At 37.5% G+C, this 72089-nt stretch overlaps 1 protein-coding gene across 1 annotated transcript; it reads right to left on the reverse strand.

The window, feature by feature from the left end:
- Positions 1-14478: 14478 nt before the first annotated feature.
- On the reverse strand, positions 14479-58943 carry LOC121259071 (sterol 3-beta-glucosyltransferase UGT80A2-like). Its single transcript, XM_041160562.1, has 14 exons — positions 58688-58943; positions 58305-58474; positions 56692-56928; positions 54418-54529; positions 51521-51691; positions 50262-50325; positions 49973-50030; positions 49703-49880; positions 41623-41753; positions 20439-20541; positions 20234-20310; positions 15526-15573; positions 15294-15443; positions 14479-14847 (listed from the first exon to the last, which is right to left on the reverse strand). Exons 1-14 carry the CDS (start codon positions 58818-58820, stop codon positions 14674-14676), a joined length of 1806 nt encoding a protein of 601 aa, XP_041016496.1. The 5' UTR covers positions 58821-58943; the 3' UTR covers positions 14479-14673.
- Between the last annotated feature and the right edge of the window lie 13146 nt (positions 58944-72089).

Raw genomic sequence — 72089 nt, forward strand, 5'->3', positions numbered from 1 at the left:
ATTACTTGGTCTAGCCGTTCTCTTATAAGTGCTTTCTCTTATCTGTTATTTGACCATGTAAATTTCAGACCCGTGAAGCCAATATCAATGAGGTCGTTTCTATCCATGAGAGCTTTGAGACCTTTGTTTGAGTTGATGATGGTTGGGCGCCCACTGTGCTTCTCAAACTGATTAATGAGATCATTAAAGTCAGTCATACATACCCAAGGGCCAGGAAAAACTTGGTGTATTGAGTCTAGATGTTTCCAAAAATTTGCTTTGTAGTTCCATTGGGTTGGTGCATATACATAACTAATTAACCATGGATGGTGAGGAGGATCTGAGTAGACTAAAACTGAAATTGCATTCATATTAATTTGTATATGTTCTAATTCTACACCCAGATGCCACAAAAGTAAGAGACCCCCTTTTATACAAGTTGTTGGAAATGAACCAAAATGATGGAAATCTAAACTATTTACAATAGATATGGTGTGTTTGTTCGACACCAAGGTTTCTGTCAAAAAGATTACGTTTGTGTTATAGGTCCTAATATTAGCCCTTAAATTTCTGATTGCCTTGCGTCAGGCTAGTCCTTGACAATCTCAAGCCAATGTCTTCATTCTTTGGGGGAGGCATTTTGAAGCTTGCCTCATTAGCTTGTTTGGACTTTCCAGGAGGAGGTGGTGATGGTCTGTCATAAGGGGATATTTTGGCTTTTCTTTTGATTTTTTGTTTTTCCCTTTGAAGCCTGACTGGATTTCCAGTAATGTGAGAGCCAGTGTTGACTCTTCCATTTGTAGTGCATTGGCCAAATGTTCATCAGATATTTTCTTTTCTATTTTCACCAGGCACTGGGATTTTCTCTTAGAGGTTGTGAGGAGTTTGTATTCATTGGTCTTTGGATGGGAGATTGGCTGAGTGGGCTGTCGCGGGTTGAGGAGGTGGAGTGGTTATTGAGGATGGCATGTCTGTCATAAAATCAGATGGTGGGGTTGGATTTGCAATCTGTGTTGTGGAGATTGAGGTCGATAATTGTGGTGAATTTTGGTAGTGGTCTGGGTTGGAACAATGTGGTGGGTTTGCTGAGGTCTTGCTGATTTCTTGGGAGTTAACTGAGTGGGTGATCGTGTATGTGGCCATGATCTGGGGTGCTTTGGGCTTTTGAGACATTTTATTACATTGGGCTTGGGATGTTTTGATGGCCTCAATCTGTGAATTGGGTGGGCTTCGTAGAAGATTGTTTGGATTTGGGTGAGTGGTCAGCTTGGCTTTCCGGGTATGGAGTGGGTGGGCTTTGTGAGCAAATGTCTATGGGCCTAGTAGAGAAAATGTTTTTTTCCTGCTTATCAATGAAAATGGGCCTTTGTGCAATTAAAATGGGGGAATTAGATTTGGGCTCACCTAGATGGGCTGACGAATTTGAGGCCCTATGTTTGATCAACTGTGTTTTGTAACTCTACATAGCCGAATATATTTGTCTCCACTGTGCCTTCCAAGGTGTGTGCATTCTAGCTGACAAATACGTGATGCACTATTCAGAAGCAAAAACAACAAAAAGAATATATTGATTTTTGTTGGTGGGGAATTGAATGCACTTGTTTCACTGTAGCTAAACAATGATGGAGAGTTGGAAGGCGTAGCTCGAAGGGAGATTTCTTCATGTTGCTAGGCAATCGGCAATGGCGAAAAGAATTGTAGGAGCTCTGGATTCTTCTTTGCACATGGGTTTCTTTCTCCTCGGGTAAGTATATTTTTGTTCAAAAAAGCTATCTGATAGCTTCCTTATTGCTGAGATTTTGAGAGTTGGATTTCTTTCCCCCTGTTTTTTCTGTCGTGAATCATGGTGGATTGAACTGCATTTTTTGAAGGATCAATTTTTGTGTCTTGCCTTCCTTTTGTTTGTTGAGAAGCCTGAGAGAAATTTGTGCTATTGAATTTTGCTCTTAGCCAGAGTCCATAGTTGAGTTTCTTAGTGATTGATTTTAGATAGTTGCAGAAAATTTGGGAGTGAGCCAATCTTCCACATGCATAGCAAAAATCGGATAGACGTTCATACTTTATGGAAGCCCGTATTTCATTATTCCCGTACCTTGGCATTGCAAAATCTTACTGAAGAGGTTTAGTGACATCAATTTTAATCTTCATCCTGATGAAATTTCTGTAGGCTATCCTGTAAATTAGGTCTTCTTCCACTTTGATCAAATTGCCTAATGTTTTCCTAATGTTGGTTGCATTTCTCAGTGTCATGTGGTTAAGGGGTAGTCCATGTATCTACACATTAAACAGTGCATGCTTTAGGTTGATCTCTTGCAGAGTTGCTCCTGGGGGCCATGATTTGAGAATTAATAGATGTCCTTTGAAGTTCCATGGAGCTTGATTTAAGACTCTTAGCTTCTCCTGTGGAGATCGAAATGTAAAGATGAACATATTTGTTTCCAGATCTTCTATCAGGAACTTTTGGATGAAGTTCCATGTTGCCTTGATGCTAGAGTGAATTGTAAATTTGTTGAGGGGCCTGTCCACTACCAATCTTCCTACTAAAACTGTCTGATATAGCTTTTGTTGATTCTGGTGTAGGTTGATCTAGATTTAAATCTTGCCAAGAAAGAGCTTTAGTTTGTGTGATGAGTGAATCTAAATCCATTCGATGCTTCTTCAGTTTGGGATGTTTTCTATGCTTGGTTAGCAAGTTTCAGCTTATGAGGAAAGGATGGTTGTTTGTGATGGCTGGGAAGAAAGCACTACCGTGTGCAGAGGGACTCTAGTGAGAGTAGTTTTTTTCTTATCTATTCCCACTTACTACAAAGACTCCACTACACCAATATTCTAGGACTCGTAATTACCTACTAGGACTTTACTATTACTAACTGGACTCACGTACTACGTGCATGACATCAACGTCCCTGAGCTCCACGTATCCGTAAGACCTTTTTTAAGACATGCATAATAACTGCACGTTATTTCATTTTTGAAGAAGTTGATATTTGAGTATTAAATCTTCGGCTGCATGCCTGCACATGATCTTAAAAGAATATATAAGGACTTGTTTGTTTTTAGAGATGAGATAAAATGAGTTGAAATTAAAGTTAAAAAATTGAATAAAATATTATTAAAATATATTTTTTAATATTATTTTTATTTTAAAATTTGAAAAAGTTAAATTGTTTATTTTATTTTATGAAGAAATTTAAAAAAATTATAATGATGAAATGAGATGAGATGTTTCATAAAAATAAACGAGACCTTAAGTTAAAATATTCAATTTTATTATCAAGTACGTATTTATAATTTACAAGTTATAAAGACTTGCTATTCATATCTTTATATATTAATCTTTATAATATAAATACACCACATAAAATATAACCTGGAGTCTAAATTATTGTTATTTTCAGAACAAATTATCAATAGATTTGGATATTTTTAAGGCACTGATTCCAACATAGTTAACAAACGACAAGTTTAAACTAGAAAGCAAAAGAGTCACTCTTGACCAGAAACACTGACGGTTTTTTGTCAAGCACTGACAAGACCCGCCAAAAGAAATGTGCACAATGATAAATAATTAAACAAAATCAATGAATTGGTTCGAACTCGCCTTTCAAGTTTTATTCGTTACCAGGGAGAGAAGATGTACTTCACCTGTCAGAGAGGAATTCAAAGTAATTATAGCATCATCTAATAAAAGGGGTACCTAAAAGAAGCCAGCAACATCACTTGTCTTCTCCATTAGAAAAGACAAGTAGTATGATGTTATGTGGGGGTGCTGGGGATCTCACAACGTCGTCGTATTGAATAAAAAGGAAGCTCACCGTTTGGAAGAGGCTGAAGAAACGCAGCGTTTAGGAGCATATGGAGTGTTGCCGTTTAAAGTGGTGTGATGCGCACTGCTTTTAATAGTAGGGTCTAGGATTCAATTTCTGTTATTTGTAAGGCATTGTTTCCGTTATACGCACCGTTTTATGTAGTAGAATTTGTTATGATGTCTGTTATTTTTGTGGGTCCTGTATTTGTCAGAATAGTGAATGCTAGAGGTTTGTTACGGGTGATATTTGTAGAAGGAAGGAAAGAATGGGAGATCATTCTGGAAGTTTGTACTTACTGAGTTTTCCGTAGTGGAGGTTAGGTGTGAGACCTAGCCCGCTGCCAGACCCAAGCCTGTGGAAAACGCTTCTAGAATTCACGTTGCACGGATTCACGCCATCTTTCCTCTTTCATGCACGTCCATCCCTTCCTCTTCTTTAAGTTTTATCTGTTTTCCATTTATAGTTCATATATATGTTAAGCTTTTCTCAACCCTAGATTTATTGCCTCTATTTTTCTCTTCACGCATCAGCCACCCAAACCGTTCGGTCATCCACTCTCCACTATGAATCTTTGGCCAGACCTCACCACCGTGCTCAGCCACACGAAGCTATTGCCCAGCGCCGTCGTAGCCTCTGTTTGCAAGCCTCAAAATCCCCTGTTTTTGTTATCCAAAACAAAGCATCATTCAGCCACCTTAAGTTGCTGCTATCACCCTCCACCGAAAGCTCATCTGCGTGATGACCCCCACATAAACTGCCGGCGAGGACTTCCCTTCATCCCAGTCCGCCGCACGCCGCCTCAAGTCCCTCGGTAAGCTCACGCCTTTTCTGTTTGGTGGTTCTTCTCTCTCGGTCTCTCCCTCATTCTCTCACCGTGCATCTCTCTCTCACTTTCGCCGCCCAGTGTAGGTAGCCTGCTGTCGGTCTGGTTGTAAGCTCGCCGCTGCACTTCATTTCTCTAGTTTTTTTTCATGTTGTTGATTTAAATAGTTGTATATATATATATATATATATATATATATATATATATATAGGTAAGTTTGTAACCTAATATAATAGGAATTATTACTGTTATGCCCCTTTGATCACGTTTTCAAGTGATGAAAAAAAAAAATTCAAAAGCCATTGCATAGTTGGTCTAATAAATAAATAAAAGTACATTATTACCTATGAGTTACAAGTTTCATTATTGTGTTTTAAACATTTAATATGTATTTGTAAACTCTAAGTTTTCATGTTTACTGAAATGATTTTGGTAAGTTAAATTTATTTTTAAGTAAAGCTTCTTTTAAAAGTAAGTGATAACATTGTAATTTTATCATGATCTAATTTGTTAAATAGTCTTTATGTATAACTTAAAAAGAAGTTTTGGTATAATTATGTTACGCAGTATTAAATCTGATAGTCTGATTTTCAATAGTAAATGAGTTAGGGTTTAATACTTCAGTCAAAGTTTTAGTTGAAATTTTGGGAGGTATTAACATTTTAGGATTTCGTGAATTTAGGTTTTTGAGGAATTTAAAGTAAGTTATTTTAGCATCTTAGAATTAAATATTAGAATACGTGTTCGATTGGAAATTTATAAAAAAAAAATTCATGATTGTGTTATAGGTGAAGATAAATATTTGTTCGGCATTTTTGAGAAAATTTTTGAAAGGCTATGAAATATAGATAAATGGGGTTCATGTGCTAGATTTGCATAAAAGAAATTAACTGAGGTTGGTTTGTAAAAACTGTGCATTTTGTTTTAAAAAGAAAATATGAAAAACAAGTTCAGTATAAGTTTTGCATTCACTCATGAGATATGTATGAAAGAGAAAAGAAATGCTTTCGACATGAATAGTATAGACATGAGCAATATTTGACATATTTTTGAAATGTGCAAAAGAGCGAATATGATATCTGTGAATTTTTTACATGTGATATGAAAATGATTTGGATCTGTTTTTAATAAAATGGAAATGATATGAATATGTTCAGCACGTGATTTGATATGATATGGATATGAAAAATCTTTGGCATACTTATTTGTTTCGATTCTGATTTTGAATATAATGATGATACTGGTTCACGTGATATGGTTGGAACTAACATAATATGGTATGATATGAGTATACCCATTTTGGAAACAAAATGGTATTTTATGTGTTTTTTCCTGTGTGCACACTTGGGCTCCGAGATTGAAAAAGGAAAACTTTCACAATATGATACTACCTGGTTTGGTTAACGGGGATAGTACAACCCTACCACGGGGGTTAAACATGGTATATGATATGCTATAATAAGATGAAGACGTGCAGTTATGTTACGCCAAAGCAATTTTGAATATGAAAATGGTATTTGAATATGAATAGTATTTGAATATGAAAATAGTTTATGAATATGAAAATATTGAAAAGTCAGTCAGATTTCTTTCTGATAATATGTTTTGAGATGTGTACATGAAAATGAAATGTTTTGCTCCTGCATACTAAGTTTTCTAAAAATGGCTCATATTTATATACTGGTATATGTTCTCTACTTACTGAGTTATGGATAACTCACCCCTTATCTTCATTACTTTTTTGATGACATCGATTTCCCAGCTAGGGGTTAGGATTAGAAATTGGAGCTGGACTAGATATGGATAGAAGGTCGAGTACCTAAGAGTATCATTATTAGTAGAAGGATTTAACTTGAGTATTTTGAAGTACTTTGTGTTGTTTGGACCTATTGAGATCTAAAAATATATCGTTTTATTTCATTGAGATTATTGAAAAATTGTGGACCCCTCCTTGGTTTATGTTATTTTCTAATGATGACTTGTGGAGTTTGCTTTATGATTATTTGGAAAATATGAGATTGTGTACTATTTATGATGTCCTTGAAGTTTTAGATGTTTGGAGAGACAAGTTTGTAAGTGACAGGTCGTAACCCTCCGACCCTTCTGGGTACGAGGCGTTACAGTTGGTATCAGAGCTAAGTTTGAAGTTCTGTAGACTATTGTGTGTGAGATTTTGGAGTACAGATAGACTTTAAGAAATCGTTTTCAGATTTGATGTGATAGTGGAGCGGACTATAAGGTAGAATATTATAGGTATTCGAGGGCTTAAAATTTGTAGACCTTAGGAATGATTTTGATGTGTAGGATTTTACGGGTTTATAAGCTGAATTCTTGTTGTTTGTGGTTTGGTCTGCTTCTAGAGACTTTTTAAATAGATTTGATGGAGTTTAGTTTTTAGACTTTGAAGATTAATCATTTCTATTGTTACGCGTACTTCTTTCCTCTTTATTGTAGGTACCTTTATAACTTTGAGGTATTATATATATGTTTTGTTTTTATGGTTACCACTAATTATTTATGTTTATATGAACGCTATAAATTTTGAAATAAATACTAAAAATCCAAGTTATTTTGTTAGGATGTCACCTCATCGACGAGAACGAAGGATGTCGGACTTAAACGCAAACGAGAACGAAAGGGAAGCAAACCTGAGTGCTTCCGAAGTACTGCGAGCAACAGCCCATCAATTAATAGATGATCTCACGTAGAACCCCTTGGGTTGCCAACACAACTTTAATGAAGGAGGTTGTACCATAGAACAATTCAATTGGATGCACCCCCTTCATTTGATGGGAAAGGCGAATTAACCCTAGTATAAGATTGGGTTCGAGATATTGAGGAGATATTACGGGTGCTAACCTGCACAGATGAACAAAAGGTGTCATATACTACATTCAAACTGACCGGTGAGGCAAAAAGATGGCGAATCTCAAAAAGAACTATCCGAGAAGCAGGGGACAGAAATAGCTAGTTGGCTACATTTTAAGCAGATTTTTCTTGAGTGTTTTTTCCAAGCTCGGCTCGAGAGGATAAGACAATGGAATTTGCCACTTTGGTGCAGGGAACCATGACGGTGCACCAATATGAAGCTAGATTCATTGAATTATCCTGTTTTGCTGCATATCTGATCCCTGATGAAGAAAAGAAGGCACGTAAATTCGAACAATGGCTGAATGAAAAACTTTATGAATGAGTAGTGGACTTCTAGATTCGAAACTTCTCAGAGTTGGTAGATAAGGCCACAGTTTTTTAACGAAGCCTTCAAAGGAGTGCTGCATTGCACAATCAGAGGAAGAGGACTAGTTCATTGTGGCATCTGTCTGGCATGGACCAAGGGACGTGGAAAAAGAGGAATAAGGGTAGTAGCTCGGGTAAGAGGCTGGTTCAGGGCACCCAACAAGCATATTAATGTAGAACTTGCAACCGAGTACATGTCGGAGTATGCAGGAAGGAAGCGAGACTATGCTACCATTGTGGCAAGTCGGGTCACTATCTCAGGGACTACCCTTTGCAATTGGATAGCCACAAGCCACCACCACCTAGGGCAGAAGGGACAGCGTGATGCAACATCGAGCGTACAACGGCGCCTGCGTGGGTTTTTGCTCTGACACCTGGAGAGGCTGAAGATAGGAATGAAGTGATCACGAGTATGACTTCTTTGTTATGTTTTAAGATATTAATTTGTGGGTTGAGGTTTAGACTTGGAAATTTTAGTTCATGAATGATGTTGATTGTGACCACAGGTACTCTTTCTCTGTTTTCTAATAATGCCACTGTGTTAGTTGATTCGGGAGTGACACATTCGTTTGTTTCCATGATTTATGCTCGATTTTGCACCTTAGAAACCAAAAAGTTAAAGTCCAAGTTAGTGGTCACGATCCCAACAGGAAATTCGGTAGTTTGTGACGAGGTTCTAACAGGGTGTCCTTTATCAATTGAGGGAAGATTAATGCCAGCGGATTTAATAGTGTTTAACATGATTGGGTTTGATATGATTTTGGGTATGGATTGGTTGGCTTGCTACGATGCCAGTATAGATTGTTTTAAAAAGGAAGTAGCTTTTAGACCCCTAAAAGAAAGTGAATTTTGGTTCACAGGTTCGAAAATGAGGTTGCATCCACCCATCATATCTGCCATTCAAGTTGAAAAATTGTTACGTGATGGTTGTCAGGGATTCTTAACTTGCGCGGTAGAAGCACCGAAAGAGGAGTTGAAGTTAGAGCAAATACCTGTGCTAAGGGAATATCTAGAGGTTTTCCCAGAAGATTTGCTTGGACTCCCGCCCTAGTGGGAGGTAGAGTTTACTATCGAACTAGTTCCAGGCATGACACCCCTTTCGAAAGCAACTTACCGGATGGCACTGTCTGAATTAGTGGAACTCAAGGAGCAGTTGCAAGACCTGTTGGATAAAGGTTTTATATGACCTTGGGGAGCTCCAATCCTCTTTGTGGAGAAGAAGGATGGATCGATGAGAATGTGTATTGACTACAGGAAACTTAATCGGGTGACCATAAAGAATAAGTACCCGCTACCCCTTATAGATGATTTGTTTGGTCAGCTCCAGGGTGCTCAAGTATTTTCAAAGATTGATCTTCGATCGGGTTACCATCAATTGAAGATTAGGGCAGAAGACGTAGCTAAGACGGCTTTCAGGACCCGTTATGGCCATTATGAGTTTTTGGTCATGCATTTTGGCCTGACTAACGCCCTAGCAGTATTCATGGATTTGATGAATAGGGTGTTCCATGAATTTTTGGATAAGTTTGTAGTTGTTTTTATTGATGATATACCAGTATACTCTAAAAGCAAGACTGAGCATGAGGAACATTTGAAGCTAGTACTTGGGACTCTCAGAGATAAAAAGTTGTTTGTTAAATTGAATAAGTGTGAATTTTGGCTTGATTCAATCGCATTTCTGGGATATGTAGTTTCAAAAGATGGTATTTTAGTGGACTCGAGAAAAGTGGAAGCAGTGGTTAATTGGCCGACACCAAAGAATATTCATGAGGTTGGAAGTTTCTTGGGATTGGCGGGTTATTACCGTTGATTTATTGATGGTTTCTCCAGGATAGCAATTCCTCTCAAAACACTCACCTGGTAAAATAATAAGTTTGAATAGACAACAAAGTGTGAAGAAAGCTTCCAGGAGTTGAAACGAAGGTTAGTGACAACTCCGGTGACAGTCCCCACTGCTAGAGGTGGATTTGTAGTTTATAGCGATACATCAAGGCTTGGATTGGGGTGCGTACTGATGCAACATGGGAAGGTTATAGCATACACCTCACGCCAACTGAAAGCGTACGAGCATAATTATTCCACGCATGATTTGGAACTTGCAGCAATCATTTTTGCACTTAAGATTTGGAGAGACTATCTGTATGTGGAAAAGTGTAAAATTTATACGGATTACAAGAGTTTGAAATATTTCTTAACCCAAAAGGAATTAAATATGAGGCAGAGGAGATGGCTTGAGTTAATCAAGGATTATGATTGCACAATCAATTATCACTCGAGAAAAGCTAATGTTGTAGTCAATGCCTTAAGTAGGAAGTCAATGGGACCAGCAGTTGCAGCCCTTACCACTCAACATAGGTTGTTAATGGACCTAGAAAAAGTCGGTATTGAGGTTATCACTAGTGATACAAGTACTGTCTTGGCCAGTTTAATAGTTCAACTAGCCTTAATAGATAGAATCAAAGCTACTCAAAAAGTGGATTTAGAGTTGGTGAAGCTAGTGGAAGAAGTCGAGAACGGGGTCAAACCTGACTTTAACGTTTCCGAAGATGGAGTTTTAAGGTTTAGAGGTAGATTGTGCGTGCCAGCTAATGAAGAACTGAAAAGGATAATTCTTGAAGAAGCACACCGTTCCTTATACACAGTTCACCCGGGGAGTACCAACATGTATTGGGACTTAAAAGAGTCTTTTTGGTGGGAGGGTATGAAAAGAGAAATTGCTAAATTTGTGAAACAATGCCTAACTTGCCAACAGGTGAAGGCAGAGCATCAGAGACCAGCATGATTATTACAACCACTCCATATTCCAGAGTGGAAGTGGGAGCATATCTCCATGGACTTTGTGAAGGCCTGCGAAGGACATTGAGCAGACATGTTATATGGGTGATCGTGGATTGCTTGACGAAAATCGCTCATTTTGTGCCCATTAAAGTTTCTTATAAACTGGACAAACTAGCTGAGTTGTACGTGCGGGAGATAGTGAGGTTGCATGGGGTACCGGTATCCATTGTGTCAGACAGAGACCCTCATTTCACCTCCAAGTTCTGGAGAAGTTTACAGGAGGCAATGTGTACTAAGTTAAGTTCAGTACTGCATTTCACCCTCAGACAGATGGACAGTTAGAAAGAACTATTCAAATCTTGGAAGACATGTTGAAGGCATGTGTGATGGATTTTAAGGGAACTTGGATATAACATTTACCATTGGTTGAGTTTGCTTATAATAATAGTTTTCAAGCTAGCATTGAAATGGCACCCTGCGAGGTTTTGTATGGTAGAAGGTGTAGATCTCCATTGTATTGGGATGAAATAGGTGAAAGGAAACTTTTGGGACCAAAGATTATTCAGCAGACCACCGAGAAGATAGATATCATTCGGGCTAGAATGAAAGCAACTCAAAGCTGACAAAAGAGTTATGCAGATAAACGTCGCCGCCAATTAGAGTTTGAGGTTGAAGATCAAGTATTTTTGAGAATAGCACTGATGAAAGGAGTTATGAGATTTGGAAAGAAGGGCAAGTTGTGCCCAAGATATATTGGGCCATTTGAGATTCTTGACCTGATTGGACCAGTGGCTTATAGAGTAGCACTTCCACTGGCACTTGCGGGAGTGCATAATGTATTTCATATTTCCATGTTGAGGAAATATATTCCTGACCCGACGCACATTATTGACTATGAACCACTTCAGATTCAGGAGGATATGACTTATGCGGAAGAACCAGTTTGGATTTTGGAAAAGAAAGAACAAGTGTTACGGACTCAAACTATCCCTTTTGTTAAAGTGTTGTGGTAGAATCATGCTACTAATGAAGCTTCTTGGGAGTTGGAGGAAGAAATGTGAGATAAGTACCCACGACTTTTCAATGGGAGTTTTGACAATTTATAACAAATTCCGATGATAGAATTTTTGTAAGGGGAGGATGTGAGACCCAGCCTGCTGCTAGGCCCAGGCCCATGGAAAACACTTCCAGAGTTCATGTCGCACGGGTTCACGCCATCTTTCCTCTTTCATGCACGTCCATCCCTTCCTCTTCTTTAGGTTTTGTCTGTTTTCCATTTATAGTTCATATATATGTTAAGCTTTTCTCAACCCTAGATTTATTGCCTCTGTTTTTCTCTTCAAGCCTCAGCCACCCAAACCGTTCAATCATCCACTCTCCACTGTGAACCTTTGGCCAGACCTCACCACCATGCTCAGCCACAAGAAGCTGCCACCCAACGCCGTCATAGCCTCTGTTTGCAAGCCTCGAAATCCCCTATTTTTGTTATCCAAAACAGAGCATCATTTAGCCACCTTAAGCTGCTGCTATCACCCTCCATCGAAAGCTCATCCGCTGATGACCCCCACAGAAACTGCTGGCAAGGACTTCCTTTCACCCCAGTCCGCCGTACGCCACCTTAAGTCCCTCGGTAAGCTCACGCATTTTCTGTTTGGTGGTTCTTCTCTCTCGGTCTCTCCCTCATTCTCTCACCGTGCATCTCTCTCTCACTCTCACCGCCTAGCGTAGGTAGCCCCGCCACTGTACGCCTTTGTTGCACTCCAGTTGCGCCACCATACCTCCTCTAGCCAGCCCGTTGTGCCTTGCCCCTCCACGCATACTCTCGGTTTGGTCGTAAGCTCGCCGCTGCACTTCATTTCTCTAGTTTTTTTTTTTCATGTTGTTGATTTAAATAATTGTATATATAGGTAAGTCTGTAACCTAATAGATTAGGAATTATTACTGTTATGCCCCTTTGATCACGTTTTCAAGTGATGAAAAAAAAAATTCAAAAGCCATTGCATAGTCGGTCTAATAAATAAATAAAAGTACATTATTACCTATGAGTTACAAGTTTCATTATTGTGTTTTAAACGTTTAATATGTATTTGTAAACTCTAAGTTTTCCATGTTTACATAAATGATTTTGGTAAATTAAATTTATTTTTAAGTAAAGCTTTTTTTAAAAGTAACTGATAACGTTGTAATTTTATCATGACCTAATTTGTTAAATAGTCTTTATGTATAAGTTAAAAAGAAGTTTAGTATAATTATGTTACCCAGTATTAAATCTGATAGTTTGATTTTCAATAGTAAATAAGTTAGGGTTTAATACTTTAGTCAGAGTTTTAGTTGAAATTTTGGGAGGTATTAACATTTTAAGATTTCGTGAATTTAGGTTTTTGAGGAATTTAAGGTAAGTTATTTTAACACCTTAGGCTTAAATATTGGAATACGTGTTTGATTGGAAATTTATAAAAAAAAAAAAATTTCGCAATTGTGTTATAGGTGAAGATTAATATTTGTTCGGCATTTTTGAATAAATTTTCGAAAGATTATGAAATCCATGTAAGCGGTGTTCCTATACTAGATTTGCATAAAAGAAATGAACTGAGGTTGGTTTGTAAAAAATGTGCATTTTGTTTTAAAAAGAAAAGGTAAAAAACAACCTTAGTATATGTTTTGTATTCACTCATGAGATAGTATGAAAGAGAAAAGAAATGCTTTTGACATGAATAGTATAGACATGAGCAATATTTGACATGTTTCTAAAATGTGCAAAAGTACAAATATGATATCTGTGAATTTTATACATGTGATATGAAAATGATTTGGATATGTTTTTTATCAAATGGAAATGATATGAATATGTTCAACATGTGGTTTGACATGATATGAATATGAAAAACCTTTGACATACTTATCTGTTTCGATTCTGATTTTGAATATGGTTATGATATAATGATACTGATTCACGTGATATGGTTGATTCTTACATAATATGATATGATATAAATACACGAATTTTGAAAACAAAATGATTTTTTATATGTTTTTTTCATGTGTACACACTCGGACTCTGAGATTGAAAAACGGGAAGTTTCACAATATGATACTGCCTGGTTTGGCCACCGGGGATAGCACAACCCTACCACGAGGGTTAAACATGATATATGATATGTTATAATAAGATGAAGACCTGCAGTTATGTTATACCAAAGTGATCTTAAATATGAATATGATATTCGAATATGATAATAGTATTTGAATATAAAAATGATTTATGAATATGAAAATATTGAAAAGTTACTCGGATTTCTTTCTGATAATATGTTTTGAGATGTGTACATGAAATTGAAATGTTTTGCTCTTGCATACTAAATTTTATAAAAATAGCTCATGTTTACATTCTAGTATATATTCTCTGCTTACTGAATTGTGGATAACTCACCCCTTATCTTCATTTTTTTTTTCAGATGACATTGTTTTCCCATCTGGGGACATTATTTTCCCATCTGGGGGTCAAGATTAAAAATTAGAACTGGGCTGGATATGGATAGAAGGTCGAGTACCTAAGAGTACCATTGTTAGTAGATGGATTTAACTTGAGTATTTTGAAGTACTTTGTGTTGCTTGGACCTATTGAAATCTAAAGATGTACCGTTTTATTTTGTTGAGATTATTGAAAAATTGTAGCCCCTCCTTGGTTTATGTTATTTTGTAATGATGACTTGTGGAGTTTGCTTTATGGTTATTTGGAAAATATAAGATTGTGTACTATTTATGATGTCCACAGAGTTTTAGATGCTTGGAGAGACAGGTTTGTAAGTGACAGGTAGTAACCCTTCGACCTTTCCAGGTACTGGGCATTACATTGGGTCCCTTGAAGAACCCGTAGCAATTCACTATGGCTCTACTGAGCTTTTCATCAAATATCTTGTGTGCATCTCCGTTCCTTAATACAAGCAATACATACAGCAGCCTAACATACGAATTACAGAATAATCAGGGAAATGACTGAACATGATGAGATAGGGAACAAAAAAGAGGAAAAATTAATCTAAAAAATCAAGAGCAGCCAAAGCATCGCCGCATAGAAAATACTCTTGACTGATCAGGCAATGACTCAGGTTTATCCTCGAAATTTTTTAGGTGAAAATGCTTGTGAAAGGCTTTCACTGCTCCTGTCACCCCATCTTCATTTTCCATGGCCTTGGCGATCTCAACAGATCGCTCTTTGACCTGCAGGAAGTCCAGATGAAAATTTGTCATGTTTGTCCATTAATCTATTTGGGCCTTGCTACACCAAAGACGTGGGCAATAAGCTAGAATACTTCTGAACTAAACATACATGCGACCCTTACTCGCATAATTTCAATCCCCACTTAATAGGTCTAAATTCTGAGAACTCTTCATATTGATTCTTACTTTATTCATTTTCGAAAGATATCTTTCTAGACTTGCAAATTGACATGTATGTTTTGTAGAACATGCTGGAAGATTTCAGTAATCACAATGTTGAACAAACACTATAAACTAAAGCTTCTGTGCATCTTTCTCTAGAAAATCTAGTGGAGATTTTCTCAGCTAACCAGTAATCAACGAAACTTAATTCTACTTCAGATATATTTATAATGGTGAGATTAACTTAAACAACAAATTACATTTGATTGGGAGTTAATGGCTACCTTAGGATCAAGCATGAAGCGTATGGCATCAACCAACTTGTCACGTGTGAGTTCGTCAACTGGGATAGGTGCAGGACCTACTCCCCTGGCACACACTCGCTCTCCCCAGAATGGTTGATCTCCAAAGAATGGGATAATTGTCGTTGGGCACTAAATAGCAGAGAAACAGGACTGATAAAACAACTGAAAGAATTTTGAGAATAGAATCCTAAAGGAAACGAGAATTAGTTACCGCCGCTTTAAGGCCGGCAGCAGTTGTTCCGGCACCGCCATGATGTACCTGCAGATACATTTATAAAAGGTGATGGAACTAAGACATTCTTTTGCAATTATATAGCCTTCAAAGGTACGAGAATCCCGATTTGATTAACATGAGTCTTTGGGTGGTGTTTACGACTGTTGGTTAGTATGGTACCAGATCTTCTGTTAGCGTTCTTCAGGCCAGCCAGACAAGGATGCAACCAGCATGGTCTTGTTTTGAATCCTTTATGATAAAGGCACATAACAAATATGTTCTTTACATTAAAGTGCATGCGGTTTATGTTATCACTAAAACCCTAAAGGTTGGCTGAAGTGGTAAGAGCCTTGGATTTGGTGGTGTGCTCCCTTTAGGTTTAAGGTTCAAACCTTTGGGTGCAAACAATATTTAGGGACCATTGGACTGTGGGGATTTCCCCTTGAATTAACTGAAGTGCACTTGTGAGAAACTCTTTAGATTAGTTAGGACTTTGTTCCGGACGTCCGGTACCAATAAAAAAAAGGATTGTCACAGAGTTAGATAAATGTACATGAAAACATACTTGTGTATGGTGCAGTTGATGACACAGTAGATGCCATAGGATTTAATTGGTTTGACCAAACGTAATTTTCCTGTTTTCACAATTGAGTGAGCTCTGAATGTTTAATTACCCTTCATTCCAACCTTCAATTCTAAAAATAGAGGCAGTATAATAAAGAAACACAAGCACATTTATTCTTTGTGTCCACTGACATATATAAAAGAAGATTTATTCTGTGATACACGAGACAAAACAAACTCGCAAAGGAATATATTTTACTAGTATCTTTTTCATTTTATTCTCTCATCTTCCCCTGATCATCCTCATAAAATTTTAGGAAAAGTAAGATATACGAATTTACAGCAATGCTTTGCTCCCTTTCTACCACAAGATTGCTTCTGCAGTTTCCTGGAACTCCTTTTTTCAGCATTGTTGAGGTCTCCTCCCTTTAACAGCAGACTGAGCAGAATGTTTCCTTCCATTTTCACAGTATTTCCTCTAATTATGCTACAAAAAGTATTATCACCTATTGCTAATGAGCCTGATATGTCAGTTGTGAAGCAGTTGAGGGTTTACTGCATATGCATGGAAGTCAGGCCACTCAAGAAGCTTCTAGCCAACCATCCCACTCAGGTAATTATACTACTAACCCTGATGTACATCCTCCAATACCTACTGCCAAATGAGTTTGATCTTCCTATTGAAAAACATAGAGGAATGAGGTCGTGTACTCAATTGTCTTTACACCTCACATTGCAGGAAACATTCTGCTATCATTATGCTGTAAAAGGGAGGATAAAGCCCTCAATAAGGGGACTTTATCATGATCTTACAAATCTAAAACTCTCTTTACTGAGTGAGAGACTCTACAAAATAATACAGGAGATTTAGTTGGATTACCTGTTGGAAAAAAAAGCATTATGATGTAAATGTGTCTATGCCGGTGGATCCGTGGAAAAATACAATTGCAAAGTGGATGAAGGATGCGCCCAAACTCATGGGATTGATTATGAGGAAACATCCGCACCAATTGCAGAGATGAATTCCATTAAAATTTTACACTTACTAGCAAGCAGAATTAGGATATGACAACTAGGCCTGCAACCCGACCAAATTGGACTTGTTTTGGGCCCGGCCCGACCCGGCCCGACCCGACATGACATCCACTAATATAGAAAATCCGACCCGACCATAGTCAAGTCAACCCGTTTGATATTGACCAATCTCCAGAAATGTCTTTTGAAACCCCTCCGAACCCACAGCCTACACATGGGCTTCTTCTTCAATTGCTATAAATTCTCTCAAAGCCTCCAAATCGTTCTCTACGCAGCCTACTCCGAACTACTAGGGTTTCGAAAGCGAGGGTGAGAAGGAACTTAGACACGGAATCACCATGAGGGCCAAGGTAAGATTTGATTGTAGCCTTATTGCCATACGATATTTGTTGGACCCTACTATTTGCTCGATCTAAAAACTTAAAAATGGACGTTTTCTAATTTTCCTAATCTCGTACTGGGGTTTGCTCTTTGGTTTCATAGTGGAAGAAGAAGCGCATGAGGAGGTTGAAGAGGATACGCCAAAGATGAGGCAAAGATCCAAGTAGTTCTCTTGCCATAAATTGACGTTGTTTTGTGTCTAATCGGTTTTTGATTAGAGAGTCATAGTGTTTTCCATTTTTACGTTTGGATTTAATATCTAAAAGGTTGGCGTTTTGTGCTGTTGAATGAGTTTTTCCCTTTCGCTCCGTCAGATATGTCCGATCTACAATGCATTGAAGAAAATAAGGCCCAATGTTGCAACAAAATTACGCCTCCGACCTCGCGAGCTTGGCTTATTGTCAACCCTATCACGTAGCCACAATGCAGGCAAGGCACGGACTTCGCCGGCGACGACGACTTAGGTGATAACAGAGAGAAATGGGGAGTGATGACAGCTATGGTTTGAGATTTGGGGATGGATGGCATAAGGTCTGTGATTGTTGGATCGAAACCGACTGTTAGCGGGTTTGATCCACAAGTTAGTTCAACCACTTTTTATCAGTCGGGTCAGTTTGGTTCATACGGACAGATCGGGTCAGCGCCTTTTCTGCACAGGCCTAATGACAACAAAGATCCTATAAAAGTTGGGGTTTAGAGAGGAAAGAGAATGGAAGAAGGGGAGAATGGTGGATACTTCAAAATATTATCCCATCCTCTTACCATTGCATTATATATACTTAGCTCTAATTTACATTTATACTCTCATGGTATATCTAATATAATTATTCCTCTAAAAATCCCATAAGGCTGTTTTGTGGCATTAAGGTTGCTAGTGGTACTGCTCAAAATCCAGTCCAGGATGATTGAACATATTGAGATAGACATGCACTTCATTGAGGAAAAATGTGTGAAGGCATAGTGTACCCGTACGTGAAGACTGGAGTGCAGCTTTGAAACATATTGAAAAAAGGGAGTAAAAAAGAGTAAGTTCCACACAATCTTTAGACAACCTGGCATGTGAGATATCTATGACTCGGGTTGAGGGAGAGTTGACAGACAGATTATGGGCATGACAGGACAATTGACACATCTTGTGCTTAATTTGACCAACGGATTATCTTCCCTCATATTTGGTCATTTTACCATGTACAGCCTATCAATTACGTTGCAATTAACTTGTATGTGCATAAATAAACAGAATGCATAAATGAGCAACCCAAGCATGGGAGTTTTCCTACTTATAGTAAGTTGAACTAGTCATGTCATCCAAAGACTCGTACTAGCTGAGAAATATTTTGGCTTGTCAGAAAAGGGCTGATCAAATATTTTTTTTCCTCAAAAGAACATGTCTACTAATTGTGCCCAATAAATATGGTTATTTCCATTCAAGTTGATAAATGTGAATTTTTTTTTTATTTTTTATTTTTTTGTGATGGGTAACTCAATAGATGTGATGCGAGAGAAGTAGGCATGGAGGAGATAAGCTCAAGTCTAGAAGCATCAAAAAGCAAGATCCAAAGCGAATGTAGCCTCAAGTCTAGCACGTATGGTTGGCCCGGTCTGACCCAAGTTGAAGCTGGGTGAGATATAGATCTGAATAAACTAGGACAAATATAGATTTGAATAAAGTTGGATCTTGGGTGGATGACATTGGGTCGGATGATCCAAACTGAATGTATAATGGCCAATGTCCAACACAACTGTCGGCCAAACTCCAACTTGAGTGGCTAAAACAAATCCCACACTGAAACCCAGTGGAGACCAAAATCAAACTGAACTTAGAAGTCCTAAGGTGCTAAAGCCCAATACCACTACTGGATTTAAGGAAGTTACCCAACAAACTAAAGACTATCCTTTATCCGTAATAATGAAAAACCAAAAACCACAGGGAGTATGATTCTTCACCGTCTCTTCCGGCAAGAAACTTGATCAGCAATGCTCAAAAACTGTGATGACCACCATGACAACACTCATGAAAGCCACCGACAAATAAGAAATTAACAATATTCGGCCATTCTACTGCTGTGAACAAACGGATATGTAATGATCACCAACAAGCACCATGAACTGCTGTGAGCCATTTAAAATCACCACAGACAATGCCAATCGGCCACAATAACCTCCCTAGATGTATTCACGTCGGGGAATCAGAGAAAACACAGCAGTCATGCATTAGATCTGGTCTCCACCTCTAGAACACTCACAACATTAATGGTGTGAAGACAAGCACACCCAATTACCTCTATGCACCTCCTGCCACGAGCATTAAGCCCAAACACACTAATCCTGATATATAACAACCAACACGAGCTGAACCAGTGACCATACTGATGAGAATAAAAGGTAGGGAGAAAATAAAAATGAAGATTGAAGAATTTGAGGTAGCAAAGGCAATGAGACGATCAAATCCCAAGCTCTGATACCATGTTATAGAGAAGAAAGTATGAGTAAAGAGCAGCTATTTTTTCTTTTATTTTATGTGCTCATTCCATTCCACATATATAGGATAACCATTCTGAGAATGACAGAAAGTAGGTTAGCAGGCGGGGCTACCTCACTAGATTTCTTTCAAGAACTTACAACCTAACAGTAGGTTAGCATTCCAAGAGTTTTCAAATCCCTCAACTCCTATTGTATAACAAAATCAAAACAAGTCAAAACAAAGAAAATATGGAGAGTTTACCACAGCAATGCATCTTTGGAAGAGCCAATCATGTGGGCAATTGTCTAATAAGTACACAAACTTCTTCGGTTCTGCCGCTGAAAAAGAAAGTAAATTACATATATAATGATGCTCCCCTAATTTGTAAGTCTCCAAACTATATAATAGCAGTAACTTTGATTGTATAAACTCTATGCAATGAAAAAGTATAGGAACAAAGACTTACAATTCCCAAGACCACCCCATCCTTTGCTAATGATGCCTCTTTGTTGTGTAATTTCCAGAGCTTCAATTATAATCCCCGTCATTTCCTCTGGGTTTTGAATAGGCTGTTGAAAGATCAATATCAGATTACAATGAAAGAGACATGACCATTTAATGATAATTCACCTTTTTAGCCCTGGCATTAAGGATGCTTCTGACGAATTTAGCATGCACAATCCAGATAACATTAGAAACATTGGCCACATCATATACATTCTCTCTATCAAGCATGGAAACTTACCAACACCTGACTTTCCAATTGGAACAGCATATTTGTTACCAAGGTTGTAGACTATCTAACTACTTGGAATTGTTTCCCTATACAACTTGCAATCTAAGCCTATTCAACTAGGCCTTAATCACATAAATTCAGACTGGTTATTGTCAAGATTAGAGTTGAGAGAAAATGAAGGGTAGACCAAACGACATGTCATACCCTCTCACTATTGCAAAACACACACACACACAGAGTAAGGATTGCATTTTACATTTATACCCTCAATGGGTATTATGCCCTCCGACACTCCCCCTCAAGCCGGAGCATATATGTGATATAAACCCAGCTTGGAACAAATAAGTTTCAACCAACTATGGCATAAAGACTTGGGCCTGTTTGGGGTTGTCTTAGGGGTCTTAAAAAGTGCTTAACTAGCCTCAAAAGATTTTTAATGATAAATTTAGGTTGTTTGGTTATTACATACTGAAGTACTTTTTAATCTAAAAAAAAGACTAAAAGGTACGTTTAAAAAAAAACATAATTATTTTTATGCTTTTTCTCAAACATGTTTTCCCGGATAGTGTGGAACGCAGTTACAATTTTAAAGAAGACTATCAATAGGCAAAAATATCCATACAATTTTAAGATAACTACAGCTTTGCCCTTTAACGTTATCCTTGGCATGACACTACCTCAAATGACCTTTTTTTGTCATTTCTACCTCAAAAAGCACTTTTTTATATTGTTTCCAAACAAATATAACATATTTGAAATTGCTTTAGACATATAGTTACCAAACAGTAAATAATTTTATAATGGTAGAGCTTATTAATTAAACTCTACAACTAAAAGCCCCAAAACTAAAAGTTATATTACCCATCACAATCCCAAACATGCACTTTGTATATACATCTACAAGTTGTTCTACAGACTTCACAAAAGATGTAGAAATATCACAACTAAGTATCTTATCTCGAATGAAATGGCAATATCTCCATATGCATTAGTGTGTAGATGAAATACTGAATGGTCGGTTTCACATCTAAGAAGACCCAACTCTAATACAACATCAGAAAATTTCCCAAACCATGCTCTTCAAGATTGCTTAAAACCATGAAATGCCTTCTTTAACTTGCACACAGTACTCTGATACTTCCCCAAAGCAAAAAACCCAGTGGTTGCTCCATGTAAACTTCCTTGAGTAAATCATCATGTAGAAAGGCCTTTTTAGTGCCTATTTGGGATTGTGGTAAGTAGTAGAGCTTTTCATTGACGGGCTTTTAATTGTAGAGCTTTGTTAAAAAGTTCTAATATTGAAAAGTTGTGTTTGGTAAACATACACCTAAAGTGCTTTTAAAGTTAGTTATGGCCATGTTTGGTTACCAAAAATGTTGAAAATATTTGAGAATTTTGAGAATATTTTTTTGAGGTTGGGTTTGGGAAAGGAGAGAAAATTTTGAATAGGATTTTTTTTTTTTTTAATTAAGTATTGTATTGGAGTTTGTGAAAGTGGATGAAAGATTGTTTGAATATAATTTTTTAAGATTATTTTTGTTTGAGTTTGTAAAATTTGTATTGAATTTTTTTTTTGAGTAATAATTAGGTAATGATTAGATGAAAAGTTGTAAAGTTGAAATATAATTTTTTTTTTTTTTTTTTTTTTTTTTTTTTTTTTTTGAGATTTAAAGATGTTTGGCTTAATTGGGAAAAAGGTTTTGAAAGAATTTGGAAAAATCTGGTAAACCAAACATGACCATTGGTTTATTTGAGTAATGATTATGTTATCTACAGGAGTTTTTCAAGAGAAGCTCCAATTTGGTGCTTTTTAAAAAAGAGGATTTTTATCTTGTTTAGGTGCTTAAAGCACTTTTTATAAATTTACCAAACATGCCAAAAGAGATTTTAGACTGTTAAAAGCACTTTTTAAGCTTCCAAATTCAAACCCAAAGCAAGCACTTAACATCTAACTAAAAGTGGCCAATCAAGATTAGCTGCAAGAGATATAGTGCCCGAACGGTAGAGATTTTGGTAACAGGGAGGTCTGCTCATAATCAACACCATAGGTTTGTGTATATCCTTTACCAACAAAATGTGCATTTAAACGTTCCACTGAACCATTAGGATTGAACTTCATTGTGTACAATCATTTACATCCAACAATCTGTTAACTAGGAGGCAATGGAACAAGATCCCACGTCCCATTATGGTGAAGTGCAGTCATTTCAGCTTCCATAGCTTGCCTCCAACCCGAATGAGATATTGCCTCCTTAACTGTCTTGGGAACAAAGGCTTCAGAAAGCTTAAAAGTAAAATAAGGGTGTGGTGCCCTCGCTTCTCAGTAAAGAGTCCAGCGAGGATCTACAGTGCTAGGGGTGTCAATCAGTTGGCAACATTGCAAATCTTACTCGGGGCTAAACGGGCATTCTCCAGAATTGAGCACACACCAAATGAAGAAATTGCAGCGGAATAAATAAAGGGATTACTCAGAGACTAATATTAAATGTACTAGAAGTTTGTACTAGTAAGAAAATTTGACCTTCAATAGTAATATCCATATGTTATCGATACCTCTTCCCAAATAATATTATACACTGTCATCAGTTCATCACTTACATCAAAATACAACGAACCATATATGATTCGTTGCCTAACTAAAATAAACATCTTTAAAATTACAAATATCCACTAATTGGAGACAAGCCACCTTGTCTACACCTCGAGCAGGGCTGGTCTTTCTTCCTCGAGAAACCCTGCCTAGGCTAAATCTGCATCAAGATATATGACTTCGGTAAACGAAACTACAGGTGGGACAACCACAGTGAGACTTCTAAGAAATCTCAGTAGCTTAAAACCCATGACAGTGCTACTAATGAGAGACAATGAAAATGAATATGCATGCACTGTTTCTTGTAAATAAATCTGTGAACACATTTATGCATGGCGAGGAATCACGTCCTTTCTCAAATAAGGGCCTCCTACGTGGCGGTGGACCATACCTCTGAGGTCAGACGATATGGCCTGCAGGTCCGTAATCTTTGATCCACAAGCTCACTCCAGATGTGACATCTCTTATGGAGTATGGGTCTCTGCGTATGACACCCGCCACCCTCTGAGCACCTCCGTATTATCTCGGAGATCTCCCACGCCTGCGTCGAGCTTGTCCTTGCCTGTTGTTCACCCCGATATGGTCAGCACATCACTTGTCCGCCTGGTGCAAGGTGAAAAGTCCTTTATCTACAGTACTAGCTGCACTTTGCTTGCCCAACTATCTCCTCATCGCCCACTTTTCTTCTCGGGAGGGGATATCTTCCCTTGCTTCAACGGGATCCTCACAAAGGGAATGCAAGAGATAAAGCAAGACAAGAAACCAACTGTCTAATAGGGTGATGAGTGACAAGAACGAGTACCTTTTTTTAGAGCAATAGGCAAAGAGTCTTAAGAACAAGTAAGTCTAGATCTGAAGATGAAGTTGGTGAAGGTAAAACTGGTGGCCTTGAGCAACTTAAATAAACCTACAAGGGAATTGCAGAAGGTGTTGATGACAGGTTCGATGGAGTATGATCAGGTGGTGATAGAGTGGTAAGGGTGGTAGAGAAAGAGATGAGAAGGAAGAAACAAGATCACAATCACCACTAGAAGAGGTGAAAAATAATGTATAGACTCAAAGAAACATTAGCGCTTGTGAAGAAATGTCGAAGAGTAGGAACGTGACAACAATATCCCTTTTGAGTTTGGGAGTAACCAAGAAAAAACATTTGGTAGCTCATGGATCAAGTTTATCAAATCTCGGGCCAAAGTTGTGAACATAACAAACACACCCAAAGATCTTTGAGGAAATAGAAAATTGAGGTTTGTTAAGAAACATAATAGAGTGAGCAGAAACTTCATCTAAAATTGAGCAAGGTATGTTGTTAACAAGGTGACAAGCAGTAAAGACCGCATTACTCCATAAACATTTAGGAACATGCATGTGAAGGTAAACGGGCATGAGCTACATCTAGTAAGTAACAATTTTTGCGTTCAGCAACACCATTTTGTTGTGGGGATGTAAGAATATGAAGTTTGGTGAACAATTCCTTTCCTACTTAAGTAGCAAAGGAAGATGATTCATTTAGCATTTTTTTAATGCAAGATTTGAGTTTTTTGTCCATATTGGGTTTTAATTCTTTTTTACGAAAATTTGGAAAATAGAAAAAAGCTTAGATCGTCCTTTAATGAAAACCAAAAACCATGTCATACAAGAATGGTCATCTACAAACGTCACAAAATAATGAAAATTATTTGACTCAATATTGATTGGCCTCCAAACATCATAATGAATATACTCAAATGGACTAGCATGAGGATCAACATAAGGAATGAAAGACATGATGGTGTTTACTGAGTTGACATGCTTCACAAGGGAAAAGAAAAATATTACCAAGATTAATAATCTGTCGTTTCAAAATAGAGATGGAAGGATGACCATAATGACAATGCCACTCAAAAGGGGGAAAGATGATGAGGATGTGAGTGCTTGAGGTAGTTAAGGCTTGAAATCAAGATAATAGAGGCTACCAACTTCATGCCCTATACCAATTTTCATCTTCGTCTTGAGATCTTGAAAGATACATAACATTGAAGACTTTGAGTAATCTTACTAATAGACAACAAACTATATGGAAAACCAGGGACATAAAATAGATGACAAAGAGATAGTCTCCTGGTTCATAAGACCTTTCCGTTGTCCTTTTATCTACATGAAACGTCATCCTCTCCTGTGTAGCTAACAAATTGTGGTGTAAAGTTGTTATTAATGCCTCCCTTGACTACAGATAATCCTCCATTGCTACATTCAGAGTGGTGTCAAGAATGTACTCTACTAGTCTCAGAGGTGCCGTAGACCGCTTGGAATGGTGTCATCTTAGAGGCAAAATGGTGGTTAGCGTTATACCACCATTTTGCTAGAGGCAACCATGTAGACCACTACTTCACCTTCTCACTTGCAAAACAATGAAGGTAATGTTCCACACATTTATTAACCACTTTAGTTTGCCCATCAAATTGAGGGTGGTAAGAGGAACTAAGAGATAATTGAGTGCCCTGCAACCAATGTAATTCAGTACAGAAAGTACTTGTGAAAACTGGGTCATGGTCACTGCTCACAATACTTGTTGGTAATCCATGTAGCTTAAACACAGTAGAAAAGAATAACTGTGCTATGTTTAATGCAGAATATGGATGTGCTACTGCCATGAAATGAGCATATTTTGAGAGCTTACCAACAATCACATAGACTAAATTGTACCCATGAGACAAGCGTAAACCCTCTATGAAGTCCATAAAGATGTTTGTCCAAATCTTCTGAGGAATAAGGAGTGGCTATAAAAGCCCAGCAAGGTGGATGTTTTCTACCTTATTCTTCTGACAAACATCATACTCCTTGATGTACTAATTGATATCCCTTTTCATACCTTGCCAACAAAAATTTCTCCTTGGCAAGTATTCAAGTAGCCAGGGTGACCCCCCACGGGACTACCATGAACATATTCCAATATCTTCTCCTTGAGAGCATAGTTATCCCCCACAATCCTTCCTTTCCTCAATAGTAGACCATCCTTAAGGCTATATAACCTTGTTGAGGTGTTTGGCCTAAGGTTAGCTGCTCAATCACTGCTTAACCCTTTCATCATGCTGGTAGGAGGCTTTGATTTCAGCAAGCCACTTTGGAGAAGTATAAGAAATGAGAGATGAGAACAACCCTTCTTCCTTATACTCAAGTCTACTGCACTAAGGCTCAGTTTCCTATCTTCGAGAAAGTGTATCAGCTACATGGTTCTCATTGCCCTTCTTATATTCTATAGTGAAGTCATACTCAAGTAACTTTGTAATCCATTTTTACCGAGAAGGTGTATCTAGTGACCAACCAATCCTTTTCCTCTCGGGTTGGAGAGCCTCACCTAAAAGTATTTAATCTTGAATCTTTATTTTAAATCTAGCGGATGATTTTTAATTTGAGCTAAGTGTTATAAAACCTTCCAAATATTTTAAAAGCCCAAAATTATTTTTAAATGGGGTATTTTTAATGTTATTGGACCAAACCTAATTTTTTTAAAGCTAGCCTCTTTAATGTTTGGAACCCCGAAAATGATATAGATTTAAAAATCCATTTTATTTAAATGATTTTATTTCCTTAGAAACATTTATTAAAATCCATCATTTGAGTTTATTTTAAAAACTCTTTATTTGGATGGATTTATTTCTCTTAAAAATATTTACTAAGATTAATTATTTCATTTATGTTAAAAACTATACTTATTTAGATGATTTTATTTCTCTTAAAAAAATTTATTAAAACTCATCATTTCATTTTATGATGAAGAATATTATTTTTTTTGGATCAAGAATAAAAGGTTTGATTTTAACACTTAGGCCTTATTTGTTTTCACAGATGAGATGAGTTAAGATAAAAGTTGAAAGTTGAATAAAATATTGTTAGAATATATTTTTTTAACATTATTTTTGTTTTGGGGTTTGAAAAAATTGAATTTTTTATTTTATTTTGTGTGGGAATTTGAGAAAGTTGTAATGATTAGATGAAATTAGATGAGATGAGAATGATTGTGAAAACAAACGAGGCCTTAGTGTATTTCCCTTCCATTTATTTTCTACTCTTTATTTTCTATTAGTCCTCTTTTATTTCCCTTGAGTTTATCTACACCATTGGATTAAAGTTAGGACCCCAAGCTGTAGGGCTAAGATTAGTTGCCCAAAACCCTAATTCCCCTCCCCTCTCTCTTTCCTCTTCCTTTTCCTTCTCCCTTCCCCTTCCCTGAGCTGTCTGCTACAGCCCATGCCCCTGCACTCTCTCTTCCTCCCTTCTTTAGTGACAGACCTCTCTTCATCGCTCCGCCATCGACAAACAACCTCAGGCCTCCGTTGCCACGCCTCTCTCTCCCTTCCTTCCAATCTCTCTCTTCTCCTCCATAGCTCACTCCCACTATTTCTCTCTTTCTCTCCCAACGACAGCGTGTGCCGCCTCAACCCCCAGCCACCAACGTCTATTTCCTCTCCACCGTGCAAAAGCTCTCTCACCTCCACCCTCTCAATTTCGCCCTCCCTCCCGATCTCCTCAATCATGGCAGCTCACACACAAATCTCTCTCTATTTCTTCACTGTGCACGGCTAGAGAAGCCGACCCAAGAAGCACCACCTCAGCCACAAGCCACCGTTGTACACCCCAACTCAGCCCCAACACTTCTCTCTCTTCCTCTATGTTTCTCTATTTCTCCCTCCGCTACTGCCATTTGTCACGCCAGCCACCGTCCACGAACAACCACCACCCCTCGCCATCCAAGAAAACAAGCCCCACACTAGGGCCCAGCCCCAATGCCTGTCTCCTTGGTCACCTCCCGATCTCCCTTCTCTCTCTCGGTTTCTCTCATCTCTTGGCCGCCACCCACGCCAGCAATCACCAAGCACCGCCCAAACATCAAACATCAAACATCCATGGGACTGGCTTGCAAACAACCACCACCTCACGTCGGAAAACACCCAGCCTCACTGTCATAGCAACCGAGAAGTGCAGCCTCTAAATTTTTGGTATATTCCTATTTCCTTATCTCTCCTAGATTAATGTGTTTATGTGATTGAATGGTGTTGTGTTTGAATATATGGACAGATTTTATGTATGTATTGAATGTGTTGGTTGTGATAGATTGAGAAGAAGTGAGGGTGGTTTGTGCTGTGGCTATATGCTGTGTGAAGTGATGGATCAATGTGTAGTTGTTATGTGATTGTGTTAGTTTGTCAGATGTTTGAGTTAAGTGATATATGGATTGAGTATTTGTGTCTGTACGCATTAATAAGAGGCTTATTAATTGAGAATAGGATTTTTGAAAGTTGGGATATTGTGGAGCCATGCGATTGTGTTGTTTATCGTTTATTGTGTTTAAATGGATAATGGATTTAATTGATAATTTAGTTGAAGAGTTGGTTAGGTTTTTTCTTAAATACTATGGTTTATGGATTAGAATTTATATAAGGACTATAAGGTCCAAGAATGTGGACAGATTGTGTTTAAAGTGATCTTTCTTGCATTTTATGCTTGTGTGAAGTATATATGATGTATAGTTGTAAGATGGTAGCTTTTTGGAGATGTATGAATGCTATTAAATAGCGTAAAAATTGTATAAGGATACTCTTGGAAGAATTGGACAGATTTAATATTAAATCTTTGGTTCACTTGTATCGGATGTTTGAGCATGGAAGTGGTTTATAATTACATGGTTAAGCTTGAGTTGGATCATGCTAACTAATTGAATTGTATTGAGATGTTTGATGTGAATATATGATGTTTGGATGGAGATTGATTGTCTTGAAGTGTTGGGGTTAAATGATGGAGTTGTAGTGGAGTTGAAAAACATGATGATGATATTGGTTGTTAATGGACAAATTTGTATACATTAAATGTATTGAGTATGGATGAAACTTGTAAAAAATAAATGAGTGCTGTAAATGAATTTTATGTTGATCTTAGGTGATAAAAAGGGTAAGGTACATGTGTAAATTGATTGGTTGCATGTATTGGACAGATTTTGTGTACTTTGAATGTATTATGTATGGATGGAGTTTGTAAGAACAAGAGGGTACTTAAATGGACTGTATATTGATATTAGGTGATAAAGGAGTATGGTACGTGTATATTCGGTGGATTGTATATGTATACTTGGTTTGTATGTGAGGAAGTGAATGGGGGAACTTGAGTTGGTGTTGCATTGGATTGTGTATGATGGGAGGGTATTGTAATTGTAGTTTGGATTTCATGGTATAGTGGGATTAAGTTGTAGGCTTGTTGAGTGATGGTTTGGAGGATAAAGTGAAGCATTGGAGCTCAAATGAAGTTGGGCTTTTTAGTTTCATATTTTAGGCCTAGGATTCATGAAAATAGTTATGCTTCAAGGATTGAATGATGACTTGTACAAGTGTAATCAAGGGGATGTTATGAATACTTAGAGGTGTAAGTTTGCAAAATTAGGAATATTACGAGGAAGTATGCAAGTAAATAGTTCAAGGAGGTTAATTGGATAGTGATATATCTAAGTTTAGGAAGTTTTAAGTAAATGATAGTTTTATGCAGTTCTAAGTTAAGTTTCATATGTAAATGAAAAAGAAATGACATGAGGTTGTGTATGCATGTAGGTTGCCATCTAATACGCACGTAAATGGACTGCATGAAATGAAAATGGCATGGAATCTAGGTGAGTATTATGTTCGTACTCTTCTAGAGTTTTCTAAATGTTATGAAAATGAAAATGAAATAAAATGCTTTTATAAGAAAAATGTTCTTTTTATGCAATAAAAGAAAAGGAAATATTTTCTTAAAAATGAAACGATATTTTACGAAAGTATGCTAAGGTATTGATGTATAAAGTATATGTATGTAATGGTCTTCTTTGGCAGCCCCGTTTTATGCACCCCAAGAATAGTTGTATGCATGTGTATGGATGTTATATGTAGTACTTATTGTATTAATATTCCATGAAACGAAATGATGAGGTTTCATGCTTTATTTTTATGAAATGAAATGAACTGATGAATGAAAATAATGAAAAGGAAATGACTAAAAGGAATGAATTAAAGGGAGGAAAGGAATGAATGTTTTAACGTATAAAGCTACATAATGGCCATGAGTGAATGAAAGTTGGTACAAAATGAGGAAAAATTGCAATGTCAAGTAGGTAGTACTGGTAGTGCAACCAATGCTACCCCCTAACTAAGGGATTCCTAACCCATAGCCACGGGCGGAATCGGGACCAAAAAACCGCTAACCCCAACACACGGGGCATAACAATATGTACCGGCCAGAGGAAAATGATAAGAGAAATTGGATCTATGAAATGTTTTAGTTCTTTATGAAGGAATGTACAAGGTGGAAAATATTTTTATGGAGAATAAAAATCTTTTTAAAGAAAAACCCAGCTTGTAATGTTTTCAAAGAAAGAAAATGTTTTATGTAAAGTATGTAGATGAATAATTATTGCATGAGTGAAAACCTATGTTGGTATATTTTTACAGTATCAAGTAATGCTTACTAAGTATTCGACTCATTTTTTTTTTTACGTGCGCCCCACCCAGGAATAAAAAGAGGAGAACCGTTAGGACAAACACGGCCCAAGGAAGAGGTGACAGAAGCCTAGGCATCTTTTATGTAATTTATGAAATCATGTTTTGTAAAGAGGACTTTATATTTTAATTGAATGAATTCTGCTGCATAACTCTCTTTTAGATTTATAAAGTAGATTTCAATTTCTAAGTATGAAATCTTTTATATCCTGGGAAGGAAAGGAAAAATTTTTAAAAAGTTTAGTAATTCCCGTCTCACTTTCCAAAACTATTTTATAAAGTCCTACCACAAGGACGGGCATTACATACCTCTGCTTTAGTAAAAACTTAAGGCTCCTGTGATCCATCTTCACCTTAAAAGGTCTCCCTAACAGGTAAGGCAACCACTTCCTCACTACCTGTACTAAAGCCAACAACTATTTTTCGTTAAGTAGAAAGACTCAAAGCTCTTCCTTTCAATGCCTGGCTGAGATAGGCAATAGGTCTATTTTCTTGCATCAAAACAACCCCTACCCCTTCCTCAGAGGCATCACACTCCACAATGAAATTCTTCTCAAAATTAGGGAGAGCCGACACTGGCAGTGAAGTAATCACTGACTTGAGCTTTTTTATTACATCAGTTGCAATTTGATTCCACTTAAAAAATTCCTTTCTAACAAGGCAGTGAGTGGTGCTGCAACGAGACCATATCCTTTAATAAATTTCCTGTAGCATCTAGTTAAACTAAGAAAACCTCTCAAAGACTTGAGGGTAGTGGGAATTGGCCAGCTTAACATGGATTGAATCTAGCCTGGATTAAACTTAACACCATTCTCCGAAATGACATAACCCAAAAGATATTCAACCTCCTTACGCCCAAACTTACATTTTGATATCTTTGCATAATGCTGGTGCTGCTGCAAGATGGCCAGTACTATTCTCAAATGCATCAATGATCTTCAACTGGTTTGCTATAAACCAGAAAGCCATCAGAGAAGACGATAACAAATCTCCTTAAGTAGGGTCTAAATACATCATTCATCAAGCCCTAAAAGTTGAAAGGAGCATTAAGTGAGCCCATAGGGCATTACTAAAAACTCATAGTGACTTTCGTGGGTCCTAAAAGCAGTCTTGTGTATATCCTCCGGTCTGAACCTTATCTGGTGATAATTAGATGGTAGGTCGAGCTTGGAGAAAGTCACAGCACCATATAACTCATCAACAACTGGTATTGGAAATTTGTCCTTAATTTTCTTTGATTAAGGGCTCTATAATCAATACGCATCCTCCAACTCCCATTTGTCTTCCTAACTAGTAGAACAGGACAAGAAAATGGACTTTGACTGGCCTGAATTACCCCAGACTTCAAAAGCTCCTGACTATCTTTTCTATCTCATCTTAGTCACTGGAGCAAATGTTTCTTGATAGTCAACCCCACAGGTCTGCGTGTATCGTTTTGCCACTAGTCTGGCCTATCACATAGGAGTTTTCTAGTCAGCATAAATACCATTCCTATTCCTAATACTTTATTTGAGGCATTATCTAATGAGAATTGGAGAAATGCTATGAATGAAGAGATGCAGGCACTAAGAAAAAAATCAGACATGGGAAATTGCTGATATTGCTAATTTACCACCTGGGAAGAAAGTTGTGGGATGCAAGTGGGTGTTTACAGTGAAGTACAAGTCTGATTTTTTCTTAGTGCCTGCATCTCTTCATTCATAGCATTTCTCCAATTCTCATTAGATAATGCCTCAAATAAAGTATTAGGAATAGGAATGGTATTTATGCTGACTAGAAAACTCCTATGTGATAGGCCAGACTAGTGGCAAAAGGATACATGCAGACCTATGGGGTTGACTATCAAGAAACATTTGCTCCAGTGGCTAAGATGACTTGTACTTCACTGTAAACACTCACTTGCATCCCACAACTTTCTTCCCAGGTGGTAAATCCGCAATTTCCCATGTCTGATTTTTTTTTAGTGCCTACATCTCTTCATTCATAACATTTCTCCAATTCTCATTAGATAATGCCTTAGATAAAGTATTAGGAATAGGAATGGTATTTATGCTGACTAGAAAACTCCTATGTGATTGTGAGAATTTTCTAAATGACACAAACTTTGATAAAGGGTACAATGGGTGTTTAGTGCATTCTCTTGTGCCTTTCCTAATAGCAATAGGAAGATCGTGATCATGAGCTGATGGAGGAGAAATATCGGGACTTACCTCATTCTCAAGATCTGGAGTTGAAGCTGGAATTTGCTCAGGATTAGGGTCCGGATCTCTTCATCTTGAGTAAACCTGCACAAATCTTCTAGAGTCACGAAATTCATCATTCTTTGTCACATTTTGAGATGGTTCAGCAGGTATGGAAGTGGATTGGACAGATTCAGGGGCTGAGTTTGAGGTTTGAGGAATAGAAGGATTCGTTGGTAACTCAAGTAAAAATAAATCTTTGTCCTTATTTTCAATGAATGACAAGGGCTCCCCCTGAAGATAAGGCTGAGTAAAGTATGATTTTTGCTCCTCAAAGGTGACATCAATAGAAACAAAGAACTTCCTGGTGGGTGGATGATAACACTTGTACCCCTTTTGGGTTGATGAATACCCCACAAAAATACACTTAACTGCTCTTGGATCCAGTTTTCCTCTTAGATGGCTATGAATATGAACAAAGGCCGTGCAACCAAAAATTCATGGAATGAGATGATTTGTTATTCTTAGATCAGGATAAAACTGAGAAAGTGTCTCCATTGGTGTTTTAAACCCTAGCACCCTTGATGGCAGTCGATTGATGATATATGTAGCTGTGAGTACAGCCCTTCCCCCAATAAGTTTTTGGAACATTTTGATGGAAAAGGAAGGCTCGGGTTGTAGCTAGCAAATGACCATTCTTCCTCTCAATAATGCCATTTTGTTGTGGGGTATTAATGCAAGAGGATTCATGGATAATACCTTCTTTTTGGAAGTAAGGAGATAAGATACGATTGAAATAATCCCGTGCATTATCCGATCGAAATTTTTTTATTTTAACACCAAACTGGTTTTGAACCATGTTATGAAAATTTGGGAGCACACTGCTTACATCAGATTTGGTTTTGAGGAGAAAGATCCAAGAGACTCTAGTGCAATCATCGATAAAAGAGACAAACCATCATGAACCTGAAACATTTGGAACTGTGGAGGGTCCCCATATGTCACTATGAATCAAAGCAAATGGAACTGAACTTTTCACATTACTTATCGGAAAGGGTACACGTTTATGTTTTGCAAACTCACATACATCACAGAAAAAAGGTTCAAAATTCAGCCCTTTAAACAATGAAGGAAACATAGTTTTTAAAACTCCAAATGATGGGTGCCCTAGTCTAAAATGATGAAGCCAAATGGTGTCTCTATTGAATGATGATAATAGTGACAGAGATAATTTATTCCTAACAATATTTGATATGCCTGATTCCTCAAGATAGTAGAGCCCGTCCTTCTCCCTAGCAAGGCCAATCCTCTTCCCCGAATCCCAGTCCTGAAATACACAATAAGAGGGATAGAAAACCACATTACAGTTAATATCTTGAGTTAGTTTTTGGATGGATACTAGGTTTGTGGATAATTTGGGGACATGAAGAACATTTTTTAGGATAAGAGATGGATTGACATGGATATCCCCTAGATCAGCTACTGTAGTGAGAGAACCATCGGCAACGACTATTTTTCGATTGCTTGGGCATGGGGTATAAGTGTTAAAATGTAGTGAAGAGTGAGTCATATGATCCGTAGCTCCTGAGTCAATAACCCATAGATTCCTAATAGGTTCATCTGAGACATTTAATCTTTGAGAAATAGAGAACTCGCCTGAGAGTGCAAGAGAACATGCACCAGTAGGCTTCTCAAATGATCCCAAAAGTCCACTGAATTTCTCAATCTCTTCCTTATTGAGCTCAACGAGATTTTGGGAATTTTCTTGATGTTGCTGATTTGTGGGTTGAGTCGTGGTGAAGTAGGCCTGGTTTGGATTCCTCTGCGATCCTCCTTGATAACCCCATTCTTTGCTTGGTGGTTTACCATTCAATTTCCAACAATTTTGTTTAATATGCCGTGGTTTCTTGCAATAAGTGCACCAGTGGGCATCTTTGTTATCTCGTCCCAAGCTTCTTATTGGATCTCTCTTCATGTTCTCTTGTATTGGTTGCTATTTTGTTTTAGTCACCATGGTTGAACCTTCCAGAACTTGGGGTTCCAGCATAACTCCCCTGTGACTTTCCTCAGCACGAATCAGAGAGATAGTCTCATTGAGAGATGGTACCTCTTCTTCGCCAAGAATTTGGACACTGACCTGATCGAATTCTACGTTGAGTCCTGCGAGGAAGTCGTAGACTAGATCCTTTTCAATAAAACTTTTTAAGATGGCAGTATCTGATGCACATTTAGTCTCTATGCACCAGTAATGATCAAGTTCCTGCCACAGATTTTCCAGCAAGTTGGCATATTCGGTTACAGTTTTACTTCCTTGTCTAATTGCACTGGTCTTGACCTTGATCTCGTATACTTGAGCTGCATCACGGGCCTTCGAGTACGTCTGTCGAACCGCATCCCAGATTTCTTTAGCTGTGGATAAAAACATACAAGTGTCGCTAATCTCCGGGTTCATCGAATTCCATAACCATGACATAATCATGGAATCTGCTTCATCCCACGCATCATACCTTGGATCTCCTTCCTTTGATCTAGTCCCTAGGAGATGGCTAAGCGTTCCCTTTCCCTTCAAATAGGTTCGAATAAATTGAGACCACTTCAAGTAGTTCTTTCCGTTCAGCCTATATGCTACCTGAATGTTTTGCAGGTCACCGGATGACTGATGTGAAAGTGTGTCCTCAGATTGTGCCATAGTATTGGATACTTTGATTTCAGACATTGATTCACGGCAATGAAGGCCAAGAATCCCAGAAAAGAGCCTAAAGCTCTGATACCATGTGGGAAAAATGAATCAATCGTATTATTTCAATTGCAGCCTTTACACAAACTATATGTACGATTACGTGGCTGATTTACAGAGCTAATTACAAGGAAATAAAATAGGAAACTTTCCTTCCTAAAACAGATTTCTATATCAATGGGATTCCTTAATGGTTATTCCCTAATCCTAGGAAAGTCAAAGATACAAATATATAGGTTTCCTAATATACCAAAGATTGAGGGAATCAATTATCTATTTTCCACAAGTACCAGAATGATTCCCACCTTTATGGTTAACTACAGGAAATGTGTTATTTGTATTCAACAACTCTTCTTGTAATCTTGCCAATCCAAAGGCTGATAATAAATTGTTGGTAATATCGGCCCTTAGCTTGCTAAAAAAAAACTCAATTTATAACTTTCAGGTAAACCCTTGAGTCAATTAGAAATTACCTCAAACTATGCCTTGTAAACTGCCATGGTCGTGGTCTGCTTCAACCACATCAGAGCCTCCATTGGATCATCATATGGAGCACTCCCAAAACTCACTCGCAAGGCTTTGGTAAATGCATCCGAATTCTGAAAATAGCCAGAATCTTCAACATCTTGGAACCATACCAAGGCATCTACTAATATGTGACAAGTAGCCAAGCAAAGCTTCCGCGGTTAAGCCCTATGGTGTTATGAGAAATATTGGTTGGCTGTGTAAATCCAACCATTTGGATCTGTTCCATCGAAACTTGGAAACTCAAGCCTAACATTTATGGCAAATCCTGCTGCACTCTGACCCGCTGCTGAAGTTTCTGCTTCATCATCCTCTACTCTTCAATTTGGCCCATTATATGGTCATTGGTATGAGACTGGAAATTCTCATTAAGCTGCCTCAACTGAACCATTATATCCTTCAAGGTACTTGAGTGTTCATCTTGTACTTGCTTCTGCTGCTCCAACTGCCTATTGGTACTAGCAAGTGACTCCTACAGTTGAATGATTCGAGTACCCCCCCGCCATCTTAGATTCTTCACAGCTGCCCTCCAGATTGCAACTTCTCTAATACCAACTTGGCAGGACTCTTGGCAGAAAATGATTAGAACAAGAAAGAAAAAGAAAGAAATCAAGAACAAAACTTGACTGGCTTATTCGAGGAAGCCATAACCTCCAATCCCTTCATTCAAGAAAAATCACAGAATGAGTCCTCTGTATTTACATGGAACCCTTTTTATACAATTTACACCCAACTCCACATTCCTGCTACCATACGTGTCCACACCTACTGCTATATTTCTTTACAACCCAAGTGTTCCTTAATTATAAACCATCAGACCACATGTCCTTCTCCAAAGTCACCCTGAGCTAACATACCACTAGCCACCACAAAAGAGCTGGCACACACAGTCGAGCCCCTACCAACCAAGAAACCACAGCATCAAAGTTGTCAACTCACCAACCTGATTTTGACAACCACCACGCCTCTTTTTTTTTTTTTTTTTTATAAGTATTATATATATCAATAGGAGGAACTAAGTACACTGGATGTATACAAGAAAATCCCTAACCATACCAGAGAGCTCCTATTGCCCCAAAAGCCCACGAAAAACTACCCAACATACATCAAGCCCAAGATAGAATAACTCACCACTCTCCAACCCCAACCCCATGTTTCCCATAGCCCAACATAAATCACACCTCCCAAAATACCCTCTATACGAAAGACTACCCAACACACATCAACCTCGATGCCCTCGACTTGAGCTACCACCCTTAGCGTCATAGTTGATTGCACTAAAAAGATGCTTCCACTCCCTGCTTTTCTTGAAACTTGATTTGGTATCACGCAAGTGCCTTGCCTCAATCACAGTGATTAGAGCTTTAAACTGATCTTCACATCCTCCATGTGAGATTCCCACAATATGCTGAATCTCATTAACCTTTTGCAAAACCCAATCCGAAGATGATTCATCTATATTGTTTACTCAAGGAAGAGATACCAAGGGGACAACATCTTCCCCCGATGTAGCACCCGACGTAGATCCAAATGGTACCAACAATAAACCCTTGTTCAAATCTTGTGCCTCCTCAACAACACCAATGGTACTCTTCATTGGAGATTCTGGGTTGGCAACAAGTCCCTTCACCTCTGGCAACCTTGTGTGTGCAACTTCGATGGACCCTTTAGACGTCGGCGTTACACCATGATCACAGGACGGAACCAGAGGCAAGGGACACATTGTTGTTATCTGTGTCTTCCCACCATGCTCCAAGCCTTCCACAGACTCTACTGCTGTCGTGGACTTCTCAGATACCCAACCTGTCGCCTTTTCCGCCATTATGATTGGGGACAAGTTAAAAGCCTCCTCCAAGTGTTCCGTAGAAGCTTGCGTGCATTTATGCATGCGAGTTGTTGTCACCGACGAAAGAATGCCTGCGTAGGGGTCGTAATTGGCGACGAAGGTTACCAGCCCCGAGATAAGGGTCTTATTTGGCACAGGACTTCCGTTGGACTGTGAAATTGGCCCAGAAGTGGAGCCCTTCTCAAACACGGGCCAATGGAGCTTCGGCCTCCATTTTGGGCTTATGCGGCCCAGCCCAAGTTTGGTCTTCCCTTTGCCTAGCCTCAAACTACTACACCCAGTAGCATTCCTTTTTCCTATTTTTAGAGGCCTTATACGTTGGCCCAAGCCCAGGCCCAAAATTTTGATTATCTTAAAAATCCAAGACTTTATCTCCTTTCTAAACAATTTCAAATCCTCCTTCATGCCCGTTACCTCCTTTTTTAGACTATGCAGATACCCCTACAACTCATTTTCTCCTGGACAGCTATCCATTTCAGGTAATTGGATAGCTGAAAGTTCCCCTGCCATGCCTCCCTTTTTGTGTTTTTGTTCAACCGCCAGAGGATGACTCGGAACTGCATGGCTGCCGCCCTCTTCCCTGCACCACCCATTGCCACCTCTGCATACGACTTAGACTGCCTCTCCTTCCCCTTCTCTACCTCTCTGTTTATATGTGATGCAAGGACTAGAGCCTTCTTAGCCAAACTTTATTTTAACTCCATAGAAAAGCTCTTCTAACCCTTTCCTTCCACTCTTTCCGGGATCGCTAAGAGACCAAGACCCCCCCTACTACCACCATAGTCAGTTACTTCCAAAAAATGCCCAAAAGAATTCGACCTCCTATGAGCAAACAGAGCTTTGATTCCGTCCCTATATTTCTTGAAGAAGTATTTCCTTCCTTTCGATAAAACACGTTCTTCCACTGTACTGGCCAGCCAACAAGCACTGGCATGACTAAGCACCATCTCCTTGGTTGCCTTTGGCCCCTTTCTGTGATACGACAATAATTTCCACCCTCCATAGACAATATAAACACCTTTGATTCTATTAAAAGGTGTTTTAAGAGTCCCCATCGTATAAACCCTCCCAAAGCTATATAAACACCTTTCATCGGATCAAACCACCACGCCTTTTTAAAAAAATGAATTGAATAAAAGAGACAAAGAAGTCAAAGCCTCTTTGATACCATGTCAAGATTAGGGTTGAGAGAAAAGGAAGGGTAGACCGAAAAACATGTCATGCCCTCTCACTATTGCAACACACACACACATATACACTATGGAGTACATTTTACATTATACCCTCATTGGGTATTATGCCCTCTAACAGTAACAAAGGAGAGTTGGCCCTATTTAGGACCATGGCCCATATTCACCTCTCTAATATCATTTCTTCCCCTAAATAGCATAATACTCCCTCACACATACATTTGTTATGTTATACATGTCAAAACTATCTCAAAGCACTTTGCCTCATTTCATCTTCAATTGGTGGCACCTTCGTAAAAATAACTATTTATCTTATCATTTAGAGTGTTGCACGCATCCAGCTATGCATCCTCACTCTACTAGCAATTTCCTAGATATGTTGTTTCTTCATTCCATGTATTTAATAAAATTATTCTTTTTTGCAAAAGTATTACAACTAAAATATATTAGTACTAAAAGGTAATGCTACATCATGACAAACAGTCTATCCCTTTTGATGTTGTATGTTTCACAAAATTTATAATGCTAGAATGTGACTAGATGGCTGACTTAAAAAGCCACCTGCAAGCACTTTATGCCCATTCATTACGGATAACACTTTAATCCTTTGTTAATACGCAGATACTGGCACAAAGTCAATGCTTATTCCACCAAATACCAACATTGCTTCTTCTCCGGGAAAAGAAGTTTAGGACCCAAGTCCTTCTACCTCCACACAACACTGCTCCGTTTTGCTTTCACCCATTGTAGAAAATTCCCCAAAGCTGCCTCCCGCATAAGTCAGGGCCCAGGTGAACTTTCCAATATATGTGCTACACTCATGAATGACTAAATTAGAATAGAAGAGCTTGCCCTGTCCATAAGTAAATGTTCATAGTAGCCTCATTAGATTGTACATCTTTCTTTGTCTATCCAGATACGCTACAATCCCACATCGACTAAGTATGGGATTGGTTGGCGGTTTATAAGCTCCTAGGCAGTCTTCCCTTATAAGCCGGTTTTCAAGAGTGAGTTCTACCTAGTGGATTCATAACAAATAGTATTAGAGCCACTCTCGTATGCAGTCCATGTTGGCATGGTTGCAATCATGCGGCACAGGGGGTAATGCCGGCATGGTAGTGTTCGTCAGGGCCAAGGAAAGAACTAGCGCACAGCCAACTCGTGTGGGCGCTGGGACCGCCGTGGATGTCGGCTGCAGAGCGTGGTGGTTGTTACAATCCCACATCGACTAAGGCTACGTTTGGATATTGAACTGAGTTGAGTTTAGTTTAGTTTAGTTGAGATGAAAGTTGAAAATTAAATAAAATATTATTAGAATATTATTTTTTAATATTATTATTATTTTGAGATTTGAAAAAGTTGAATTATTTATTATATTTTGTATTGGAATTTGGTAAAGTTATAATGAGTAGATAAGATGAGTTGAGATAAGTTTGGGATCCAAACATACCCTAAGTATGGGATTGGTTGGTGGTTTATAAGCCCCTAGGCATCCTTCTCCTGTAAGCCGGTTTTCAAGAGTGAATTCTACCTAGTGAGTTTATAACAAGATAATAGGTAGGAGCATAAACTGAAACATTTTGGAGCTAAAAAGATATTCCCATTTCAATCTCCTTACTTTGGTGGGTCTTTTTGCTTGGGCAAACAGAAAAAATTGTCTGAATCGATGTTTTGTTGTTTTCCTTTAATTAGGTTTAAGCCCGATGAGAATAATATTCTACAACTTGTAATTCATTTATTTTTCAAACCGACCCATTCACTAGCTATTATTTGATACCCTTCATGCTAGGAAAAATACGTGAAAGGTCAATTTATTATATTTCTATTATTGGCGTCATCCACGGTCATCTCCTTGGCAGCTAAGAATAGATTGCTTTAAAGGGCTGAGGTTGGCATATAATTCTGGTCAGTACGTTATGGCTATCTTCTTTGGATCCTAACTAGAAATATGACAATAAAGTATTCATCCTCCCAACTAATGCTACCTAGTACCTTATCAAGTAGATAACACAATGGCCACATCTAAAAGCCCTCTTAAGAAGATGCAGCAAGGCATAGGGAAAGAAAAGATAAGCTCTCTACCTTCAGTATCTATATTGCATGTTGTTAACCTTCTACCGAATATATCTTCCATTATTGATCTAAATGAAGATATGAGATGAAGTATAATCTCTTAGGAATATGGTATAATATAAACATTCATCAATATAATAAATCTCTATTTATTAAAAAAAAAGGAGCAATCAAATAAAAAGATTGCCAAATATTTTCTTGGATGTTATTTTTCACCAATATAGACACACACACACACAATATCAAAAGCAAAAAAGGAGGGAAAGAAACTCACAAGGCTACCAAACCCAATGTAGATAGGCTCTTTACCAGCTTCAAGCCATTTTACTAATGAGTCTGCAGGTTGATAATTTGATGCAAGGTCCAGAAAACAAAATCCAACTACATCAATGTTAGGTCCCCAATCTGCAAAATAAAAGGATTTTATTTCGTAACATCCTTGAAGAAACAACACCACTAGCAAATCTACCAGTGATGAAGATATCAGAAAAGAAACCAAAATAGATGCAGTGCACCAAAAACATTTTAACATTGAACTCGATAACTTTGAGAAAGATGTTAAGGGAGGATTCATGGCAGAAGACATGAGATTCAGCTCGTATCATTACATGAAGAAGAAAAGCCTTATATTGAGAAAGAGAGTAGTAATACATAAAGGAGTAACCTTCCACCCAATAAAATGTCGTTTGGTAATGGTACAAGTGTAACCAGGTAGACCACATGAATGTGAGTATGCATGTAACTAATATGATAGACCATATGCAATAAGAATGGTACAAAAATAATATCTACCCCAGGAACCATGCTTGAACTCATGATTCTAAATTTTTCAATAAAAAAAATTCTAAGTTGCAAATGCACACACGATTATTCTTGAATCCACAACCACAACCACGTGATTGTGCTGTTGGAGTAATAGCACATTAGTGAGGTTTTACATACAGAAAATGATGGTTGACAATACGAAAATTGCTAAAAGACTATAATTTGTATTCCTTCTAGAAGCCTTCCTCTATTATCTCGCCACGCATCAATACTATATGACCCTGGTGCTACTCCATTTCTAGCAAATATGTATGTTTAGGGGGGAAACCCTGAACCCCTCGAATACATGTATCTATGGCTACACCAATAGGAGAGCACATGATGGGTCCATACTTACGAACTGTTTAGTCGAGATAAAGGGAAAGTTTTTTAAAAAATTAGTTAACCAAATATTTCTTCATAAGAACTTCAAATATTTCTTCAATCAGGAGTTTGAAGATGAGGGCAGTGTACATGGCTGGAATTGTTGAAAGACTGACTGCAGCATTAATTATCACTTGAGCAAGGCGAATGTGGTTGCATCACCCTCAATAGGAGATCTTCTTTGAGTACTCTTGCTACCATGTAAAATCCTTAAAGACATTTTGATGGAAATAGAATGATTCGAAATTGTGATGGTACAAGATGTGCAAGCTGATTGAGCAACCTCGTGCTTGGGTCAAAGCTATTGGATCAGATAAGGGCTGCCCACGCTGATGATGCAGGATCAGTGAAGCTTAAAGTGGAGGTACACGAGGGAAAGAAGCCAAAGTTCATATTGATATATGATGACACCTCTAGTTTAATGGGAGCTTGTTTGTGCCTAACAAGGAGATTCAAGAGTTGATCTGGAAAGAAGCACAATGCTCTTTCTATGCTATTCACCCTGGTAGCACCACTATATACCATAAATCTATGACAACATTGGTAGTGTGATGGGATAAACTGGGATCTAGAAAACTTTGTAATTTAGTGTTTGACATGTCAATAGGTCAAGACCAAACACCAAAGCTCCTCAAGGACACTATAGCAACTTTCGATTTCAGTTTGGACTTGGGAGGAAATCTATATGGACTCTATGTCAGGTTTTCCAAAGGTACTAGGAAGGCGTACTCAATCAACAAGGTGTTAGAGTTGTACACCAAGGAGATCGTCTACCGACCAAGATAGTGTATGACAGAGACACTCGGTTTACCTAAACTTTTTGGAGGAGTGTATAGAAGGAGCTAGGAACCAAATTGACACATAGTACCTCCTTCCATCCATAGACCGAAAGATCAATCTAAGAGGACCATACAGATTCTAGAGGATATGCTTCGGGCCTACATTATAGATTTAAAGGGAAGTTAGGTAGGTTCCTAGCTCTAATAGAATTTGATTCTAACAACCGCTACTAGGATAGCATCAAGGTTGTGCCCTATGAGGTTCTATATGCCAATCTCTGCTTTATATAGATGAAAGTTAGCAAATGGAAAGTGATGAGCCACGAGGTAATTCAAGATGTGTGAGAAGGTGGTATTGTCAAAAAGAAGTTGGCAATAGTACAAGAAAAGACAAAGTATGCTACCTACAAAAAAATAAAAAATAAAATAAAACTTTAAATTTTAACTGGGAAGCAATGTATTTCTGAAGATCACTCCGATGAGAAGGGTAATGAGATTGAGGAAGAAAAGACAAGTTGAGCCCAAGATAAATCAGTCCATTCAAAATATTAGAGAGGATTGGAGCAGTAGTATATCGAATGGTACTATCACCATAACTATCGACCATACAAGGTGCCTTTCACATTTCTATGCTGAGGAAGTATGTCCCAAATCCTTATGTGCTGAAGTACGGTCCACTAAAGTTCAACAACGACCTCACCTACGGGGAGTTTTTAGGAGTCTTGGCATAGGTCCTACGCAACAAGACTTTCACGATGGTCAAGGAATCAACTTTGGAGCATCAAGGCAACATGAAGGAGAAATACCTTTATTTGTTCAATTAAGGTAAGAATTCGAGGACAGATTTTTTATAAGGGAGGACATTTGTAACACCCGAGCCCTAGTTCCCTAGTGCTGGGATGGAATTTTATCTTTGGCCCACAGGCCTATGATCTGTTACACCATTCATTGACTGACTTCCCTATATACAAGGTTAGTTCTTGGCCCAATCTAGAACGTTAGCTGCCAGCATAGGGTATTAATTTATAAATTCTTACAATTCTTGTTTTAAACCCATGAAACCCTAGAACATAATTTTCGATATGAAAATTGGGAAATTATGAAACCCTAGAACAAACACTTAGCCAAAACCCCCATTTTGCTAGGAATCCTAATCCTAGACAAAACTAATCTAGGAGCTCTTAGTCTCATTGACTGTTGAGACTCCTAGGTGAACTAAGAGAACAAATCCCCATAGAACGCTCAACTTACCAAGATTATGGACTACCATCACTTTTGCCTCCACCCATAAGATTTATTTAAACCTTGACTTTGGTTAAATCATAAAAGATCAAAACCATGACGCCATCCAGTCAGCACTTATTAGAATTCTACTAAAAAACACAATCTCAAACCTTAAACCAAGGTGCCGCACACTCCTCATTTAGAACCCTAAGAATCCCCAACTCATTTAATCTAAAACACAACCATGAAAAGATCCTACATCACCTCTAGGATACGTGTGGTAAAGCTAATTCATTGGTAGCCTTCTTTTCTAATTACTATATCGTAGAGCTTATTCATTATATATTATTTTTTTTATAAGTAAAAAAATATTATATATCAAAGGAGAAACCAAGTACACAAAATGTATACAAGAAAACACCTTGCCCAAAATGACCCAAAAAGCCCCAAATGACCCAAAAAGCCCGTGAAATAAATAACCCAAAATACACCAGACCAGTCCCCAACCCTTGTTTCTTGTAGACCTAAAACTCTACCCGAACACCCAACCCCAAACCCTTGATTCCCATCTTCACAATGTCCTCCCTTTAGACTTCCTTCTAGTTGAGCTACCACCCTTAGCGTCGTAATTATTTTCCCAAGAAAGACGCTGTAACTCCCTGCTTTTCTTGAAACTTTTGGTTTCAAGTGCGTGGCTTGCCTCAATCGTAGTGATTAGTTCATTGAATTGGTCTTCACATCCTCCATGTGAAATTCCCACAAACTGTTGAATCTCGTTAACTTTAGGCAAAATCCAGTCCAAATTGGTGGAAGAGACACGAAGGGAGCAACATTATCCCCAGACACAGTATCCAAATGCACTCCCGACTCTAGGCATTCATCTACATGAGACATCAACTCCAAACCCTTTGGTCCTCCAGCAAAAACGCGACGCATTTTATACAAGTTTCATAAGGAGAAGGCTTATTACCATGTGAATTGGGATTTTCTTTTTTATTTACTTGGGAGATGTGGTTTTGGTGAGAGGTGGTGTATGTGCATTAAGCATTGTGTATATGCTACTAGATTTTCTGTCTTGGTGACTAGTACTCCTATTGGTTTTTTAAACAACTCCCATGGATTGAGACAAGGGGACCCGTCAAATCCTTTCCTTTTTGTTATCGTAACAGATGTGCTTAGTTGGATGTTGGAGGCCATTGTTGGTAGCTATCTCTCAAGTTTCTCAGTCAATTTCACTAACAGTGGTTTTGTCAATGGCTCCCACCTGCTTTTTATGGATGATGCATTGCTTTTTTGTGATTTAGACCAAGGCCATATTTGTTCAATTCTACTTTCTTTTTTTTAAGTTGTTTCTAGCCTAAAGGTGAATCTTGAGAAATCCAAGATGGTCCCAGTAAGTTCCGTGCATAATATAAGAGGATTGGCTAGTATCATGGGATGCAAGGTATCTTCTCTAAATCTCTGCCATGAAATACCTTGGTCTTCCCCTAGGAGCTGCTTATAAGTTGAAGGCAATTTGGGATGGCTTCATCGAGAAGATTGAGAAGGTTGGCAGTCCAGAAAAGGATATATTTGTCAAAAGGGGGAAGAATCACTTTGATTAAGTGCACTTTTCTAACCTTTCTACATATTTTCTATCATTATTTCCTTTCCCTGCAGGTGTGGCTTATCGAATTAAGAAGATTATTTGTACTTTCTTTTGGGGAGTAATTGGGGAGGAGGCCAGGTTCCACTTATTTCGTTGGGATCAGGTTTGCTCCCCAATATTATAAGTGGAAGGTTCAAGGTCCGAAAGTTGAGGACTTTGAGTAAGGCGCTTCTTGGTAGCTAGTTATGGCAATAACATGACTAATCCTAAGTCCAAGGGTCAAGAACACAATCAAAGAAAGGGAGCCATTCGAGAGAGGGGGGGGGGGGGGGGGGGGGGGGGGGGGGGGGCTTTAATCAAGTGAAAAGTGCATGGTGTGCGATTGCTGAAAAAAATAGGAATGGGGAGATTTTGTTTGTTAGTTACTTTAGATTTGTGGCTAGTGAGGGATCTAGATCCAATTTTGGCGCAAAAATTGGTGCAGAGATCCTACCCTCAAGATTGCATTCCCTACCCATTCTAGATAACTTTGGATCAGGATGCTTCGGTGGCAGATATTTTGGACCTAATGGTTCTTTATACTGAAATATTCGTTTTCTTAGGGCTGCCCAAAATTGGGAAGCGAGGACTATTTATGAACTATTTAGATTGTTGTATGATGTGAGCATCGCTAGTGGGAAGATGGACAATTTGCTTTGGATTCAGGATGGTAACAAGAAGTTCACAATTCAATCTTTGTATTAGGTAATGTTAGGTCAAATCCTTTCCTGTGGAAGTGCATTTGGAGGAGCAAGGTGACTCCCAATGTAGCTTTCTTTGGTTGGATGGCTTCCCAAGGGAAAATTATTGTTAAGAATTGGTGCTATATCTATGAAAAATGTGGTGAATCTATGGATAATTTATTACTTCATCGTGAGGTGACATCTTGTGCACTTAGGCTATGGCTTTTTACTTGTTTTAATAAAACATAGTTTTACTTATTAAAAAAATATATAATAATATATAATTTAAGAGACAATACCAAAAGTAGTTTAAAAACTTAGCCAATTGATCTATTACAACAAGAAAAGAACCTGATGTAGGAAAATTGTGGATGAGATGTTGATAGGCAGCATGCCTACATGACTGGGGCGGCAAGTCAAGCCAGCCAAGCCTTGGCCAGCTTGACACAATGGATCTCCTAGAAATGCTCCTAAAGATAATGTTAGAACGTTAGAGAAAGCTTATTTATTATTATTATTATTATTATTATTATTATTATTAAAAGATCACATAAATGTAATTGTTCCTCTCAAAACTGTTGTTTACAATTATTGTATGGTAAAGCTCATTTGTTGATAAGCCTTGTTGAGGAGGTATCCTTTATTATAAGAGAAATGCTTTAGTCACAAAGAGATTTCACAAAATAAACTCACAAACTGACGTGGCTTGATGTGATATGTCAAATTATAAAGCTACCTTTATTGTAAAGTAGATTTAACGTATCACATGAGGTCACGTCAGTTTGTGAGTTTACTTTTGTAAAATCTATTTGTGGTTATAGCACCTCTCATGGTAAATGAATAAATGAATGAAAGAAAGAAAGGAAAAAGGATTGAAAAGTTAAGTGATTGAATATTGTATGATGACAGATAACGAGGTGAATGGCATGAATGCCTCATTAGATGTGCGCCTGGTTATATCCCTCATCTTATTGATTTTGTAATTGGTTCCAAACCCCTGCACACAAGGGGGAAATTGTGTGAATGTTAATGTTTTTTATGTAATGTGATGTATGAAAGATTTTTAAGATGTGCATGATGGTTAAATGCAAAAGCTTCATTAAGTCATGATTATGTTTACTTTGTGATGTATTGTTTAGTGCGTATTCACACTCTTGTTTTTATGTTTTGAGAGTCCAGGTGAAGAAATATATGATGATGAGTCCACAGGTCAGGAGTAGCTTATGGAGATTGAGACTGAACAGACAGTTTTGTATTAATGTGAGAAGTTTATTTATTGGTTATGGAACTTGTATGAATAGCCCAAGACATAGTTTTTCAATAAGTGCTACCGTGCTTTTTATTAATGAAGATTTTGAATTGTTTTAAATGCTACAAAATCTTTCGTACCTGGCTCATTTGTAATGGTTCTATTAGTAGCAATCCTAACACTGGGAAGGGGGTGTTACAGCTAAAGAATAGTGAAGACGAATGAAAGATGAGTGGAGCATTCTGATTCATGGATTTGATCTTGATGTTGTTCTAATCAAGAGAAAAATATCTTTTTCCTGTTATTGCATTTAGATTTCAACCCATGACGAAAAGAAAAAAAAAAAAAAGGTCGGTGATTTTTTAAACATGTGTTTTGATGTTTCAAGAACAAACCAACGTGGAAAGGGGAAGTGGCAAAACTACAATGATTTTAGTTCAAATATATGGCTGCAATATATACGAGACTTCTATGGAAAAACTAGTGAACACTTCAAGGAGAAAAAGACTCATTTGGAGACTAATGCTCATTTGGACACAAAGACAAAGGAAACTCACCTTACTAACCAAGAGAACAGTTAACTTATGAGAACATTCATGCCCTCGTGTCTAGACTTAAGGGGCTCTCTATGTTCAGGTACATATTAGTAAATACAAACGAAAATAGTGCAGTCACAACAGAGCACCTAAACTACATTGTCTATAATTCCACCCAGTAGTTTTAAGAGTACACAAGGACACAGAAATGTCAAGAAAACCAGGCCACATTCATTTTAAAAAAAATGCAACCAAAAAGACAAAGCCAACGAACTAATAAGGTTGGGCCACACAATCCAAAGTGAGGCAAATAAGGTCTGGAAATCATAAAACTAAGTGACAAGGGATAGTCGAATATTGCCAAAAGGTAGCTTTTCCAGGAAAGTTATACACACCGATAATGACAAACAATGGCATAACAAATTGACCCTTAAGTTTACCAACCGTGAAAGGCCTTCAAATTGTCACCAGCCCGCACCATTTTTAATCCAGTGGATGATGCAAGATAAATCAAGCAATGTTACCCAAAACATTTATCCAAAATTTTTGAGGAGTCCAATAAAAATACAACACATCCCAGATAACCATCATATTCATTAAGTTTTAACAATGGCATGATAAGGTGTCAAATTATGCTATCAAAATTGTTGATTGGAGTATATAAAGAAGAGCAGTAATGAGTACCGAAGAAATTATTAAGCGATCATGGAATCAAATTTTGATGAGATATGGCACCATTTACAATACATCCATTCAATCTAAAAATTTTAGCAATAATTTCATATATCCCAACAAATATACAAACAATTTAAACTCAGCCAATTAGACATTTTAGAATAACACTAAAGTAACATTAGATAATATATTTAAATTGCAGGTTAAAAAGAAAATAGTTATACTGCCGTTGAACTGTGGCATTCTTAACTTCTTTTTTATTAATTATTTAATAATTTACAAAATAGCTTGATTACCTATCAAAAAAAATAATTTATGAAATTGCTGCAAAAATGAAGTACGAATACTAGCACAAAGTCAAATAGAAGTCTAATGGAAATGTGAAAATATCACCTTTAGGTTTTGGAACAAGTTGAGGACTCCATATATATCCATAGGGGACATCAGGAGGGGAGCTATAGGATCCACTTAGATATGTAACAGGCCTTATACCTAATGTTTTTTTCCTAAACTCGTTAATGATATCCCTTATTCCAAGCCAAACCATCATATCAACAATTTGATAAGAAAGCTGCAAAAAGAAACCCATCTTATATATAATTATATTGCAAGGAGAATTACTTGAAGGAAAATAAAACTAAATGATGATTAACAGAAACTCACTCTATATAAAATTTGTTGTCTCACTCGAGATAGAGGGTGGGGGAATTCACTAGTAGGCCTGAAACGAAAAAAAGAGTCCAATGTCATGAACTCATGCGAATATTCCCAGTAAAGTTGTTACATACAGTTAATATATATAGATATATATGTAAGAATGAAAGAGAATAACTGTTTTTGGCAACCATATAGCTTGTCCTATCATGTTTCTCTGAGAAATATTTAATACCAAAATAAACAAAGCATACATAGATTAAAATGTTTGTCTGCAGCAAAAGAAAACAAGACTTACGTCCATGGCATTGTGAAAAATACATGAAGTGGTACTTTTAGTGCCTCCGCAACATGAGTATGTCCTGAAAAAGTATTTGAACCTGTCAACAGCTAATTAAATGACTGCAATCAATGTATAGAAAATAAACTTTCTTTGGCAACAGCCTAAACAGGAAGGAAAAATTATCATTATTTCTACTTTTTGACAATGTATAGAACATGGTCTTAAGCACACGTACAAGCTAACAAAAGTAGACTGGTCTAAAACATGATAAGAAAAACATCCTGCAGAATGGCTTTGAATTCCAGTTTTTATGAAGCAAACAAGCTTTAATTCAAGCAGGTTTAATAGTTGGACCCACTTAAAAAGTCACGCTGTACTGTACACATCTGTTATTATAACCAATAAGAATTATCTAAACATAAACAGACTCCAAATCATATAATTAAGTTTTAACTGAGAAGTCTTTCAATTCTTGTGAATCATATGGCTTCAATTACAAGCACACCCATATATGCACATTGCAAACAGAAGTGTTAGAGAAAAAGGATACCTGTCCCTATTCTAGAAGGTGCTGAGCTATATAGTGAGGTTCTATTGTATTTTGTGATTGTATCTAGTTTTTTGTCTTTGTTTTTCTCCCTACTTCACTAAGCAGTTGGGTCTTAGTTTCACTCAGATTCCTCTTAATGAAGCTCTAAACAAGCTGTTCTTGACTTTTTGAAAAAACAAATTTTATTAATATTCAAGCAAATGCATAGGCATAATCACAGTACACAGGAAGTATACTATGAATACGCCTGATGAGAGCAGGAACAGGTCAAAATGCTCCTGAGTACTATAATTGGGAATACAAAGGTGGACTGCCACCAAGTGGCAAAGAGTAGTAATAAAATAAAGCCTTAGGTTCTTCCACTATCATATGTCTTCAAAATTTCCCTCATTTTCAACAGATCTTTTCTGCTCTCAACGAGGTAAGAAAAGGGATAAAATGAAAGATCAACTGAAAAATCCAATAATAAGCAACATAGAAACAGCAAAAAATAGCACGTTGATTAAAGTGAGAAATCCATGTTAGAGCTGTTGAGAAAATACTTCATATAAAGTGATAGCATATTGAACTTTCAAACAAAAGACTATTGCAATATCAATACGCTCTCAAAATATATTAATAAATTTGATAAAAAGAAAAACAGAATCAGAGAAAAAACGATCAATGGAATTGCATGATAAGAGAACTCTAATCTTCAGAAAAGGGATTAGTGATGGAACCTAACCATATGCTGGGGGATTTGCAATTATTGCATCTGCTTTAAACGGAATTTTGGAATCAGGATCAGATTCCATGCATGCAGGAAGTAAAGAGAATATGATTTCCTTGATTTGATTTCGCTGGATAGATATTTCTGAAGGGTCTGATGGTAAGAAACCTTTATTCTTAACCATATCTGCAGAAATGACATAAATTTATTTGAAGTAAACAAGAAAGTCCAAAGGAAAGGGAGGAAGGAGGGGACATTATAAAATCTATAATTCATGAGTTATACATGCACTCATGAAATCTTTAACCTATGACTCCATCCTGAACTACTTTTCTTACAAGGGACTCAATGCCATTTGCAAAGCTCAGTGGCAAAGCTCATCTCATGATTCAAGACCTGAACAATTCCTTTTTTTTACCCCTGGCAAGCACTAAATTGAAATCTAAAATTGACCATTTATACACCAAAGGCCTATTGAGTTTTTTTAAATCAATACTTTCAAGGGAAAAACCAGAAGCACATTATTGTTTTCCCAAAACTATAAGCATTAAGTTGGGCAGTTAAAATATACAATAATTAATTCTGAGCAGCTGAAGTGCAATGATGAATTTCATGCATTAGTTTTAATAAAATTAAAGGAGAGAAGGAGTGAAAAAAAAAGTCTTCGGCTCGTTTGGATGCTTAGAATATTTCAGAATTCTGTGAATAGTAGTGAAATGGTTTGTGAATAGTAGTGAAATAATTTGTGATAGTAGTGAAATGGTTTGAGTTAAGATGTTTTATTGGGTTTTGGACAAGGATATAGAAAAAGTTAGAATAAAAATATTATAAAGTTAAAAAATTGTTTGAATATAATATTTTAATATTATTTTTATTTCAAAATTTAAAAAATTTGTATTTTCTTTTGTGTTTTGTTTGGAAGTTTGGGAAAGTTGTATTGGGTTTGTGTTTGAATAATGATTAGGTAATGATTAGATGAAAAAGTTGAAGATTTGAAATTGAAAAGTTTTTTGTGTTTAAGTGATGTTTGGGAAGGAAATTATGAGAAGTTTTGAGAATATCTGAGAATACCTCGTTACCCAAACAAAGCCTTAATAATTAGCTGCAATTAATTTAGTGCCTCATGAATTTGTGTTATAGGGTGTTAGATCCGAGAATTAAGTTACTGATGGCAGAATCAGAAAGTCACTCAAGTCAAAGAAGCACTTTGTTTGACAGCACTTAGTGGTTCATCCAGAGCCCATATAGTTTCTAACAGTTTGACTAGTTAGATTTTTAATACTTTGGAGATTTGCAAATGCATGCAACTATAACAGTGTTCCTTTCTGTTATCGCTCTCTACGTATTTTCTTTACTGACATTATTTAGGTAGGCCTATGACTGTTTCTGCAGACTTCTGTTTATGCTACACGCACCAAGTGCAGTTACATGTACAAGTTCAGGATTTGATAACTCTCAAAAAATTTATGACACAGAATCAACATTTTTTATTATTAAACTGCATCTAATTTCATTACATATTCTCAGTCCACAAAATTTCCAACATTCTTTTGAAACAATACGGATGCTAATACATGTCAGTTCTTCCTGTCTTTGTGTTTTGAGAACCTTGTTTTTTTCTTTCTTTCGTTGATGTAAAAAGCACAAATCCTATGTGACTCGAACCAATGACTTCAACATCAGCAAAATCTTATGAGGTGGAAGTGTCTTCAGGCCCAAAGAAAATTGGTCATTTGACCTGGAAACTTGTTATAATTATCAATACTAATGCAAGCCAAAAAAAAGGGAGGTGCCTTCAGCCTTCAGGCACAACAAATCTAGTTACTAGAAGATTACAAAAATAAATGAAACGAAAATTCAACAAAAAAATATTAAAATATTAAATTAATCAGACTGTTTCCTTATAAAAAATAATTTTATAAGAAATAGATATGCCAAAAGCAAAATTAATTATTTTTTAATTAAATTAATCGGGGTTGAAGTTATCAGCATTTCTAAAATTAAATTAGGCATTGTCCTTTTATGAAAATGATTTTTTATTCGTCAATTTAATATAACGAAAATTTTATACACTACACCATCATCCCATCTTATCCCAGTACAAAGTAGGATTGCCCATCAACCTTTGAATTTATTTTAAGAAAAATAAGAGATGATCCAAGGTTGATGGAAAGTGACACATTTATAAAGTAGGATGAAGGTTGGATAGTAGTGTGACATGTAGCAATACTCTTTAAATATGATTTATCGACATAGTAAGTAATAACCACCCCCAATACCTCCACCTCAGGGAAACATTATACAGCCAGACATTGGCCAAAGACCATGAGCAATTTGACCTAGAAACTTGTTATAATGATTATTAGCAATACTAGCCTCCAGGAACATAAATTATAGAAGACTAATACAGCTGATAAGTTCATGTATTCTTATAATATATTCCTCTTTTTTCAAAGAAAAAAGCATTTCAAAAAACTGGGAATCCTAAAAAAATTTGTACTTTTCCATTAAAAGGATAATGCCAAATTTAATTTTGCAAATGTTGATAATTTCCACAGGGAAACATAGTTTTAATCCTCAAGTGGTATCTTCTCTCTTTGGTAGACTCGATAGTTTTAGTCCTCAACTCGTATTTTCTCTCTTTGGTAGACTCGAGCCTTCTCACCTCCAAGGAAAGAAAGCAGGACAAAAAATGTAGAAAAAGGTAGACAAAAAGAAACCAGGTTTTCCATTACTTTTATCAGGTAAAATATCTCTGCTTACTCCGCTACGAATGAAAAGCAACAAGATAGAGTGCTTCTATAACATCAATGCTGTAATTATTATCCAAACCATTAATATATGACAGATCAATAAGAGGAGACCATGTCAAAAACAGTAGATTTACAAGAAAGTGGCATTTTAACACTTACAACCAGCAAGAACTTTTGGATCTCCACCTAAAGGAAAGAACTCCAGCCCAGCAGTCAAGACAAAATCTTTGAAATTAGCATGAGTTGCTAGTCTAACCCTATGGCCACACCCCTACAAGCAAAGTTTTCATGAGTTCACATTACCAGTAGAGAATGTGATTCTGATTTGCAATAAAACATAAGTTTTCATTTACTTTGCATATGCAACCTATTCTCCACTACAAATGATTACAACTACAAAACCATATTGCACAACTCACATTAAAATTCAATAATCTTGTCAACTATCAATACAAGGAGACATTGTGGCAACGCAGGTGTAAGGCAAGAATGGAAGGAAGATGTTTTTTGGCAGAAGAGGTTTGGAGATCTGTTCGTGTTTGGCTTGGGAAAGTGCAAAGCAATCTGTCCAACTTTGCTAAGCTTTCTTTTGCTAATGAGGATAGGCTGAGGGATTTGTGTATTCCTATTATCCCGTTTAAACCAGATCGGGTTCAATTAATTTATTGGGTGAAGCCAAGGCAGGGGAGATTTAAGTTGAATATTGATGGCTGCAGTTTCAGTAATCCGGGGAGATTAGGAGCAGGTGAATTAATTCGGGACATGCATGGGGATATGGTGCTTTCTTTCTCATGCTATCTTGGGGATGGAACTAATAATCTTGCTGAGTTGAAGGCTTTGTTAATTTGTTTGAAATATTGCCGTGCATTGGGGCTTCAACAGGTGGACATAGAGTCCAATTCATTGGTTTGTGTAACCTGGATTCATCAACAGAGATGTGGTGTTTGGTATTTAGAAGAGTTTTGGGAGGAGGTTATGAGATTGTTCAGACGTGGTAATTTTGTTATTAACCATATCTTTCGGGAAGAAATGCACCGGCGGACTATTTGGCTAAACTGGGAGCTCAAGGCTTGACTCGCGTTTGGAGATATTTATTGCATGTTCCAAAAATTTTTAAAGGTTTGATTCGCACTGACAAATTGTCTTTTCCTTATTTGAGATGTTCTTGAGTTGATGTATTTAGTTTTAATTGGGGTTTTTTTATTTGGATTATTGATTGCTGTGATTGATTGGTAATAAGGTTTTTATTGGTACCTATAACCATAGTATTCCTCCGCCATAAGTGAGGGTTTATCAATAAAGCTCAGAGGTTCCGTCAAAAAAAAAAAAAAAAATGCCCAACCTTCCTTGGTAGAGACATGTTAGGCATACGGATGTTCTGCAAGCTTGCGATACATTTAGTGGATAGTCAAGAGTACATTATAGCAGATTACGAAGCCAGTAACAAATTAGCTAAATTATTATAAAAAATTTAGAAAGTCTGGAATACAAAACAATCAACAACGAGCAGCTTTATGGTTTAAAACAAGCAATATGCAACTTGCATGGTATAAGAACAAAAGAAGAGTACGAGAATAAGGAAGAGAAGGATAAAAGAATGGTAGAGAGAATAAAGAGTAAACCTATCCATGTCACTGAAATTGAAAAATAAGGTCAGCCGTGATCCTTAGATTTTGGGCTGTTTAAGTGACTTATTCACAGATGAAAATAAATTGAACTGAATGCATTATGACATGAATACTTGATTAAATAGATCCCCTATGGCCGTGGTTTATCCTAGTGTAAAAAGCTGAGAAGATCTAGCTCAAATGGCACTTCCTTTCCCATAAGAATAGGGTAGAGGGTGAAGTCGTAGGTTCAAGATTCAAGAATGTCGCATGCATTAGTAATCAGAAGAAGAAAATAATTCATGAATAACAAAAAATTCTTGATAAGCCTCAAGGCATGGAAAAAAAAAAAAAAGAAAAAAAATGAACCAATTCAACTGGCATTGAGTGGGGTAAGAGGGTCCTAAGCATGTCAAAATCTAAACAGTATCCCTAAAAAAAACCCTTACCAGCTCTTGAGTGCCACTGAGAAGAGTCACAATTTCAACTAAAATGGCAGCAACATTTTAAATCCCTATTCCTCCCCAAGCCAAAAGTAATAAAAGATTCCATTTCTATTGTTCATGCACTTCCTACATTTGTGAGACAGCACATATTCAAGACTGTGATCCCAGCAATCAACCACAAGATGCACAAAAGTACTTGGCAAAAAACTTAATTAACGTCACATGTGTAGATGCATCATGCACAGCACTGCACGACACCACGTGCTCTAAGAGCCAGTTGAATAGTGGCAGAGGATAGCTTTTTTTTAAATTCTTTTCCCAATGAATCCTATTAAAGAGATTTGTTTTAAGGCCTAACAAAAGCAGAAAATGAAAATAACCTGCAAACATTTTCCAATGGCAACAAATGGTTGTACATCTCCTCGTGTTCCAACAATAAGCATCACAATTTGCAGTGGAGGTATATTTTGAACTTCTTCACTGGGTTCTGTATCAGCAGCAGTAGCAGGAGCAACTCCAGTACAAAAATCGAAGCTTTGGGATTTAATATTTCCAGGAATTTCAAATTGTACAGTCCCATCCTTCTTAACCATGGCCACTTGTTTTAGCCATTTAAGCTGCAGGATTTTCAAGTGTTGTCAATATCAAAACATGATCCGGGAGTACGTTTGGATTTAAGATGCTTTTGAAAACAACTTATCAAAAAAAAAAGATGTTTTTGAAAACTACATATGTTTATAAGGAAATTTTAAAGATGGATTTTATAAGGTTGAAAGTGATGGGATCCACTAAAAATATGTTTGGATTGAGAAAGTTTTTTAGAGATACTTTTATTGGGGTTTGAAAAAATGATGCGGCTGGTTAAAAAAATGTTTGGGAAGAAAACTTTTGTGAAAATGTTTTTTGGAGTTTTGTGAAAGTCGTTTTGGTCGAAAATTGTTTGCATTTTGAAGAAATCTTTGTTCCCAAATGTGACCTTAACGCACAAAGCCATGAACTTTTAAACCACATATTGAGAAAACTTCAGCACATAGAAGCAGAAATGCATACGTACATATAATATATGTATGTGTATATGATCAGGCACAATCAACTAAATTCTAACATTATATTTGGATCAGGGATTTTTCCACTTAAAAGTATTTTTTGACATTTTATAGATGGCACAAAAGCTTTTTCCACAGGTTATATCACATATAAACAGCCTTGGCAGACTTTAATGACTTCATCTGAATTCAAATACTCTGATTAAGGGAGTCCAAAGTGCATGCAGAATAGTTTTTATTATTATTATTTTATAAGTGTATGTAGAATAAATATTAATAGCCTCTATATTCTTTTTTAGGCCATACAAATTGTTGTGTCATATTAGATGCTCCAGACTCAAAAGGAATGTCAACTTCGATCAAACAGGGTGTGATTTGTGATTAGACAAAAAGGAAATATTTTACTTTTATGGGCGTTGTGTTTTCAGGAGGCAGTCTAGAGTCAAGTTCAGTAAACCTATCCACAAAAACTAAGGGCTCGATTGTTTTCGGAGATAAGATGAGATGAGATGAGATTAAAGTTAAAAAGTTGAATAAAATAATGTTAGAATATATTTTTTAATATTATTTTTATTTTGAGATTTGAAAAAGTTGAATTTTTTATTTTATTTTTTGTGGGGATTTGAGAAAGTTGTAATGATGAGGTGAGGTGAGATGAGATGAGATGAGATGTTTTTCGAAATCAAACAAGGCCTAAGCCAAGATCTTTGGTATAATTACAACTTCGGCCAAACAGGGTGTGATTTGTGATTAGACAACAGGAAAAGCTCGACTTTTATGAGCATTGTGTTTTCAGGAAGCAGTACAGAGTCAGGTTCGGTAAACCTATCCACAAAAACTAAGTCAAGATCTTTGGTTTAATTACAAATTCCTAACTATGATAAACAAAATGTGCACAGTTCGAAATGTAAAAATCAGGTGTTAATATTATTCTTATTACACCAAACCTTCTTCTTGAATGGAGTTTTCTCGTCGGAAAACTTAGCTGCGAACCTTCCTAGCTTGTGATTCCCTTTGGACTTACTAATTTCACTGGAACTTGAACTTGCATCTGACCTTCTAACCATCAGGCCTTGCCCAGGGAGACACTTTGTTGATGAATTACTCCCAAGAATCCCTAAACGCACATCCATAAATCAAAATGTTAATACGTTGGCCCTCCCATCAGTTACAAACCCACCCTTCCCACAATTTATGAGAATATGTAACTAATGAACGAACAAAGCAACAGATGCGAGAGAAAATGACATCGGAAACATGGAAAAAAAAGGTGAATGAGAAAAAGGGAACAGAGAAGAGAGTGGTATTGGCGTCTTGGTGTCAACCGTACCCTCGCCAGAATATGACACAACCACATTGCCATCGACTGCGGCAGGATGAGGTTCGAGATCTACGGAGATATCCGAGGAGCCACCGGAAGAGCTCTGGCGGGGCTGATGGTTGCGCGGTGAGGACTCGGCCATGGGATAGTATGGAAATGGAGAACAGAGAGAGAATAGGTGGTGGGAAAGGTATCGCTTTTCGTTTACGTGTGTATTCGTGAGAGAGGTGCAGAAAAAAAAAATACACACAAAAGCTCCAGAGAGAGACACGTGTAGGTCTGCGTTTCAAGGAAATTAAAAGCCTTTTTAGGAGCGGGAGCGCGCAAGTAGGAATATGACAACGAAGGTAACCGCTTTGTTGGTTTGGCGTCTCTCTCAAATAAAACCTTAGCACCGTCCGTCCAACTACTCCCATTTAACAGTCATCGAATAGTTAAGTGAGCCGCAGGCTTCCCACCACAACTATCATATAGATTCACAGGATCAGATTCTCACCATCATTTAAGAAAACATACGAGAGAGAGAGAGGGATTGAGATAAGCGCCCACACAAATAGAGACACCCAAAGGAGAGAAGGAGAGAGCTTTTGGATAGAGATATAAAGATAGAAAAAGTCTATTTGCAGGCGTGAAGCGGGAAGGCTCCGTGCACGCCAATTACGGTGGCAAAATGAGACAATGTCGTTTTTTGAAATTAGAAGACAATTTGAAATGTTGGGTCCTCTATCAGATTTCTTTCTCCTCTCCTCAAGATTGGCATTCGCCTTCTTTCCCCACTCGATGAATCGTTTCTCTTGCCCCTTTTCTAAATATTCGTGAAAAGACTTGCTATCTATTTTCTCCATCTTTTAGATTTCATTTTTTTCCCTGCTGGTCTAGGTGATCATTGATGAGAGTTTTCATACCATGTATATTTTGCATTGAAATACAACTCACTTTTTTGTGAGTTTCTTGAAGCCGGAAATCTTACGAGTGTACCTGTTGGAACTTGAAACAATTTTCATTTTTTTCTTGAGTTTTCTCAATAGCCAAACATAGTATCAACCATAAATTTCTTCTGTGAACATTGCACCACTTAGGATATAATTTATTTCAACTAGTTCGTGAAGGTTTTCTTTGAAAAAAGGTAAAAAAGAAAAGGCTTAAACTTTTTATATCTCTCTGAATTTAATATATCGCAATGGCTAAAAGTCTTGCTCCTTGCATTTTCTCTGAAAGGAGAAACCTACTCTTAGTATTTAACCAATCCCTTATCTGAACCTGCAGAACAAATTTGTGTAGCTCATTTCCAATTCCATTTGTAAATTAAGCACAAAAATAAATTATCCATTTTTTTCACTGCCTACAGAACATACAAACCCATCTACTGGGATAAAAGGATGAAAATAGCTATGAAAGTTGCCCAAGGCTTACAATATCTGCACAAAAACAAGGTCATCCAAAGAGATATGAGACCAAACAACATCCGGGAAACATGGACACAGAGAGATCAGGAAATCACATCTAGCAATGGTATATTTTCAAGCTGAATAAAGAAGCCCCAAGAAGCAAAACCAGAAAAACAAATCCAGAAGTAATTAATAGCATGAAAACTGGCTAAAAACAGAAAGAGAAGAAGAAGAAAACTCGAAAAGAAAAAATCCAGAGCAGATCGTATGCAAACAGACCTCTTACTTCTAAAGTTGTTTTGGGGGATATGGTTTGCAAAGAAAATGGGCGAGAAATGAAGTCCTGTCCAAAACTCAACTTTTCCAAAATCAAGAGAGATGAAAATCAAAGAGAACGAAAAGTCTGTATTTTCTCTTTCTTCTTCTTTCATTTTTTTTAATAAAATGCTGACGTGGGGGTGCACATACAGGCATAATTTATGCATGTATGTAGCACAACTGATAAAGATAAGCAGCTTTTTAAAGAGATAGATTTGCCCTAGAAAAATTATATGCAATCCAATAAGGACTTCTGCTTAAAGCTCTCTGCTTTTCTTTATTGTAGTAAATATTTAAACACAGTGGCCTTCAGAGTCTTAAAACCATTTTGCAGAAAGTGCTCCAGCCTTTAATTCCCTTCTCTCAAACTTCTCTCTCTCAACATTCAAAGATTCTCACCTCCTCTATTCGTTTGTGCTAAATTTCTCTCAAAATATAATCTTTTTGTTTCCGTCTCTACCTTTAATTCCCTCACGCATTCATCCTCCAACTTCTTGATTTTAGGGAGAGCCAGGGTGGAGTCAACGGCGGCGACTGAGTTAGAGGAAAGAGAACAATGTGCATTGAAGTTGAGATGAGAAAATGTAGACTTGAGTTGAGCATTGTTTTGGCTTCATGGCCGTAAAATCTGTGGTGTGTGGGGATCCTTTGGTGTGGTTTTCATAGGGTGCTCACCACTTTTTTTGTTTTTTTGGGTATGAAAAATAGAAGAGATTTGTGTGTTACGATGGTGCTAGGTGCTATCGGTAGTGGTGTTAGGAGGTGCAATGGTTCAACTATGGCAGTTTAATCATGCGACAGGGTACTACGGGGCCGTGGGGTTGTTGATTTCCCGTGGGCTGTAGGTAGCAATGGCGCTATGGTGGAGGAAGCTTGCGGGATTGTCGTGCATGAGAAGAAATTGTGCTCTGTTTTTTAGGAGCAAAAACAGAGGTTTGTTAGGCGGTTGGGTCATGGTGTCTCGGCTATTTTCATCTCATGGTGCAGTGATTTTTTTTTTTTTTTTTTGTGGCAAGGGGTGGTGGCGCACGATAGGGCTTTGGGCTGCTATGATGGTAGTTATTGCTAGGTGGGTTAACGGAGGCTAAACGTAGTGCACTAGTCTTTTTCTCTATGTATGTGTGTGTGTGCAGTGGCTTCCAGATTCGGGATTTATGTGGAGGGGCTATTGTGGGTTCTATCATGGAGGATGAAACTCACGGCATGGAAGATGGCAGTGGAGGTGTAGATATTGAGGGTGGGGTGGAACTAAACTTGCTATATTCCTTTTTTGTTTTGAGAGTTATACCATGTGAGTGAGGCTATTGTGGGTTTGGTGAAATTTCTGACATGGCAGGAGATGAAAGGGAGGTTGTTATATGCATAATATCAGTCAGACAGCTTAGAAGTGGAACTCCTCTCTCAATTAGCATTTAGGCTACTACTTCTTTGATTTGAGAGTCTGTTTTCTTGTTTCATGGCACAAGTTTAATCCCTTTCATGAGGTTGTGTTCGAAGTTGTCCAATTTATGATGGATGATGATTTGTTGAGAAGTGGCAGAAATTCTCTGTTAGAGGGTTACATGTTTGAAGTTAATCTACATATGGCAAATTATACTAATTGTTGCCTCATTTTTCGCTTATTCACCTTGAAATTCTATAATAAGGATGCTTGTAAGTCTGTGATGTGTACTATATGGAACTCAATTAAAGGTGTAAAATTTTTTGACTTGGGTGACAATTTGGCTTGTTTGGAAAATGTTTTCATCCCAAGATTCTCATATCCTTCCCAAACATGACTTAAACATGAATACTTTCAAATTAATCATTACAACTTTCCAAAACTTTCAAACAAAAAATAAAAAACAATTTAGCTTGTTCAAATCCCCAAACAAAAATAATATTCTAAAAATCTTTTAACTTTATAATATTTTTTATTCAACTTTTTTTTTCCTCTCATTTCTCAAAACCTCATAAAACACTCAAACTATTTCACTACTATTCATAAATTATCTTACTACTATTCATAAAATTTTTATCTAATCTCAATCTCCAAGCTTGTCCTATATTCTTGGCTCAGTTCACAAAATTGGGTGATAAGGAGAATTGATAAGCATCTAGTGCTTTTAACGGACTATGTTGGTAATATACAACCATCACGAATTATACTGGATTTTGCATCTTTTTAGATCAGATTATATGATTTGCCATTAAAGGGTATAAATATTGATATAGTACGTAGTATTGGTGAGACAATTGGTCTTGTGGAAGATTTTGACTTGTCTGAGCAATCACCTGGTTGGGGTTTGTTTTTAAGGTGCGTGCTCGTATTAACATTCACAAACCATTGCCCCATGTTAAAAGACTCTATTTGGAGAAAAGAGATGTGATTTGGGTTCGTCTGAAATATGAACAACTCCTTAATTTTTGCAATTGTTGTGGGAGATTGGGGCATTCTAATTGAGAATGTGAAATGTGGGTGCATAAGAGGGCGTTTTTTTGAAAAGGAAGGATTTCCCTACAATGCATGGTTGTGTGTGGAGGGTGGAAAGAATTTATCTCATGGGCGTAAAAATGCTTCCGTTGTGAAGTCACAATTAGTTCCTGAGAAGCCAACCATGGTTCGTAATCATGTGGGGATGTCTCTTTGATGGAGAAAAATGGTGTTGAAGTGCCTAGAGTCGTGGATCTGGAAGTGATTTGACACTGTCGTTGAGAGAGGAGGTTACTATTAAGGGTAACAACATGCAGAGGTTGAAGACGACTAATGGGGGCTTTTTCCTTGGGGATCTAGTGATTTGGACCTTACTAGGCTTAGGTCTATGACTGATGTTGATGCTATTATTGACCCATCTGGGTCTTCAGGTTTGATTGGGCCATTTGAAGGCCCATATCCACTTAACTTCCTAAAACAAGTGAATCTACAGTTATTGAAGCCTAGGGCTTCTATTGCGAAAAAGAAGGGTAACGCGCGACGGGAGGGGGGGTGTATCTGTAATAGAATGTACTAGATGGTTGGATGTAGAATGAGTAATGGAATGATGATAGTTGTATTTCTTCTATGTAACAGAGAACCACGCTTTCTTCGAGGGAAAGCACCTCCACAAGATAATAACAGAATAATAGTCCAGATACCTAAAGCGTGAACATTGTGCCTGCTAACATACTAGAAAGCATTGAATTACTAATAAGTCCTTACTCTAATATGGACTCAAGGCCCTTGCAATACTGAATGTAACTAAACAAGTAACTAACATAGTTGGGCCCATCCTGCCTAGCCCAAGACACATGATGTCTCCCAGGTCCATCATCCCTCTCACAACAGCAAGTAGTTCAATTCCTTAGATCTTTTTCTCCACGTTGTTGTATCACAACTCTCCCCTTCAGAAAACCTTGCCCACAAGGTGGGGAAAATCTTCACAAAGACATTGGTGCAGCTCCCACGAAGTCTCCTCTACTTTTTGTCCTTGCCAGCGGATCAACATCTCCACTAAAGGTCGGTTCTTGACTTTCTTTAATCTCCTCTATAGTACTTCCTCTGGTTCCGCCTTGATAACCCCTTTACTATCTATAGGAGGCGGTGTTGTTAGTGGTAACACTCCTTGGCTGAGCTTAGGCTTGAGCTGCGACACATGAAATACATTGTGAATCTGGGTTGCAGTTGGGAGCTTCAAATGATAGGCTACTTCACCGATCCTTTGTTCCACTTGGTATGGCCGGTAGTACCGAGGTGAAAGTTTGAGACTTTGGCACCGGCTGATTGAAGACTGCCGATAGGGTTGCAATTTGAGGAAAACCCCAATCTCTGATTTGGTAACTTTGTTCCTTCCTCTTACTATTGGCGTACTTCTGCTTCTTTCTTGGGCCTTAACAATGTTTTGTTTCAATAGGTGCCAAGTTATTCACAGTTTCTCAAGGTAACTTCGACTTCTTCCAACCTTGTTGTGCCTGAGATATAATTGTTTAGTTTAGGGGGGTGTACCCGTATAATGCTTCAAATGGAGTTAACTTTATGGATGCATGCATACTAGAATTATAACACCACTCTGCCAATTTAATCCATTGAGCCCAATCTTTTGGTCTGTCCCCCACGTAACACCTTAGATAGTTTTCTACTCATTTATTAACTACTTCTATTTGGCCATCCGTTTGTGGGTGGTAGGCAGTACTGAAGGCTAGTTGAACCCCCTGTAAGGAGAATAATTCCTTCCAAAACCGACTTGTGAAAGTGGAGTCCCTGTCAGAGATAATGGACTGTGGCATTCCATGGAGTTTAAACACATGCTTCATAAAAAGTTGGGCCACCACCTTAGCCGTGTGGGGATGAAAAATGGGAACAAAGGGGCCATATTTCGTAAATCTATCCACCACCACCCAAAGGGCGTTAAATTTTCCAGAGTTGGGCAACACTTCAACAAAATCCATCGTTATATCTGCCCATGGTTTAGAGGGAATGGGCAAGGGTTGTAAAAGCCCACTGGGGAGTTGTCTACCTTCACCACTTGGCAGATGTCACACTCTCTTAGGAATGCCTTCACATTAGCTTTATGGCCAGGCCAATAAAAATCCCTTTTAAATCTATGTAAGGTTTTGTCAAAACCTATATGCCCACCCATAAGACTGCAGTGAATTAATTCCAATATCTTTTGAATTAGGCCCTTATTAGCTGGAATATACATCCTGTTTTTGTATAAAAGCAATCCATTCTTCACTATATTGGGGTTGTTTAAGTCACCAGCTTAATGTTTCATCCATAACTCTTGTACAATAGGTCCCCAGCATACAAAGTCTTAATTTCGTCAACCCAGTCCCAACTAGGTAGAGATATCATAGATAGTGTTGCTGTAATATCCTCTATTTACCTAGACAAGGCATCTGTTGCAACATTATCTCTCCCCCTCTTGAATTACACCACAAAATCATATCCCAACAGTTTAGAAATCCACTTTTGTTGCATAGTGGTTCCTACTCTCTGCTCCAACAAAAATTTGAGGCTTTGATGGTCAGTTTTGATAACAAAAGCCTGGCCTAACAGATAAGAACGCCACTTTTGCACTGCTGAGACGAGTTCAAAAAATTCCTTTTCATAAGTCGGCATACTCATAACCCTACCCTTCAAAGTCTTGCTGAAAAAAGCTATTGGTTCCCCCGCTTGCATCAAAACAGCACCAATGGCCTATCCCGATGCATCACACTCAATTACAAAAGGTGAGTGAAAATCTAGTAATGCCAATACAGGGGGTTGGATCACAACAGTCTTCAAGCTTTCAAAGGTAGCTTGTGCTTCACTAGTCCACTTAAAACTTTCATTCTTCAACAAATCTGTTAGTTTGGCAGCAACAACCCTATACCTTTTATAAACCCTCGATAATATCCCGTGAGACCCAAAAAACCTCTCAAGTCTTTTACTAACCATGGGGGTAGGCCAATCTAACATTGCTTTCAGCTTCTCAGGGTCAGCCTGTGCACCCCAGCAAAAAATGAGATGGCCCAAGTACGACACTTCATTTGAACCAAAGTTGCATTTGCTCATTTTAGCAAACAACTGGTGCTGTCTCAAGGCATCAAAAGTAATCTTTAAATGGTTCAAATGAGTTGCTGAATCTTGACTATAAACTAAAATATCATCAAAAAATATTAAAATGAATTTTCTGAGATACAGTTTAAAAAATTGATTCATTAAGCTTTGGAAGGTTGAGGGAGCATTAGTCAAGCCAAACGACATAACTAGAAACTCATAATGCCCTTCATGTGTTCGGAAGGCGGTCTTTGGGATGTCCTCGGGCTTCACCCGTATTTGATGGTAGCCCGACCTCAAGTCAAGCTTTGAAAATACCTTAGTACCATGCAGTTCTTCTAGCAACTCCTCCACCATTGGTATAGGATATTTATCCTTAATAGTGGCACTATTCAGTGCCCTATAATTGACACATAAATGCCACGACCCATCCGCCTTCCTCACTAACAAAACAGGTGAGGAATAAAAGTTTTGATTGGGCCTAATAACCCCAGAGTCCAGCAACTCTATAACAATCTTTTCGATCTCATCCTTTTGGAAATAAGGATATCGGTAGGGACGGACAGAAATGGGTTTGGTTCCAGGCTGTAAATTGATGGCATGGTCACGGGAACAGTTTGGGGGTAAGCCTTTTGGGGTGGCAAAAATGTCGAGATAATTGTTGAGTAGTTTTTGTATATTTTCTGGGATCTAGTTGGGTTGGTGTTTGGCTGTATGTTCAATGAAATTCAAAATGGTTCCCTTGTTTTTCATTTGGCTACACTTGTGAATGGGTCCTTCTTCAATCCAAGTGTTACCTATGGGCCCCTTTTAATTGGACAACAACTTGCTGAACTATAAATTGCATGGTTAATGCAATTAGTCCTAATGTGGATGTAGAAGAGGTTAATGCTATAATATCTATTCATAATGTTTCTTCTCTTCAGCACCATTCTCGGTTTTTGGGACTTCCTTCATTTGTTGGAAGATCTAAAAGTTCTGCTTTTCAAGATTTGTGTGAAAGGGTGTGGGGTAAATTACAAGGTGGAAGGAACAACTACTTTCTCAAGCTGGTAGGGAGAGATTGATTAAAGCAGTTGTCCAAGCCTTATCAACCTATACAATGAGTAGTTTTTTGCTGCCCAAGTAGTTATGTCTGGAGTTAGAAGCAATGTTTGCTCGGTTTTGATTGGGCCAAAAGAATTCTAAACGCAAAATGGATTGGATTAGTTGAAAGTAAATGTGTGTTTCTAAGTTCCGAGGGATGGGTTTTAAAAATCTGAAGTTGTTTAATTTGGCGTTACTTACCAAATAATGGTGGAGGTTTTTAACAAAACCTCAATCTTTTTTATCTCGGGATTTAAAGCCAAGTATTTTCCTAATGAGGATTTTATGTATTCAGGTTTAACCTGTAAACCATCCTATATTTGGATAAGTATTTTTACAGCTAAGAGATTTTTGTTCTGGTTGTATTTGGCGAATTGGGAAGGGTGATAAAGTTCATATAATGCAAGATCGGTGGCTTCCTTTTGATTGTCAATTACACTCTCTTTCTCCTTATCATTTCATTCAACCTTCCCAATTGTTGATTGTTTGTTGTTGCATAATTTACCTTGGTGGAATAGGGAGTTGGTGTTTTCCATTTTTCCTTCACATGTGGTTGCCACTATTTGTTCATTTCCTTTGTTGTCTCGCTAGGTAGTTGTTACAATAGGATGGCTGGGTACTAAAAATGGTTATTACTCTGTGAAATCTGGTTACCATATAGCTTTGCAAATGTTTTCTCCTTCCAATGCAGTTGAAAGTTATCATGCAAATGAATCTAATCATTATTCCTATCTTGTTTGGGGTCTCAGATGAGACACAAAATTATCAACTGATTTCATTTCATCTCATCCTATCTTATTCTCAAACATAATTCAAATACAAACTTTTTAAACTGATCATTAGAATATTTTCAAACTAATCATTACAACTTTTTAAAAACATCCTTATGCAATCATGATCTGATGCCCATCCTTTCAAAAATATCATTTTAAAAAGGATATTATTGTAATTTTAAAATTTTTTGAAACGTAATTGTTTGAACTTTCATGAGCAGTCTCCATTTAGGGATTGTATATAGACTAACTCTTTGATAAATATTGTGTGCAGATATAGGACTCATAAAATTACATCATTTTTTTCTTTTCTTTTTCTTTTCTTTTATTTATATATCATTTGAAGAGATTATACTTTATTTGCGAAAGTAAAACAAAAAAGCTTAAACTTTATTGTAGTCAACTGCTAGTCACTTGTAATATTTTCACCTAGAAAAAATCTCATTGTTTATAAATCCTTAATTTGTATAAATCCATAATATATTATCAAGTATTTTGTTCTAGAATATTTTATGTTTAAGTGTGATTAAAGACAAGATTCTTGAATTTTTGTTTACTGTAAAATAAACAGAGATATTTTACAATTGTCTATTAGAGTTAATTTTGTGATATACTTCTAATAGCTATAGATTCCGTAGTAATATTAAGTTTCCAAACACTAGTTAAATTATATGGTTTTTATATAATTGGAATTTACTAAATCTAAGATGAATTGGGGTCATAATGTGATTAGGCCTGATTTGATTAATGAGTTGAGATGAGATGAGTTGAGATTATTTGTAAATAAATAGTAATGAGATAGTTGAGTTGAGATAAGATGAGTTAGAAAATGTTTGAATTAAAATATTTGATGGGATTTTGATAAATGAAAGAGAAAAGCTGAATACAAATATTATAAGTTAAAATATTGTTATAATACTGCTTTTTAATATTATTTTTATTTTAGAATTTCAAAAATTGAATTGTTTTATGTGGAAGTTTGGGAAAGTTGTAATAATTTGGTAATGATTAAATGAAAAAATTGAAAAATTGAAATTGAAAAGTATTTGTATTTGTGGTGTCTGGATATTGAGATGAAATGATATGAGATAGGATAAGATGAAAGCATCTCTCTATCCAAACCAAGCCGTTTGGATACAGAAATAATTTCATCTCATCTCATCTCATTTCATCATTAAAACTTTCCCAAATTTTCATATAAAATATAATAAACAATTCAACTTTTTCAAATCTCAAATAATAATAATATTAAAAAATAATATTCTAACAATATTTTATTCAATTTTTAACTTTTATCTAAAACTATCTCATCCCATCTTACTATCCAAATGATCCTTATTCTTTACTTAAGGAATTTTAGTTAATCTAAGTATAGTTAGATCACCCTTATTAAATATAATCAACATTGTAATTTGATCACATATTTTACGGCAACATGCATTTTAAAAATTATCAAGTGTGAGCATGATTCAACAGTCGAATTTCACGGGCTCCATTCTCAATTTATAGAAAAGTCAGCATTACAAGATTACACTTCATTAGATTGTGAATTGATTTCTTAAATATGATCACGATGTCTTGACACAACATAATATATCATGTTAAATCTAGATTATGGTTGGCATTTCATGACATGCATGAATCTGACACAAATACGAAACAAAATTAGTAAATTTATGTTTAATATAAATAGATTTGGGTTAAAATAGGTTGACACAATCAGACACGATTAATAAACTAGTTGATTGCAAGTCAACCTGAAAAACCTGCAATCAACTCGTTGTGATTGTGAATGATTTTTTTATATAGTTATCCTTGCATTACATGTGAAAGTATATTAATTGGGTTAAAAAATAAATGAAAAATGATAGTATGACTCCCAAATACTTCCACCAAATCTGCCCACTCATATTTTTTATTTTTATTTTTTTCTTAATTGTTAAGGATGTTTAAAAAACACTTAAAGAAAACGAAAAGAAAAACAAAAAAACTCATTTGTACTAGTGTGCATATTTGGGATGCACCCTAGCATTGTCCAAAATAATTGTACGGGTCATCTCTACCCATTTATATGAAACAGATTGAACGGGTTGAACAGGTTGAAATAGGTTAAATGGGTCGTATTCAAAATTATTAAATGGGTTAAGCAGGTCATGTTGTGTCACCCGTTATTTAAATAAGTCATGTTAGGGTTTTAGGATTTGGCCTATTTAATTGAAAAAGTTGTATTCGGGTTAACCTGTATCGTCTAATACTTATGACTTGACACGACTTGCGAATACGAATTACCATCCTTGATTTTAGATAATGGTATATATTTGAATAAATTTAAATATAATACCTTAAAAAGGAGAGCCAATCCATCTTAGCAGATAAGAGAGACATGTTTTAAGTCCAATAACCAAGGTTTTAAACATGTTCTAATGTGCGATGTAGGGTATAGGCTAATGCATAACCAATCCTAGAATCATGCATAATGGAATTGTTATGGTGCTCTGTTCCTCGATATAGGACTAGCAAGGACCCATGCTGCTAGGGATGTCAACCTATCGGCAACACCCCAATTATCCATGTCGAGTCTAGGCACATAATCATGGATCGAGTACGCGGTAAGTGAGATAAGTCGCAGTGGAATAAATAAAAGGTTAGTCAGAGATTATACCAATTGTACCAAAGATTTATACCAATAAGAAAATCATCCACTATTAACAGTGTGGGGGGGGTGGGGGGGGGGATTTTCCCTCTTACCCGAGGTCTAGGAGGCCCAGCCAAGCCTGGCCCAAGACGACAGGACACAGATTCGGCCCACTAAGAGGATCTCTTGTACATGACCTGTGGGAGGAACGTGCAGTAGAGGATGAGACTCGTCGGGACTCGTTGGTCTAAAGTTCCTCAAATAATGTCCAGTCATTGAGTGTCTGCCCACCTAGTAGGCGCGACGTGCGGAGGATTGTTGATCTGCTAACAAAGAACGCATGAACGGATCAGGGGAAAAGCAAATCAAGGGGAGAAGGCTGGAGAACCACGCCGCATTTAATGGCCCTGCCGCCCGGGCGGCATGCCACATTAATGGAACCATCTCAGGATCACGCCGCATTTAAAGATTTTGACAAAATGAATAGTACGGGGACTCCAGATCTCACAGTGACAGGCTTGATCTGCTCACCAATCTCTTCGTATAAATAGTTGATCCCAGGTACGAGAAAACTCTCTCTAACCATTAAACTTTCTTACATAACTATTACACTCCAAGAACACTTACTGACTTTGGCATTGGAGGCTCCTCGACCCCTACGTCACCCTCTTAAAGCCACATACGTTCTTCTCTTTGCAGGGTCTATTGTGAAGATCGGAGTTGTTGGAGCCTGGCCCAAGGGTGTGCGAAACACGACATCAATGGTGGCGCTGTCTATGGGAATGTAATAGATCTTGTGTGTCCTTCTCATGCATGCGACAACTCGTTCTGAACAACTCAGAAGAAACGTGGGGGATGCCATGGAAGCAAGGCTAAAAGCTATGGAAGAGTGAGTGAAAAAACTGACTGGCGAGGTGGAAACACTCTGCAAGGAGAATGCGGAACTCAAGAATCCCCGAAATGACCAAGAAGGCAGGGAGAACAGTGACACTGAGCAAGTGGGGTCCCGAAATATGCAAGCGGGGCCAAGAAGGAAGAGGAGCAAAAACACAAGCAGCATGAGCTCTGCAGCCTCAAGGGGAAGTACGAGAAGATAGCGCAGAAGGTGGGTGCATCGTCAACGGTGGACCAACTGCTCACAAGCATAGGTCTATCCTATACTGAAGAAGTAATGGCATTCCCTTCGCTACCGAAGTTCAGAATCCCAGTCATGGAGACGTATGATGGAAACATTGACCCTCTCGAGCACCTGGAAACCTTCAGGGCTCACATGACACTACATGGCTTCCCTAGGGAAATCACTTATAGGGCGTTCTCGCTGACCCTGAAGGGCCCGCGCATGCATGGTTTGGGTCACTAGCACCTATGTTGGTGGACAGCTTTGGCGAGCTAGCCAGGTTGTTCCTAACCCAATTCATGTCCAGTCAGAGGAGGTGGCGCTCGGCCGCATACCTCTTCACTATCAAACAAACGAATGATGAGCCTGAAATCCTACCTGTCCCGGTTCAATAAGGAGTGCATGACTGCTGAAGACCAAGATGAGATCACCTTGGCGGTACTCTTAGGAGGTGTTTGGCCAAGCTCCCAATTTATGGAGGAACTAGCCAGACGGACCCCCGCGACGTTGTGGGAATTCATGGACTAGGCTGACAGCTTCATTAACAAAGGAAGGAAATAGAGCATGCGAAGGGCAAAGCCCCAGCCCAAGCCAAGC

This window comes from Juglans microcarpa x Juglans regia, chromosome 4D, assembly GCF_004785595.1.
Source record: "Juglans microcarpa x Juglans regia isolate MS1-56 chromosome 4D, Jm3101_v1.0, whole genome shotgun sequence".
NCBI lineage: Eukaryota > Viridiplantae > Streptophyta > Magnoliopsida > Fagales > Juglandaceae > Juglans > Juglans microcarpa x Juglans regia.

Coding starts and splice junctions, on each gene's coding strand:
- LOC121259071 (XM_041160562.1), bottom strand. CDS start 58,820: ATGGCCGAGTCCTCACCGCGCAACCATCAGCCCCGCCAGAGCTCTTCC. Junction 58,475..58,687: donor TGTGTCATATTCTGGCGAGG/GTACGGTTGACA, acceptor ATGTGCGTTTAG/GGATTCTTGGGAGTAATTCA. Junction 15,444..15,525: donor CTGCCGGCCTTAAAGCGGCG/GTAACTAATTCT, acceptor TCTGCTATTTAG/TGCCCAACGACAATTATCCC.